Source organism: Spermophilus citellus (assembly GCF_964194105.1).
Source record: "Spermophilus citellus genome assembly, contig: SCAFFOLD_196, whole genome shotgun sequence".
Taxonomy (NCBI): Eukaryota; Metazoa; Chordata; class Mammalia; order Rodentia; family Sciuridae; genus Spermophilus; species Spermophilus citellus.
In genome coordinates, this window is record NW_027673166.1 from 149,443 (window position 1) to 211,766 (window position 62,324).

The window sequence follows — 62,324 nt, forward strand, 5'->3', positions numbered from 1 at the left end:
GAAGCACCAAGGGAAGGAGAGTATTAATTGACAGCTAGTTGGTTTGGAGAGGAGGTGCGGCTTTCTGGGTTTTTGCTTCAGGGCCAGAAAGAGGTGACATTTAACTGCCAACAGTGGTGAGGCCACACAAGGCAAAGTGGGAGGGGGCTGAAGGAAAGCCCAAAGGTTTAGCGAGTGCTGGGAGACCTGGGACTGTGAGTGCTGCTGCTTGGTTTTCTCCCCCAGCCAAGGGGCCCCAGGCTCTGGAAGAGGAATCATCAGGGGCAGTGCCGTACCCATTAATTACTACCCACAAATAATTCCCTGGCCATGGCTGGACGTCATAAACGTGCGTGTGAGTGGCTGGTCACTCATCTAATGGTTCTCACCCTGGAAGATAAGTAGTGTGCAAATTTCAAAGAGCTCATGGGACCAAAGTTATATCTTCCTACCTCAATGCAAACCTCTGAAACCAAAGGAAGCATTAATGCCCCACCCTGGAAAAGAGGTTTCTCCTCATAGTTTCTCTCCAGCAGCCTCAGGACACTTAGCCAAAGCGAGGATGAGCAGTGTTTGCGGAATTGCTTGAGAGTAGTCCGGGTTCCTCTCCCTCCCAGTCAGCTCCTGGCAGGGTGGAAATGCCTCTGAGTTCACCCCTGCGGAGTTCTGGATGGAATATTGGGTTTGCTAGGTTCAGGAGAAAACCTGTTAACACATCCTAAATAGCCTTGATGGGCCTGGGGAGAATTCTCAGGGCCCAGAAGCTATTCTTCCTCTGCTGATTTTGCATCTTTCCACCCTCCACTCAAAGGGACCATTTTGCCAATGGCGGATTTGAGAGCTCTTTGGGTGAGGACCAGCTATAATTATTCCTAAGAGCTTGGAAATGAGAAGAACCAGAGCAGCTTGGTGCAATGGAAAGATGTTGGAATTTTCAGTTGGAAGAACTGGTTTCCAATTCCAGAATTGCCACCTGCTTGTTTGTTTAATCTTGGACCAATCAGTTAACCTGTCTGGTCCTTATTTGTAAAGTGAAAAGCCCTGGTGATCCCCACCATCACAGAGGCTGCATCCAAGCTATCATATGGTGCCAGCTGACCCTCAGCCTTAGACAAAGGCTCCAGCCTACCACCTCAGCAGATGAATTTGAAGTGACAGGACTTTGTCCAGCCCTACACTCCTCCCAGACTTTCTCCTGGAACCAGAACTTCTGAGAGCATCACAGGCTAAAGACCACAAAAGAGACGGGTCAGAGCAGGCAATGGGGATGCCAACCAAGCACCCCCACTGCAAGTGGGCTGAGTGACCTCTGTGTTATCATGGAGCCTATTTGGAATTTGGGGGGCTTAGGGCAGAGTGGAGACAAAGTGACTCTACATCCTGGTGTGTAAAGATTCTGGTTTATTGCAGATAGGAGAACAGTAAACTTGGTCAAAGTGTCTAGCATATTCCAAGAAATATGTTGCTACTGTCCAGCCAATGCTTTACAGGGTCAGGTGTAATAAGGAAGGTCTAGGTTGGAATTCCAATGTCCACACTAGTGAAAGGCTGCAGTCTTAGAGATTTGAGAGACCAGGCTGTGAGCTCATGGGATAATCATCTCAACCTCAGCATTCTGGGGCTCAGTTTCTTTCTCTCTCTCTCTCTCTCTCTCTCTCTCTCTCTCTCTCTCTCTCTCTCTCTCTCTCGGTAATACTGGGGATCAAACCCTGACCTCTCACATATACTAGGCAAGTACTCTACCATTGAGTTACACCGACAGCTCTTTTTATTTTGAGACAAGGACTTGCTAAATTTTCCAGGCTGTCCTCAAACTTGTGATCCTCCTGCCTCAGTCTCAGAGTTGCTGGGATTAGGTATGCGCCACCACATCCAGCTTTCTTATCTGTTACAATAAGCAAATGAACAGAAACATGAGGTGCTTGGATGAGGCTGATTCTAATGACCTGTGCATTCCATACCCAACAAACAGCTCAAACATGCTGTGACTCCACAGATGCTTCATTGCTTTCCTTCCCCAAGTCAATCCAATCCCATCTAAATGAGAGATTACTGGCCTGGCATAAGGAAGAAAGCTTTCCTTCAACTTGTTAGCAGTTTACCATGGAATCAGGATGGATGGAAAGGTGCTGATTGTGAATTCTCATCTTTGTGCCTTGTGACCAGGGAGTAGCCAAAGAGCTTCGAAAATTTTATCCCCAAACTCCTATTATGCCCTCAGCAGGTGGTTCAGAAGTCATGGTGCCAAAGACTCTCAATGACCTAAATTATCTGTCTTCAATTCCCCAGCCCAACCGGATATTCCTTAAGGGCAGGAATTGGGTCTTGAACTTCTTTGTCTCTAGCAGAGCACAGTCTTCAAGATATGTGGTTGGAGATCCATCCATATCTGCTTAGAGACTTGATTAAAATCAAGAGAGTTAATGCTGAATTTGACATGAAGCATGAGTCCAGGTAACTGAATTTCTAAATTTGCTGGGTGATGACTGGATGCCATTCTTCAGTCCAAGGCTCAATCAAGCTTCTCCTGTCCAGGCTGTGATCCCTAAGAGCTATCGTGTGACCTAAACAGCAAACAATAGAAGACAAGGTGGATCCATTCCATTGTGCCAGAGACTCTCCAGGATACACAGGTCACATCGCTGCTGGTCCCTTGCTCCTGAAGCAGTCCAGGCTGCAAAAGTGGCCCAGCTGGATCATGCAAACATAAATCAGGCATGATTTACCCATTATTTGCTTCCATGTTACTGTACAAATTGCAAGCACAGTGTAGGCTTTATGGGCTACAAACCTAAACATATAATGTGGTGACAAATGTCACAAGCTCTGTGGTGGGTCTCACTCTCATCTAGGCTAAGGTATATTCAGAATGGCTGTCTCCTTTCTCTGCCTACAGATAAGATGCTCTATATCTAGTCAAACTCCCTGCTCCATTTGTTCTGTGCTCTGGGAAAATTGTTGCTTTCTTCAAAACTGTTGAGGCTGCCTTTCTTTCTCTTATTGTTTGTTTGCCTGTTCGATGTGTGTGGTGATGGGCATGGAATGTAGAAGGCAGTGCCTTGGCTTGCCCCACAATGTCACTCATCTGTACAAATGGTGATGACAAAGAGATGCAACTAATTAACCATGACATGCATGGAATTGCTAACAACTTTAATAAAATTTTAATTACCCCTTGTTTCATGGGATAGGCAACAAACCATGAAAATAATAATCCTCTTGGGTGCTGTCACAGCAGACATAGCAATTTGACTAGAGGAAGGGAGGTATGAACTGTTTGGAGTTTAGAATTGTGGGAATGGGGGGACAGTCCATGGAGAAGTGTTGGGCAGAGTGACTACTATACCTGGAATTCAGGTAGGAGGAGAGACTCCTCCCTGAATTATCTAGATAGCTTCCCCAATTCCCCACTTTGTTTGTATAGACTTGATGTTTTCCAGAAGCAAACTCACTATAGGCAAAGAAGAGAAAACAAGGCATATGGACCATCAAAAGATCTGCCAGAAAGACACTCCTGGATTTCTCATCCAGAGCCCTAACACCAGTCCTCAGAGTCTGACTGTACATGGAAGGACCACCTGGGGATGCAGTGAGTATCTCACTGCTCACAGATACCACCTTGGGTCATGCCATCCTGGATCCCCAAGGCTCCTGTGCCCCCTTGGCTGCCCCAGGTGAAAGAGGAAGAAGAGGAGTAGAATGAGGTGTCCACCTGGATACCTTAGTGGGTTTTGACTTTGTGTCCACTGCTGCAGCTCCATCCCGACAGGCCTGGGAGCACCTTACACTCCTTCCCTGGCAGGCAGAGCTCCATCTGACACCACCACCTCTGCAGGATGATAGAGGCTATTGGGGCAGGAGGCAGGAGTGCAGCTCTAAGCTCTCTGCAAGCACAGTCAGCAGTCAAGGGGGGGTCTGTGAATGAGGTACACATTTCCACACACCCCTGGCATGGAATCCCGTGTTTCCCTTGTCTTCTGCCTACTCTGGGATGCCCAGAGAGAAAGAAATGTTGAGGCCTGGGAACATAGCCCTACCAACTTTAATCCTACAGGTCCCAGCATCTCACCAAAGACATTGAGGGGGAAAGGAGGTAGGTGAAGTTGTCTCTGAGGCAATCATGTCATTGGCACAGAGGTACCAATCTTCAGCTTGGTGTGTGTGAGCTACTATGCACGATGTGCAGAGGTCCACAGACCAGGAGGGCACAAGCTGGCATGCATGTGATCACACTGGGCATGGTTACTCAGATGCCACTTAAGCATGAGAACAGAAGCCAGAGTGGGTAGGTGGGAAAGGGTGTTGTGAAGGAACACAAGTGTTCATGTAAAGGCAGGGTTGAGAGTAGAGCATGTGGAAGAGGCTGGGGAGAGAGCAGTAGGTGAAGAGCCCACGTCTGAAAGGCTGTGTGTGGCAGAAAGCCTAAAGTATGAGGGAACTTGTCTGTCGGTGTGGGCTGGGCAGTGAGGGACAGCACACAACAAGAGCTTTCCTTGTCTATAACACAGAGATAGTCATATCTGCCCTCCTGTCCCCCAGAGGGTGCCCCATCATTTGAGACTCTGATCATGAAAGCCCTGAGATGGGTATGAAATTGGATCCCCAGAAGATGAAAAGGCCCAACCAGACCTCCTTATCTCTCTGCTCAGAGTCTCACTGACCAGGGCCTAGCTTCTCACTCACCATCCTCACAGGAGGGCTTTGCCCGCATAGTGCCAGCCACCTGGCTGGAAAAGCAGGAGCATTTTATGGTCTGGGAGTGCTCCTCGATGTGGTTCCTGTGGCAGCAGCAGTGAGAAGCGATCACCTCACAGGTGCCCTGTTTTACAAAGACTGATGGGGCCAGCCACATCAGATCAGGTCCCCAGCCCAGGCCTCCAGCCCTGCTCCCCTCCCACCCACCTGCTGGTCCTTGAGCTGCTTCTACCTGCTAGGGAGAAGGCCTTTCCTTCCTTCCTTTCTTGTTTGTGTGTGTTGGGTGGGAACTACTAGGGATTGAAACCAGAAGACCTCTACCACTGAGCCGCACCCCCAGCCCTTTATATTTTATTGGGAGACAGGGTCTTGCTCAGTTGCTGAGGCTGGCTTCAACTTGCCGCAGCCTCGGAAGTCACTGGGATTACAGGTGTGCACCACTACACCTGGCTGGGGGAAGGTTATTTAAGAGATTTCCAGGGCTTTGGTTTTAGCTCACTGATGGACCACATGCCCAGCAGCATCAAGTCCTGGGTTCGATCCCCAGCATCACACACAGAAAAAATCCAATGGCAGGGGAGAAAGAAGCAGATGAAATCTTCCTGTTCCTCCCCAGTGAAGCCGCACTCATCACCCTTTGGCAGACCCTGGGTCTGAGCAGAAGAAAGCTGAAGTCCGGCACCAGGTTCCGCCCCCACCTCCCTGCTTTCTCAGGGTGAGGGCAAGGGCCCCAGGGCTTACAGTGCGTGGGGAGGATCATCCACTTATATAGGCTTCAGCCATCCCAGAAGGAAAACCCCAGAATTAGGCCAGGAGGCTAGACTTAAGCCCCCACCCGAGGGCCTCTCTCCCTGCAGAACACCTTCTGGCCTGGAAGGGACAGGGAGCAGTGGGTCTGCCCAGGCATCCTCCTGGTGGGGATAGCAGAAGGAAGCAGTTGCCTGGGTGATGAACAAAGGAGGAGTCAGAACCCTGAAATCTATGGATTTTACCTTGCCTCTGAGATCTGCTCGCTGTGTGGAACAGGGTGGGGTGTTATCCAGTTTTCCAGGTGTGCTGGAAAACCTCCTTCCCAGTCCCTGCCGCCTCCCCCTAACCTGTGGCAGTGGGAGGCTGCAAGGAAGCAAAGGCCAGGAGGGTCCACAGCCACATCAAGCACAGTGCCAGCAGCCAATGGCCTGAGTTCCAGTTCTGCACGGCCCTTTCACTCATCCTGTGGAGAGAAGGGCACACCTCGCATAGCTCCAGACAGGAGGGGCTCTCCTAGTGCCCAGCCCTAGTTGCTTCTCTGTGCTATGCCCTCTGGGAGGCAAGGGTGGGTAAGATGCCCACCTTGTCCCCAAGCAGCTCAAAGCCTGGCACAAAGTCACTATAGGAAGCGATGGATGCCACAGAGAACAGGGGAGCAGGAAGGGAGGACCTGAGGAGGAAGTGACATTTAAAAGGGGTCTTAGAGCTGGGCACAGTGGCACACTTGTAATTCCAGCTGCTTGCGAGTCTGAGGCACGAGCATCCAGAGTTCAGAGCCAGCCTCGGCAAAAAGCGAGGTGCTAAGCAACTCAGTGAGACCCTGTCTCTAAATAAAGTACTAAATAGGGCTAGGGATGTGGCTCAGTGGTTGAGTGTCCCTGAGTTCAATCCCTGGTATCCCCCCAAAATTTAAAAAATGGGCTGTGGTGTGGGAGGAACAATCATGCTAACTCCCATTTTTTTTTAGTTCTTAACCCAGGCATGCTCTTGAATCCTTCATGACTATTCCAAAAAGTAGGGTAGTTATTACCTATTTTATAGATGAGCAAATGGAAACTCAAAAAGTCTGGACACAACCCAAACAGCCACCAGTGAAGGACTGGCTAAATGCTTTGAAGAGAATCTGGGCAGTCTCTTCCAAACAGCTGTGGAAACACAATGGAAAATGCTTTATTTAATGATGCATGCAGTGATCTCCAATGATGATCCACTGTTAAGAGGGAGCAGCAACATGTGGGACGATGTGTATAAAATGTGTAAAAGAGAGGGATTATTTATGCTGCTTGTTAGGCATAAACTAGCTCTGGAGCCACATGTGGTGGTCTGTACCTGTAAATCTCCGCAACTCTGGAGGCTGAGGCAGGATTGCAAGTTGGAGGTCAGCCAGGGCAACTTAGTGAGAGCTTGTCTCAAAATACAATAAAAAGGGCATGCACTTCGGAGGCCAGATAAGTCTGGCTGAAGATTCCTTAAATGGTGTGTCCTGCAGTGTCCTGTTAGTAGGTTCTATACCAGGCTCCGATGTCATTGGTGTAGGATCCATATTTTAATACTGTTCCTAAAATTTCATTTAATACCAACATGTCTTTGACTTGATTTTATTCTTTGTAATTCTAGAAATGAGATTGTAGTTTAGCCATTACTGATATTTTTTTAAAAAGGGATATGATTTCTTGCACAGCACTTCAAAAGAGAAACAAGCTTTGGTTCTCAATGCTGACATTTCTTTTTCAGGTACAAGTTTTCTAGCTCAGACAACTGAGAAAAACTATAGACCATTCTTGAGGCATTGGTTACACGTTGATTTTCTATATTGCAGGCAGATTGGGCTGTGATGGGTGGTGTGCAGGCAGATACAGGATCTGACAACCTGGGAGGTTCTGTACTAAAATGTTACTTTGTATCAGTTTTAGTACAACAAAATAAAGGACAATTTCAGAAAAAAAAATAATTAAAAATAAAAAGGGCCAAGAAAGTAGCTGGCAATAGAGTAGCCCTGAGTTCAATCACTAATACTGCGAGCGTGTGTGCGCGCGCGCGCACACACACACACATACACACATACACACACACACACAAAGCACCAAACCAAACCAAACCTCACCAAACAAAAATGTCAAAAAATTAGCTATGGAAAAAAAAACAGGAATAACATTGTTTGCCATTAAGAAGGAAAAATGGTTGGCTGAGAAAGAAGATGACTTATTTTTCTACCAATTTCTTTTTTACTCCCTATTTATTTTTTCCTTTTTTGTACCAGGGATTGAACCCAGGGACACTTAACCATTGAGCCACATCCCCTGCCCCACCCTTTTTATATTTATTTATTTATTTATTTATTGTTTGTTTGTTTGTTTGATTTGAGAAAGGGTCTTGCTAAATTGCTTAAGGCCTCCTTATGTTGCTGAGGATGACCTCGAACTTGCATCTTCCTGCCTCAGGGAGTTGCTGGGTTAACAGGTGTGCAACACCACTAGTTATAATTTGGGGGGGGTAAGAATAGCATTCTATGTATTTTATGATGTGGACCATACTTTCTACAACACTTTTATAGTTTTGCATATAATTTTATATCCTAGAAACTTTAGACCCCATATTAGTTATTTTTTACATCTTTATTCCTACTCATTGCCTCATATACACAGACTATTAATGTAGTTGCTCAGATATAAATATAAAGAATTCCTGACACCTTTAACAATTACACTTTATAAACTGGTGATAAAAAAAAAACTATGCTCATTTATGATACTATCCAAGGGAAATTCAGACTTCTCCAACCTCTGAAATAATGTTCTATAAACCAGAACCATAATATGTATGGCAAAATTGAATTCATATCCCATTTAGTACATGTTTATGGGCTCTGCAGCTTTTTACTTTGTTTTTGTTAATGCTTTAAACCAAGGAAACTAAGTTAACAGTTTCCTATGCACAAATATATTTCCTTAATTTAATCCTCATTCTAAGTAGAATTCTTGTGAATTTAAAATTCATCAATTTACGTTACAGAACTATCTTTTATGTTTGAATATAAATGTCCAGTCCCAGTAACATGAAAAATCAAATGGGTTATTCCAAGTCATTTTCCTATGAATCTTTCTGACATTGAAAATTACCACTTTTCATTGTGAAAATCTCTATGAATACCACATCCCAGTTCCCATAAAGTTGTATCAGCATATTGAACACCAAGAAAATTAGTCCAATTCTTCACCATCAAAAGTAAGATTACAGAGAAATTCCAGTAGAGGTGACAGCACCATTTCATCCATCCCATAGGCTTCTAGTCTTTCAAAAGCATAATACTGTGCAGTGAGTGATTAGGTTAGAGGTAAGCTGATTCCACAAGGTAATCTTTCTGAAAGGACCTGCCAGGAAGGTACAAGATCTCTGCTGCTTTGTTACATCAGTTTTTCACATACCTTTGTAGATAATACCTTCAGTTCTTCTTTCCTATGCCCTCTACCACTGGTCTCTCCTCTTCTGAAACTAAGCTTGGAGGTTTTTCATCTGCAAGATGATACTCTTCACATCCTGTCCTTGGCATAATGAAATGATGGATACAACACTTAACCTGTGACACTTTGTGACTTTGTCCCAAAAGTAGACAGAAGTGGAAAGAAATAATAAGTTATACCCGTTAAGGCATACTAACATATGTGATCTAAATGTTATTCTAGGTAGGACCTGACACAATTTAGTAAGAAGTCAGCTTCTTATTGATCATTGTAGCCAATGGTATGTAGCTTTTGAAATTTTCGAGATTTCTTTTGTGATTTTTCACAATGATGTAGAAGAAAAGATACTTGTGAGAAAAGGATGAAAGAAATGTCTCAAATACAGGGAAATATGCAATACTAGAATACAGGCATTCATGGGATTTGATGTCTAAGGAGATTCACTTGAAATTACCAAGTCATTTTATATAAGACATTCAATTTCTCAAGAAAACTCTCTAAATGTGAGACTAGTAATTCTGTCCTAATGCAATTTTGATGAAGATATTCTAATTGGTAGCTATTATATACAATGTATACACACTTATTTTATTCCAATTATTCTCTTAAACCCCTTCCTCTTTTATATTAGGAATTGGTTTTTATTCCAACCAAATGATCTTGTTGAAGCTTGCAATTATTCATATAAATATTCATATTCACTCCTGATTTCAGAAGTGAGTTCTGCCCAGATTTGGAACAATTATAACACCTCATTCACAGTGTAGAACAGTGATGAGCTGGGGCAGTAGAATCATTCCTGGGCACAGATTTACGGAGAATCTTCTCTGGTTTATAAGTCCTGAACAGAAAGTCCAGGAGCAACTGGCCATGGTCCTAGGTCTTGTTTTTGTTTGATTTTCAGAGTGCCAGCATTTATGAATGAAAGCAATTAGGCAGAGACAAGGGGAAAATAAAAAGGAAAAGAGAATTTTACCAAAGTTTTAGCACATGGATTTCAACCATCCCTAAGATTAAATTCACCCATGGCTTCCAATAATATATTGAGGTAAGCAAGTGGATTAGTATTTTTTTAAGTATAAGATTAAATTTAGTTTGAATTTTATTGTGAGAAGCTATAGGGGTCCTAACACAAACTTGTTATTTTCTTCTTTCATAGAATAACAGTTTCCATACAAAAAGAACATCATAAATAGATAATGTATTCTCATCAGTTTATCTCTATGGGGCTCAACATGTTCATGGGAAGAGTAAAAGTTCTGATCTGACAAATATCTCTCTAGACTATTTAACAGAATACAATCAAATTGCATGAAATGGTCTTTTTGAAATTTAAATGAAAATTCTAATACATCTTATCTTTACAACACATAAAATAATGTTTTGGTGATTTTATCTGAACAAGCAAATTATAGAAGCAAAGTGATATTTTAAGATAAATGCATTTTAATGAAATAATTATTCATACAGGTTAATACTGAAAAATAAATCTGGCTGTAATTAACCAGTATGAAAATCTAAAAAAAGAAAAAGACAACTTCACTTTCTTTTATGTTACTAGTAGTTGCTGTCTAATTTAAGCATAAAGTTCATTGTATTAGATGCTTAGTACAATATCTACAGAGTTCGGTAGCAATGTCATGACATAGAATTCTGTATCTAAATATTTATAATGTGTATAATTAAATCCCACTTAAAATTTTATTTAAATGAATATGAATGTGATAATGTTTTTATTTTTCTTTCCTCCTGTATGTTAATAAACAATTTAATATTTGGTTTTAGCCGACAGAAAGCAAGGGTATCTAATGAAAGAAAGACCCTCACTCTCCTTGAATGGCTTTATTTTTTGTGGAGCAGTCAAGTTTTTCCTAAGAAAAACATTCATAGTTCTATAAGGATTTATTTCTGATTTTAAATGTCAATATCTATTTTTACCCAGTTGAATTTAAATTGATTTTCTTTCTTTAGATAACTTCATTAAGCACATTTTTTGATATAACATCTTTTCCCCTGATTTAAAGTATTGTATCAGGATTCTGTGAAGACAATTACAGTTTCACCTTTTTATTCAAAAATTAAACTAAATGTCCTGTGATTCCATTGACTCAGAAAATAATATGGAAAAAGTTATCACATACTACACTAAGTATCCTTACTCTATCTTATTCTTTTGAAAAACTTTAACAAGATCCATACCACCTAAAATTATGTGTCATCTTGAAGAGCTTTCAGTTAACATTGTATGCATTTTATATTTCTCTTAAATTGTTCATAAATATCTTTATTTTAAAGAAGTCTTATATCTTAAAAAATTAAATAAGTACTGAGAATTTCTATAAACTCTGTACCCATATTCTTCTATTAATAAACATCTTTAATTTGTATTACACACTTATTAGCCATTACTGACATTGCTGCAATATCAATTAATACTGATATATTTTTGTTAAAGTCCATAAGATGCTGTTTTATATTTTATCTTTTACCCTATTAAAAGACAGATCTAACTTGTTTCTAGTTTTTGGTGATTACAAATAAAACTGCTATCAGCAATTACACTCAAGTTTTCGTGTAAATAAGTTTTTTAATCAGTTTGGTGAATACCTAGAAGCGTTATTTCTGAATTTCACGTTAAAACTATATTTAAATTTGTAAGAAAATTATAAACTATCTTTATCATGGCTGTACTAGTATGAATTCCTATGAACAATAAATAAGTTTGTTCTTCTGTTTAAAATTCCTATTCTTTCACTAGTAAATATCAATTTTTAATAAAATCAGCTATTTTATAATAAAGCAAGAGTGCATCATGTGGGATTTATCAAAAAAGGCTAAATTGAATATTTATTTTTTAAACTCAGCTTATGTAGCACCTAGTAAAGTATTGAGTGTTATAAAATAAATATCATCTTAAAGAAAACCTTATAGAATCAATTTAAAGAGAAAAAAAGAAACTTAATTTGAGTTCACTCAGTATATTGCTTCATTATATACAAATAAAAGTTAGGAATATGCTTAAAAATTTATTGCTAAGAACTTTGAGAGTCTTATAAAATTACATTTATGAACTAAATATGGCATTAACATTTTTTTATCAGTTGAACAAATTATAATACGCCTTAAATAAAATTCTGGAAAAGCAGGTCTATTAAAATTAAAAATTTAGAATAGCTCTTAAATGTGCCTTCTGATTTTCATGTAAATGTTATTTTTCAGATTTATATTCTTGTGGAATTTTTCTCAAATTCAGCTATTCAAATAAATTATATACCTTTCCCCGGAATTTGAAATATCAGCTTTCTGTCTTACAAGAGTTCTTTTCTAAGGGTAAAAGTCTAGTGATAAGATTTACGATAACCAAAATCCCAGGCAAGCAAAATCTCTTGAACTCTTGTTTTATTGTGTGTGTTAAATTTTCTACTACAACTCTTATAAGGGATCATTTAAATATTTTTTTTAATTATGAGAAAAGCCATGTTACAAAATTGTATCCATTTCAACTTTTTAAAAATTTTTTTTTGAAATTTCATAATGACCAAGTAATCCTCAAAACACTGCTGAGAAGTGAGTAACTAGGGTTCTAATGGTCTATAAAATTCATTTTTTTGTATCCACAAATGGATTTTGTTTTTATGTTTGATCATTTTTGTGTGTGTGTGTGTGCTGACTTAGAGAATATCAGTAACCTTTCACAGACGGGGCCTTTCTGTAATAGTCTTTCAAGGGCACAAAATGAAATGTGTCTCTATTAAAGATGGTTCCATAAGCCACACTGAAATCTTTGCACAGGAGTAAGGTGAGCCATGCTATTTGAAATTAAAACAAAAACAAAAACAAAAAACTCAACAAAATAGTCCCAAATTAATGTACATAATTTTTTAAAAAATGAGACTGTTTGTTAATAGTAAATTTCAAATCTCCAAATGAATAAAAATATCACCTTTGGCTCTAACTTTCAGTAAAATATATTGTGACTATGTACATCCTGTGCCTATGTGAAAAAAGAACATTAGTACTGGGATGCTTTGGTAATACTTTGAGATGAAATCCTGATGACGATGAACAGACCTTTGTAACTCAGCCTCCTCTGTGCTTTTGTCTGTCCATCACGATGATAATTTACTGCTCAATGGTACCTGCCTACTGACCTATGATAACCACAATCTTTGCCTGATCCTGTAATTTTGTTCTTAAAGAAAAATCAAATTAATAAAAAATTCTCATGTTGCCTTCTGAACAAAATTGACTTTCTCATTTAAATTAGCATAAAGTATTCTATAATTATCCATGTTATTTACTATATTAGTAGTTTATTCCTTTGTATTGCTGAATAGTATTCCGGCAAAGGCACAAGTTTGTGTTTTTTTAGCTACTGAAGTATACTTGATGCTTTACTCTTTGAGATGAAAATAAATAAATCATAAATATCCATGAAAAGTTTTGTGTAAATAAGTTTTATTTCATTTGGGTAATAGAGGAGTGAGATAATTCGGTCATAAGTAATATAAAATTTATAAATCTTACTTTATAAGACTGCAAAATTATTTGTAAAAATGGTCAAACTATTTTAAATACATTGAAGTAACATATTTGTTTTCCAATTGTTCTAAAACCTTACGAGGACTGGATATATGTTATTTTTTTATACCTTATTTTGATGATATGGAATGGTATCGCATTAAGACTTCATTATATTTCTTTAGTTTCTAATGATATTGAGTATATTTTCAGTTGCTTTTAAGTGATATGTCAATTTTTTTTCCATTTTTAAATTGGGATATTTTATTAAAATTTAGATTTGAAAAAAGTCTGTATTTTGATTCTGTATATCAGTTCTTTATTAGTTATAAATTTTGCTAATATATTCACCTAGTCTGTGTATTGTTTTACAATCCTCTTAATAGTATATTTTAAAGAATTTAATTTTATTGTGATGAAATTTCTATTTTATCAATCACCCTGCATGAGCCAAATCTAAGAAATTGTGCCACAAAATAGGTCACACAAATATTTCATCTTTTTCTAAAAGTGTTATAGTTTTAAGGTTTTCACTATAACTCATTTTGACTTAACTTTTCTCTATGGTGCAAAGGGTGGAACATAATTCCTTTCTTTGCATATGCACATTGTTGAGAAAAGAAGTCTCATCTATACAGTTTTTTCCCCTCACTAAGATACAGAAGAATTGAGTCTGGCATCTATTCTTTCTAAGAGTAAAGAGCCCCAGGGCTTGTGCTGGGCTTATTGTCTTTTGAGATTATGTCCCCCAATTGCAAGTTCAGTGCAGTAGGAGCATCTTTGTTCTGTTTAAGCCTGGGCACTGTGTGGCACTTGGCTAACCACACCGCTCTATCTGTCCTCTACAAGAAGAGGATGGGGTCATTCTGCAGTAGGGAGTTGGGTAGCTACTGGCCCTGTGTTGGCTGCCAGGAGAGACCTGCTACATTATTGAAGCTGGTATCATCTTGTCTCTTTGTGTAAGTAAAGTGTGTGCCATCTAGAGCTTGATTACACTGGTTTCACTTGATGGCTCTGATACCAACATGCAATTGGACTAAGTCTGCAGAGTCCCCTCTGAGTATTGATAAACAGTGTGTTGTGTTTTGCTTAAATCAGTTTTTCCACATTGAAGAAGTAAAGAAAAATATGTTTCCATAAGAAATTTACATCATAGAGAGAAATTAGTCAATAATATTCACATAAGTATGGTATATGGTATACAATGATATGTTAAGTCCTACAGCCAGAGTAAAACTAAAATAGGATATGGACTTTCAGATTTGAGTAAATTTATTAGATGGGTTTATTTTTAAAAAAGAATAGGCATATGTCCTGGTTTTTGAGAGCTTTTCACTTTCTATGCTCTACATTACTATTATAAAAGTAAAGAGTGACTCCATATGATTCCAAAGAAGCATTTTTATATTACCCAGAAAAGCCAAATATTTCTAATGAAATATAAATATTATCCCATTAATAATACTGAGTGGGGCCCAAATTATTTTTCTTATGGATTTACAGTCACAATGATGATGATTTAAAGGCACTTATATTTCCTTAGTTTGTTCTGATACAATCCAAATTTCTAAGAAATATTGATATTATTAATTTATTCAAATCTATCTTTTTATATTCCCAATATATTAAAGTTTTTCAAAGTAAAAGAACAATGATAATATAGGCATACACAAATCTTCATGAAACCTGAGAATTGAAAGTTATTAAATCCACATATTAATCATGTTATCTCCTCTTGTAAATAATATCTGAGGAAAAAAAAGCTATTCAGAAAAATAGATCATGTTTCATATTGAAATGAAAATAAAAACCTGGCAGAAGTCTGTTTTTACTTCTGGGTAAATTAATAAGAAAAGACAGAGGACTGTTTATGTATTTTTAAGTAAACAATAAGGGAAAATAACTATTTAATTTTTTAATGTATTTTATTAAAGAAAATATTTATTAAAATATCATTGGAAAATTAAAGGCTACTATGAGCAGGTGAATTGATATCTCACAACTAGAGCATATTGGTTTCATTAATGAGGAAAAAAACATTTGCTTGCTTTTAATTCTGACAGCAATGCAGCTTGTTATTTCTTTGTATCAACCCCAAATTTTGTTTTAAAAGCCATGAAAATATTTAAGTAAAAATAGAAGGATAATAAGCAAAGAAACACGTTACTTTTTGAAAGCATTTTTTATTACACATCATTGCACAATTTACATATGTGTTCAACATCTTTCTCTGAATTATATTGTCTAACAAGTGAACTATTCCATTGTTTCCTGGGAAGACATAATTAATGAATATAAAATAGATTAGGTTGATAGTCTTTCCCATTGTTCTAAGTAACATTCAGGTACAGGAAGAACAGAGATCTCTAATCAAGTTTAAACCAAAGATAAGTTCACCAAGACACATAATCAAATATCAAATGTGCAGTATAGATGAAATATTCCTGTTTTGGAAATAAATGCCTGAACATACTCATGCATAAGGAGATCAAATCCATCCACGTTTCAAGGCTTCTAGAGACAAGATAGCAGTCTTGCCTGGGGCACAGCAACAGGCTACAAATTGAATTCCTTTGTAAGATGTCATGGTGAGAACTATAGGTCCTTCAAGCATATCAGTAAACACAAACTTCCAGTGTACTATAGGAGCAATAAGAACTCATAGATGGATCAGATAAATACTCTTCCATGATGCCCTCCAAAATGTCCATGCCAGTGAAATGGAGAACTGCTATTTGGAGTATAACATTCAATTTTGCTTCTTGTTGTAATGCACCTGCACTTCCTACCTCTGCAGATGATCATCATCCCAATATCAAAATGTTTTAACCCCCACATCTTTGATCCAACCAGTAAACTAGGAGTTATAAGTTCTTTTGAGGCCAAGTAACTGAGGAAAATGCTTGTCCAGGCTTTTCTGCTTCTGGGAAAGACACTGAGAAGATGCAGATGCCATTCTGGAAACATTACAACATTTATGACTGCATGAAGAACATTGCTTGGGTGTAGGGTGATATCACTAAAGAATATATGAATGAATCTGGAAGAAGATAGGTGAGAGGTTCATCTGTGACTTTAAAGAATTTGCAAAGAAAGAATTTGGAATAATCAGCAAAATAGGAGTTTAGATGATAAATTTTAACTTGGGAATGGGTAAGAATGATCTTTGGGAGCTCTTAGAGGTATGATTCCTGACAAATAGACTAATGAGGAGTGGAAACTAAAACAAGAATAGGTAGCTGAAGAAGAGGCAAGAGAAAATTAATTTCAAGTGATAAAAAAGAACTTCCACAAAGATTCACAATAAAAGATATCGCAGAAGCTTTTACACACTCACCAAGCTCCTTACAAAGTTGGAAAATGTGGACCCCAACAGTGAAAGGTTTTTAATTGACAGAGAGGAGTGTTCATATGGCATTATCTTACAACCAAATATTGCATAACAAGAGAAACAAACAAGGCAAATCACCATTAACATGTTTTTGAGAAGAACTTCAGGCAGGTCCTACCAGAAAAAAAGTTACCATAGGAAACCACAGCTCCATGTCTCTCATTAACCTAAAGAGAGTGATAATGTAGGCCTAGGCTAATGTGTCATTTGTGAACTTAAATAAATAAAAACATTTTAAATTAAAAAAGATTAAACACAAAGATTCTTAAAAATAAGAATGTAAAACGTTTTTTGCATAGCTATTCATTGTGTGTTGTTAAGTGTTTTTCAGAGAATCAAAAGTAATTTAAAAATATGTAAAGTAAAAAATGTTGCAGCAGGCTAAGATTAAGTTAGAGAAGAAATAAATATTTTTATTAACAGTATAATCCAAATGTAAGTGTTTATGAAGTCTATAAAAGTGCACAGTAATGTCTCAGTTTTCAAATTCACTCACCACTTACTGGATGACTCCCCAGTATAACTTTCAGTCATGCAAGCTGTATTCATGGGAAACACTCTATACAGGCATGCCATTTCACCTTTAATAACATATTTTACTGTACTTTTTGATGTTTAGGTATGTTTAGACAACCTACGATTTTGTTAAAACTGCCTAAAGTATTCAGTAGAGAGGCATGTTATGTAAGTTTGTAGCCTAGAAACAACATGCTCTATGAAAAGCCTAGGTGCATGGTAGACTACAGCATCTAGGTGTAAGAACACTCTATAATTTTTGAACAATGATTAAATCACCTAATGATGCAATTCTGAGAACACATTCCATCACTAAATAACACATGACTATTTTAAACCATATATAAAAGTACATGACACAGAAGAGCTGCATAAATATAAAAAACTTTTATTTTAGGTATAGTAAGTAATAATAGAAAATCTGGATCTCTATATTTAGTTCACACCTTAAATATGTAAATAAGTTAAAATTTCAACTTGAATGTTTGTGAGATATATATATATATATATATATATATGGCATTTTATTTTTTTCACAAACCAGAGTGCAAAACAGGCCAGCATTCAGGTTTGGTGAAGTATAATAAATTTTTTTACTTAAAATTTGTTTCCAGATATCTTATTTTAAAAGTGTTATTTCAGCCAAAATATTCCACAGAAAAGACCTGTAGAGTCCCTCACATCATTGAATAATTAAGCACTCAAAAAATTAAACTGGATCCTACAAGGAAGGAGATGATTTGTGTGCTATTTATAAATTGATTAGGTTTTTTATAAATCACAAGTACTATTATCCAAATAGCACCCATATATCAAGAGCAAAAGCTAAGTAAATCCATTTTTCATTTTGTGACACAGTTTTAGAGTATACATAAAATTACATGAGAAGATTTAGTATTGATTAAAATATGGCTATTATACATTTGAAATATTCTATATTTATACATTCTTCTATTCTCTCAATAGTGATTTTAAGTCTCTTTGGCAAATCTGTTGTCATACCTGAGCAATGTATCTTAGCGTGTCAGAAAGGAACAAGAAGTAACCCATGAACGTACTCAAACACAATTCCATATATAGGCAGAATATCATTTTTAAAATTAACAACAGCTATAGAAAATATAGAAGAATTTGAAAGACAGACTGAAAGTTACTGTAGTTTTTTTGTTGATATGTATTTTCTGATATATATATATATATATATATATATATATATATATTTCAAGAATATAACAGTAAAATATCAGGCTTCAACTAATATTAAATAGGCACTTTTTCTCAAAATATTAAATCCTGGCAGGTAAAGAAAAATTACAAAATATTATTTAAATGATTTCAAAATAAATTGTTCAAAGTCTAATTATTTTACCAGTAAAATGTATTTAATTACCTTTTCTTAATGAGAAAATTTTTAGTATCAAAAATTTTAGTGACCAGAATACTTTTTCCCTATGTTATCCTATATATACAGTTTGTCATAGGAAGTTTATATGATTTCATATGCAGCAATCTTTTTACTAAACTATTGATTTGATATTTTTTATAATTCACAAAAATGCTTTTTATCATTTCTATAGGTATTGATCGGCGCGTACCTGCGTGCCAGCCGCGGCTCGGCCACTCGGCGTGCTGCGTGGCTTCCGAGCGGTGCGAAAGCCTGTGATACGTGGTTTGCCTCTTCTGCAGTGTGCACCCATTCGAAAGAGATTGAATCCTGACGACCGTCAAGGAAAGGGCCCCGGCTTCAGTGAAGGCCGCGGTGGTGGCGATTCGAGCTCTTTCTGCCCTCCCGAGTACACCTCTGCGGTAACCCAAACCATAAACTTTTCCAAACCCAAAGCGGGGCCTAGGAAACCACGTGTCTCAGGCAGCCCACGCGCAGCGCCCGCTGGCCGACCTGGAAGCCCCCGGGCAGGATGGGGCAGAGCAGGAGTCTGGGTTGCCGCGCCTCTCCGCCGGGCTCGCTCACCCAGGCTGAGCGCCCGAGCCTCCACCGCCTAGGCTTCTCGGAGGGCAGCCCTGGGAAGGCCCCACCTGGTGGCCCGGAGGGGCGTGGCTGGCGGAGACGCGCGGAGATCCGGAGGGGCGGGGCGTGCTCGGGCTCCGCCCCGCTCCGTCTCCGCCTTCCACCCTCTCTGCCTAGGGTTCTGCCACTGCCTCTACCTTGGGACCTGAGGCCGCAATGTCCGGCCCCCATGGAGTCTGGGCATGCGGGTGGAGATGGGAGCCCAAGGCGAGGACAGTGGCTTAGGAGAAGCAGGTGACTCAGGGGCTGCTTTGCTTTCCCAGAAAGAATTGGAGCCAGGACAGGGACCAGGAAGAGCTCGAAGAATCCTCCCAGTATTCCCATGGACACTGAGTTGTAGGCACCGTGTCCGAGGTGCTGGGCCAACTGGTCTCTGGGAACCGCAACACTGGAGAATCGAGAGCACCATTTACAAAATGGGAAACAGGCAGATTCAGGGATGTCGCCCATTTGAGATTTGTTCCAGCTATTTCCTTTAGCCCCTAGGGAGATCAAGACTTTGAGAGGGACCTAATGGAGCTTGACTGGCTTGGCTTAGCTGGAGGCACTGATCCGTGTCCCTAGCCAACTGGCTTTGTTGGTGTGACCTGTTTAACAGCCTGTTGCAGCCACAGCACTGCTGGGGAGCAGGAGAACCATCAACCATCACCTCTCTTTGCCTTCTCCAATTTGAGTTTTCCCACTTGCAATGCAGGAATAATGAAAGATATCTCTTGCATTGAGATGTGTTTAAATTAAGTGGGGGAAAAATGAATGGGGAGAGGCTGGTGAGATTGACATGAGACTGATGCCTGAGACACCCCTATTTTTTGCCCACCCAGCAGCTGCTCCACCCTAGGATAGGATGTTTTATCCTTTACTAAATCTAGGAAGGAAACCCAATGCCCAGTTCATCTGCCAAGGCAAATTTCTTCTCTTTTTGTCCTCTTGACCAAGACAGCTCTTGGCTGTACAGTGCTGGTTCTGCCTCACTGCCCTTGGTCCCTGTGGTGCCTCTCAATTCATTCCAGCACTGGGCCATCTGCTTAATGCCCACGGGGCCTCAGGGAAGAGGAACAAACTGTAGCTGAGCAGGATGAAGACCTAGACTCAAGTCTGAGTGAATCTCGGGGCTAAATAAGGGAAAGGGGAGTTCAGTCTGGGCCTGAGGCCCCATCCCTAACTATCTCTCAGCCCCAACCTGTCCCTGATTGCACCCAACCCAATCCTCTATACCAGCCCTGCTCCTACCCCACCTTTCTCTCTGCTCCTTCCCTGGCTTTTCTCCTCCTTGACTGCTTCCTGATATGAGTCTCACCCTCATCCTCCCCTGAAGGCCAGATAAAGGGGCAGAATGCTGACTATTGCTACGGATTGAATGTATGTGTCCCCCAAAATCTATAAGCAGGAACTTAATTCCCAGTGTGACAGTGTTAAGAGGTGAGAATTTGAGGAGGTAATTAAACCACCTCTCATGAATGGAATTAGTACTCGTGAAGGGGCTCCAGGGAACTAGTCAGACCTTTTTTGCCTTCCACTCATTCCATTATGGCGAGGACACCTGCACAGTGCCAACCATGGGGAACTGGCCAGACACTGACCCTGCTGGTGTCTTCATCTTGGACTTTCCAGCTTCCAGAAGTGTGGGCAATAAATTTATATCATTTTTAAATAACCCAGTCTGTGGCTTTTTTTTTTAATCAGGTATGAACCCAGAGGTACTTACCCACCGAGCCACAGCTCCAGCCCTTTTTCTATTTTATGTAGAGTCAAGGCTCACTTAGTTTCTTAGGGTCTAAGTTGTTGAATCTGGCTTTGAACTCACGATCCTCCTGCCTCAGCCTCCCAAGTTGCTGGGATTCCTGGCATGCACCACCACCCCTGGGGTGTGGAATTTTTGTTAATAGCAGCAGGAACAGACTAAGACAGGTGCGTTCTTCTCTGTTGCTGCAGGGATCCCTGGGAACAGGTAGCTAGGCCCACAGGTTCTTGCACACAGGAAACAGTGGAGCTTCTGTGTAGGCAGAACCCAGACCTTGCCAGCCCATGAGCCCCATTTTGGGCTGAACTTCTGTAACCACCTTCCTGGGTGGCTACCTTCCTGGGTGCCAGCAGTACAGTCACAAGCCCCTCTGTATCTCTGTGACCCCACCGCTACTGGTTTACCTTTAGCCTCTCTGGACATGCTTTCCAGTCACCTCTGTCCTCTCCTCTTCTGCAAGAAAATTGAGTTCTTCAGGGTTTAGTCCTAGCCCCTTGGAGGTCAGTGCACACATCCTTGGCCATACCTCTCTCCCCTGTTTTCTGTCACCATCTCTGTTCTGAAGGACCTAACCTGTGTCCTCAGCTCAGCCTTATCCTAACTCCAGGCCTGCATTTACAACTCCCTCTGGGATAGACTGGTTGTTCCCCAGGACCCCTCACTTCAGTGCTGCCACAACTACCAACCTGCCATTCTTCCCACCTGGCTCCTTTCTTGCCTTCTGTTCTGGCCATGGTGGCCAATGGGGACCCCAGGAGTCCTGCCAGCTCCTGCCCACTCCATGACTCCCCATTGCCCACTCTGCCATCTGCCCCTCCCCAACACTTCAGGGGGGCTCTGAGTGTCTCACTGCCCTCATCGGACCCAGGACCTACAGAAGGGATGAGATGCACAAGTATCATGCCACGCACACCTGTGATCCCAGCAGCTAGGGAGGCTGAGGCAGGAGGATCGCAAGTTCAAAGCCAGCCTCAGCAACTTCAAGGTACTAAGGAACTCAGTGAGACCCTGTCACTAAATAAAACACAAAATAGGTTGGGGATGGGGCTCAGTGGTCGAGTCCCCCTGGGTTCAATCCCAGAACCCCCCCGCAAAAAAAAAAAAAAAGAATTATGCTGAGTGAAAGAGGCGGACAGTGAAGAGTCCTCACTGCAGATACCATCTGAACAGGGGATGCGAACTAGTCTGTGGCCAGAGTTGCCTGGGGTGGGAAAGTCATGGAGGAGAGCAGGAGGGGTGGATTATAGAAGGGGCAAGAGGAGATCCTTGGGAGATCTTTGTGAGGTGATGAAGATACTCACTGTTTCACTGTCTGGATTTGGTAGTAGTTTTGTGGCTTTTTTTTTTTTTTTGCCATACTTGGGGAGAATCCAGGGCCTCTTGCCTGCTAGGCAAGTGCTTTGCTACTGAGTTAAAACCCCATCATTGTGGCATTTATTTATATCTAATCTTCCCAAATTGCTCAAAAACTACACTTAAAGGGTTATACAAAAAGGACTCAGGAGCTCCCAATGGCCAAAGTTGGGAAAATTTGAGCAACAAAATAAATAGAAAACACAAAGTAGAAATGAGGTCTTACTGGATTATGATCCATAGAATAAATAGACGTCATGCACGTGGTCGCCCCCCATGAAGCTACTTGAGTGGTCTTTTACTCTGTGCTGAGCTACGGGGGCCCTAGGTCTCCCCTTGGGAACAATCCCGGCATTCCCGAGGGTAGACTCTATCTATCACACAGCTCTCCTAGCTCTGGAATTGGGCGTAACCCTCTGGGTTTGGACAGCCCAGCTCCTGCCTTATTGGTGAAGAACACTCTGAAGAACACCTTTGAAACTCCCTTGTGTAAATAAACTGAACGCGGTCTTTCTCTCTCTCCACTGTGGAAGCTGGACCCCTAAGGGTGGTAGAGCCGGTGGCCCTCGCTGTTCAAAGTTACTTTCTGTGTAGTGTGGATTTCCGCCACCTACCTTTCTTAGCTTTATTTCACAGCCAGTTCACTCCATGCAGAGGAACTCTGACCCTACCACCTGCGTGGGACGTGGGCAGGACATGAGTTAATATTGACTTAAATAAATGATTGAGGGTTGGGGATATAGCTCAGTTGGTAGAGTGCTTGCCTTGCATGCATAAGACCCAGAGTTCAATCCCCAGCACTACAATAAATAAATAAATAAATACATAAAAAAAATGATTGAGTCTGGCACAGTGGTATGTACACGTACATGTCTGTCCAGGTACTCAGGAGGCTGAGACAGGAAGATCACAAGTTTGAGGCCAGCCTTGGCACCTTAGTGAAGCTGTCTCAAACTAGAAGGCCAGTGGTATAGAGCACCCCTAGGTCCAATCCCTGATATGGGAAGTATATAAGGGAGGAGAGACAAATCTCACCTGCAGAAGAATTCCAAATAATTTATGTAATACTGTGCCCCTGAGGTGGTGGAGCAAACCCCCCCACCCCACTCTTTAGCTGTGGGCTGTGTTCCTTCTGAAGAGCACAGTATAAGAAGGGGAAAAAATAACTTCCCAGTAGAGAAACCTGGCAAAAATCTTGACCTTGACCAATTCAACCTTAACCATGAGGTCACCTTATTGATACTACCCTTGATACCATATGATGCAAAAATGACTTTTTGTTTTTTCTGACCTTCCTCCCTAAAGCCTCTAACCCCAGTCTAATTGTGAGAACAAATACTCCACCACCAAGACAGATCTCACATTGTCAAGATCGAAACCCAGAAAGTCTGAGGAGCCTCACAACCCAGAACCCTGAAGAGACAGAGTATTGCTATGGTTTATGTCCCTCAGATGCTCATGAGCTGAAGTCAAATCCCCATCCTGAGATAGCAGAAGGTGGAAACTTAATCTGACTATGATATTTAGAGGGGGCCTTGGGCTGTGATTAGGATTTGAGGTCATCAGGGTGGCTGTCCTAATTGAATCCAGGTGGCTGCCAGCGGCCATCTGCGAGCTGTGCATGAGCTAAAGCGATGTGGACCATTAGGCAGGAAAGCCTGCTGCAGCGACCCTGCTGGTTTGAGAAAGCCTGGTTCACGCGGCGTCCCGCCCAGCCCCACAAGTTCAGCACAGCACCAGAGATCCGTGACCCTGCTGGAGCCACCAGCCTCTCAGAGATGGGTGTGGCTTTGGCAAAATGCCAATCCACCTGTTTGCTGCAAGACCCCTGCTGCACCCAGGAGCAAGTGCAAACCAAGACTCTTCCCGCTGAAGCCTTCTCCCTGCCTTTGATGGACTCGTCTTCAGGTGTTCAGTTCCAGCTCCCATTGGGACTGGAAGACCCATCAGGTGCTCCCCTTTTCCTATCTAATTTCTGACTCTGTCTTTATTTCTGATTATTTCAGACTTTTTATTTCCCAGGCAGCTCACACCTCCTGAGCGGGAACATTTTAGGACTGTCAGTAAGAGACTCTCTGCAAAGAGTTCAATGTAAATAAACTTCCTGTTTTCTCGTTGTCCTGTTTTACTTGGCCACTGGCCAGGAAGATACCGGAACTCCAGGTGCTGGACACCCCCTTACTAGTTTTCACAGTGAAGTAGTTTGTAGAAATGTGTAAACAAGGCCTCTGGCCTTGAGCTGGACTTCACAGAGTTGTCTACATTTTTTTAAAGAGAGAGTGAGAGAGAGGAGAGAGAGAGAGAGAGAGAGAGAGAGAGAGAGAATTTTAATATTTATTTTTTAGTTCTCGGCGGACACAACATCTTTGTTGGTATGTGGTGCTGAGGATCAAACCCGGGCCGCACACATGCCAGGCGAGCACGCTACTGCTTGAGCCACATCCCCAGCCCGAGATGTCTACATTTTTAAGAGAAGTTATGGGCTGGGGATGTGGCTCAAGCAGTAGCGTGCTCGCCTGGCATGCGTGCGGCCCGGGTTTGATCCTCAGCACCACATACCAACAAAGATGTTGTGTCCGCTGAAAACTACAAAATAAATGTTGAAATTCTCTCTCTCTCTCTCTCAAAAAATAAATAAATAAATAAAGATGTTGTGTCCACCAAAAACTAAAAAATAAATATTAAAAGAAAAGATAAGTTACAGTTGGGCTCCATGGTAACAGTTGGCAGGGGGAGGAAAGAAAGGGGAGAAGACGCTCCCCACTTCTCAGGTGTTGTCTTTGTTGCCCAAAACAGTGAAATAAAAAGCTGCTTAAAAAATGTGAACTTCTGCAGACTGTGAATTTCTGAGCCCCTCCCCTTATATGCTGGGTATAAAACTCTGCAACTCCCTGAACTTGGGGTTCAGGGGATTGATTGATTACAGCAAAAGCTGTGCCCTCTGAACCTGGCTGCAGCCAAATAAAATGGTTTTTGCTCTCTTCAGTGTCTTGCCTTGTTTGTCCCTACAACAGTAAAACAATTAGCCTAATACAATGACTAAATCTAATATAGTATACTGGATGAGATCTTGGAACAGAAAAAGGGCATTATGTAAAAACTAGAAAACCAGTGACTTGGGAGGCTGAGGCAGGAGGATCACATTTTTGAGGCCAGCTTGGGTCCTTAGAGAGACTCTGTCTCAAAATAAAGTGTAAAGGACTCAGGACATGGCTCAGTGGTAGAGCGCTTGGTTAGCATACAGGAGGCCCTGGGTTAGATCCCTAGCACGGTCCCCCACAAGAAAATTATGCTTTCTGAAAATTCAGATGCACTGCCTATGTAAAATAAACACATCATTTCAAATATTCGAGATAAAAATAATGTAGAATATCTTAATAATGTCATATTGATTAGACAGAAAATGAGACTTTTTAAAAAGTTTATTTTACTAAAATGAATGTATTGTTTATTTTTGGTGCTGGGATAGAACCCAGGGTCTTGTACAAGCTAAGCCCATGCTCCTACACTCAGCTGCACCCCTGCCCTTTTCTAAATTCGTACTGGGACCTTTTGCCCATATTCAGTCATTCACTTTTTTTTTTGGGGGGGGGTTCTAGGGATTGAACCCACGGGCACTTTACCACGGACCCACGTCCCCAGACCTTTTTTGTACTTTATTTAGAGACACCTAAATTGCAGAGGCTGGCTTTGAACTTGGGATCCTTCTGCCTCAGCCTCCAAATCTCTGGGATTATAGGCTGGGCCACAGCCTTTCTTATTCTAAACACGCATTGAAGTCTACAAAGGTCCCTGTGGACTGTGAGCCCAGCAGGGTGTGGAGGTCTGTTTTGGGCTGGGTCGGGTTAGGAAACGTTCCATTCCTAAAGAATGACAGCGTCCTCATTCCTGGTCCATAGAGCCATGTGGAGTGTCTTCTGTACAGTGATTCTCACGCTCACTGACATTTCAATGCTAGAAGACAGTGTCCTACACTACCACGGGCCTGGCCCCTTTCTCCCTTATCTTTCCTTCCTTCTTTCCCTCTTATCTTTCTGCCTTTTAAATAAATTGAGGATTTGAGATCCAGATTATCCTGGATTATCCAGCTGGACCCTAAATGTCCTCTCAAGTGTCCTTCCTGAGACAGGCAGAGGGAGATGAGACCCAGAGGAGTCCCCCTATGAAGAGGGAGCAGAGATTGGGGGGCGTGGGCACAAGGCCAGAGGCTAGAGGAGGCTGGCACAACCCATGGAGCCTCCGGGAAGCCAGAGCCAGGCTCTGCCAACACCTTGATTCCAACTCAGTGATCTTCTGATTTCCGACTGCTGGCCTTTGGAATGTGTGGTTTCAAGCCAACAAGTGTGGGCTTTGCTTTGTTTGCAGTGCTTGGGATTGAACGCAGGGCCTGACACGTGTGAGGCAAGCACTCCACCACTGAGCCACATCCCTAGCCCTTTTTTTTAATTTTTTTTTTTATTTTTCCTTTTTTTTAAATTTTGAGACAGGGTCTCATGAAGTTGCCAGGCTGGCCTTGAACTTGCCATCCTCCTGCCTCAGCCTCCCAAGTAGCCAGGATTGTAGCTACTCAGACATGCACCACCGGACCCAGCTGAGTGTGTGGTTCTAAGCCAACAAGTATGTGGAAATATGTTGTAGTAATTTGATAATTTGGGAAATTCTTGGCCTATCCAGATTGCAGAAGATGGCAACATTAGGAAATTCACAGTTAGGAAAGCGGGTTCTTGAGGGAAAGCCAAAGTCAGGGGACCTATGGAGGTGCGGAAGAGGTGGGCCGAGACAGGGGCTGCAGGAAGCAGGCGAAGTTGCCTGAATCTAGAAAACTCAGCATCATAGGAGGAGGTATCATGGAACAGGTGACCCAGCAGGGTCAGTAGGAGGTGGCTCAGGACAGGAGGGAGACCCAGGGATGTAAATAGAAACCAGGGAGCCACAAGCCTCTTCAGTCCTGGCAGACCCACACTGAGCTCCTTGGGAGAGGCACTTGGGGCTGCAGTGACCCTGGGGGAGGCCAGTACCCAACCAAGGCCTGAAGGACTCTGGACTCAGAGGGAGGCCCCCAGGCCTGTGACCTGTGACCTCTAGCCTACCTGCCATCAAAGGCAGGGGGTCCCATTCCTGAGAGGTAACTGAGAGTTATGGGAAGGGAGCAGGGGGTGGTCTTCCCTCCAGCCCAAGGTCTGGGCCACCAAGTCCTGTCGATAGAGATGCACACTTCCTTCCAGACCTCTGACCCAACCTTCTGAGAATCAGGCTCCAGAGGGACGGCCGCACCCAACAGCTTGGCACCCCACACTGCATGCTCCCCACCCTCCCTGCCCTCACCCCATCGGCCCCGGTGGGCTTCTCGTCCTTAGGTGGACAGGTGTCCCTGGGGCCCCCACCCTGGTCCTCACTGCCCAGCACAGCCTTGCTTTCCCCCCCGCCCCAGAGTGGAGGCTCAGCCACCGACATTGCCCCCGTCTGAAATAGAACCTTGGGGCCAAGGAACAGCCTGAGCTGGGGCTTCTGACCTTTCTCCACCTCTGGGATAAGGAGCGGGCAGAAGGGCTGCCATCCCCTTGGGGTACCTAAGGGGACTCCAGGCAGAAGCCCAAGTGCCACGATTCTGCAGCCAGGGACACCATCTTGGATACCTGGTCTTCCAACCCTCTGGCATCTATGACCTTGTTCCCTTGTTCTCCTGGTGTGGCATGAGCTCCCAGGGCACAGGGGAGAACCAGCCCTGTACTCTCACCCAAGCCACCTTGCATGGTGCCCAGCAGAGGCCCAGCCAAGGGCCCAGAGAGCAGCAAGTCAGAGGGCTATCCAGGAGTGACTGTGATGGACGTGCCACGAGCCATCTGTGGGCTGTGTGTGAGAGTTATGCACACTGGAGTGATATGAGGGGACAGGTCTGGCGTTGCTCGCTGATTGGGCTGTGCCACGTAAGTGTGCCTTTCCTCTACCTCCGCCTGTGATCCCGCACAGCACCTGAGATGGGTGTGACTTGCCATGATGGCAACCAATCTGCTGACCACAAGACATCACCGAGCAAGACTCCACCTGCCTTATTTGGTGAAGAACATTCCATCAAAGCTCCTTTGTGTGTCCCCACTATAAAAATAAAGAGATTCTGAGTTCACACTCTCTTCCCAGCGCTGTCCAGCATGGAAACTGACCCTTAAGGTCGCAGGGCAGTCCCACCCTCAATCGGAGAAACTCATGTCGTGTGTTACATGATTTCTTCACCGTTTTCTTAGTTTAGTGCTGAGCCGGCCCCTTTGATCCCAGCTCATCTCCCAGCACAGGCAGCTGGCAAGAAATGAGCCCCTTTCCTGGGCTACCTGGCAGGGCTTCAGGCAGGAGAGGGGCAGAGTTGAGAGGAACAGATGTCTTGTCCAGTACCAGGGCCATGCCAGGCAGAGGTCCCCTGACCAGGCTGCAGGAAAGCCCAGCAGCCACCTACCATCCCCGCAGAATGGAAGGCCCTCTGCTGACCTTGCTCGGAGCTGTGGCCTCCAGTCCCCTGTGCCCCTGGTTCCTGTAGGCCCTTTTACCTGCACAGACATCCAGGCTGTAGAGCAAAAGGCAGGAGCACCCCTCTAGGGGGCAGCCTGGGCCAAGTACCTGAGGACCAGCACCAGCGGGGGAGGTCCAGCTCTCGAGCAGCAGGGCCTGCTGCCCTGTCCAATGGGCTCCAGGGCCTCCCTGGAGGGGGCAAGTCCAGTGTGCATATTGAAGGTTTAGGAGGGGCTACCTTTCAGAGTCCCCATAGGTGGGGTCCCCATCCAGTGGAAGGGGCAGGAACCCAGAGGTCCTAGAGTGAGCCCAGGGGTGAGAGATGAGCAGGGGACTAGAAAGCCACTTCTGGAAATGGAAGACTGCAGCCAGATCCCTGGGGGGCAAGCACCTCACATGGAACAGTCATGCCCATCCTGGGCTGTCTGGGAGCAGGGTGTCACTGGACCTGCAGTGACCAAAGAGGGCCCCTCCATGGACACCAGGAGTTCCCGGGGCCATGATTAGGCCTCCTAGGGCCTCTTGCCTAGAGGCTCCTCAGGCATGGCCCTGCCTCTGGGAAGCCTGCTTCGTCCTGTACTGCCCTTCAGACAGGTCAGAGGGTCTACCTCTGCCCCAGTCACTTCCAGGGCTGAACACTGTCCATGAGCTCCTAGAAACCAGACCAGGGGGTCAGACTGGATTCCTGAGATGCAAGAAGCACCAGGAAACATCTCACTGCCTTCAGGGGTGGATTAGACCTGGGTGGGGCCCTGGGAACAACTAGAGTTCTGGCTTCTGGCCATAGAAAACTCCGGTGTGGACAGTGTTCAAGCTCCTGCTGTTTCTACGCAGGCCCAGAGCAGGACTTGGGAGGCCCAGGCCTGGCCTTTCCCAGAAGGGTCTTGGCCCCAAAGCTTTTGTATGGCTAGTTGAGGGCCCACCAGGGATGTCTGTGTTTCCTGGAGAGAGACTGGGGGGAGATGGTGGGGGTGGCCCTGCGGGAGCAGCTCAGGGGTCACAGTGGAAACCAGCAGTGGGGCCCAAGGGAGATGGACCAGGGCCTGGTACTCTGTGGGCACCATGCCACCCACGTAGCACAGACCACTCCCAAAGCCACAGGGCCCACTAACTGCCCCCAGCTCTGAGCCATGTGAGCCCTTGAGTCCCCTCCTTGGCCAGGGGAATGGGGTCCAGTGGGAAGGGAGTGGGTGGTACCTGGAGTCTCCAGTGTTGTGTCCACCCTGGAGCCTTGGAGTCAGTCCTAACCTGAACAGGAGGTCTACACTGTGGGCCTCACTCCATCCCCCAGTGCTGAGCCTCAGAGCCAGCGTGAGCGGAGGTGCCTGTTAATCTGACCCCTTCCCACAGCCCTGCTGGACTCTGACGAGGGTCCCACCCAGACTTTGGGAGCCTTCCTACCTGGTAGGACGCGTTGAATCTCAAATCCCTCAACCGGCCTCTTCACTCCATCCCCGACCTCCAGAGAGGACCAGGACAGATGGCGGGAGGCAGTCGGGGAGGAAGGATGAGATGGCCATCCCCAGGTGTCAGCAAAGACAAAGTCCAACACGAGATGAGGACAGAGATACAGAGACCAGGCCAGGGGACCAGACAGGCCTGAGGCAGCACGGGGAGAGGAGCAGACCCAGCAGGGTTTGTCAGAAACCTAGAGACAACCTCAGCAGGGACACCGGAGTCCCCGTGTGGTCTGTTCTGGCTCCCAGAATAGGCAGAGCCACTCCCTCTGCTGGGAAGGAGCCTGGTGGGTGGGAGGCGGGCAGAGATTTCCTTGCTCCTTGAGGGGCCCAGCTTCAAAGCTGCCTGGGGTCCCTGAGCCGGGCCATCTCCTCTCAAACTCTGTACACCACCCCACCTGGGAGCACTGATCACTCAGCCCCCTGACTTTCAGGGTCTGGAATATTCTACCCAGCAACTCCTCTGTGATTCAGGACACTGCCTCTTGCTTACTTAAAAGTTTGGGGGACTCTGCCGCCCCCGCCCTGTCTCCTCTGCATCTGATGGTCACAGAAGACTCTTGAGGACGCCTTGAGTGCTGGGGAGGGAGCCCAGGCCCCGTGCGTGCTGAGCAGGCGCTCCTTCCACTGTGTGCATCCAGCCCCTGAGAACACCAGCCATGGGAATGGCAGGGGTGGAGCCCCTGGGGCTGGAGAGGGGGTGGGAGGTGGGGACAGGCTCTAGTGGCCTCGTCGTCCCCTCAGCTTTGCTCACCTTCACTTCTGCTCTTTCACCATCAGGACCAGCGGGCAGGGCAGGGCCAGAGGCAGTGAGTCCAGCTGGGGTCTCTGGCACTGGGGATGCCGAGGCAGCACCCTTCCCACCAGTTCAGGACCCCCCAAAGCCCCTCTCTTGATCTGCTGATTCAGAGCCCAGACTGGGGGTCCCAAGTAGCAGGTAGGTTAGAGCCAATAAGGGCCCTTCAAGTCCCATGGAGGGCCAGTGAACCCTCAGGGTCAGGCCTCCAGGACAGTCACAGCCCAAATGGTGAGTCCTCTCAGGGGGATACTGCACAGGGCCTAGAACCCATCACTGCCCTCAAGGATGCTGGCCAGCCTCCCTGTGGGGAAACAACTTCCCGCTGGGACAAAACGTGGGTCAGGGATGGTTCTCGGACCTCAGGCCTGGGTCACTGGGTTCCATGGCCCAGAGACAGACAGATGGACAAGGCCAAATATTTGTACTCCCTGTGTCCCAAGGGAGCAGAATAGAGCCCACTTTCATGGCCACCCACCAGTCCACCTTGCCTGGGGCTCCCACCAGCTCCCCATGATCCTCTTATCAGGGCTCCAATGGGAACGGGGACTGAAGCCTCAGCAGCCTCATCTGTGCCCACATGCTGAGCCTGGCATCCCTACCCACTAGGCTCACCCAAGCAGCCCAGGCCCTGGGGGGTGGGCTGCTGTTCTGTCCCCTCCTGAAAAATGGGGAAGGGAATGTGGTGGAGGGGTCTCAAGGTGGGAGCACTCCTGGGCCAGGAGCATTCTTAGGCCAGTCTCTCAGGCATCTCATTCCATACCAGGGTCTGGCCAGGGCTCCTGCGAGGGGCCAGGGTCTGGGCTCAGAGGGCTCAGCAGGAGCCTCATCCTTCTCTGTCTAAAGTGTCTCTGTCCCACTGCCCTGCACTCCCCTGACCCTCACAAGGAACAGAAAGCATCACAGGGCTATGGAAAGGGACCTTCTCCCTTCCAGCAGGTGCAGGGAAAGGGCAGAGCCACCCACAGCCCTCCCTGGACACTAGGTAGGCTGAGGCTCCTGGGGGTCAGAGATGACAGCTTGTCCAGATCGGAGCTCTGACCTCAGACAGGGCCAGTCACATAAAGGGAGAGGGCACAAAGAATGCCCAGAGGGAACCCTTGTCCCTGCCAGACTGTGGCCTCCTGGGAATGTCCCTCCTGTCCCCCTTCCTTGCTGGCCTTCCTTCCCCCCATTTGCATAATCCTGACCAGAGGGAGGAAGGGGCAGGAACCTTGCCAAGCATTTCCACAGGAGTTTCTGGTAATTACCTCACTCTTCCTGGATTTGGCAAAGGCAATGTTACCCCACCCTGTGGGGAGCAGCAGCCAGTGGCCCATAAATGGTTCCCCCAGGCTGGGTTCCTTGTTCTCTCTGCTTCTTTCTTCAACACCTGCCAGGTTCGGCTGCCCTGAAATCATGCCCCTAGTTCTCCTGTATCTGGGCTTCACCCTGCTGGGAGCCCTGCAGACCCAGGCCCAGGATTCTGCTCCAAACCTGATCCCAGCCCCACGTCTCAGCAGGGTCCCCCTGCAGCAGGGCTTTCAGGATGCCCAGGTAAGGAGCCTGGAGGAGCAGCCGCAGGGAGGGCCCAAGGAGGCAGGCACAGAGGGAGGAGAGCTGAACCGTTCAGGGCAGTGCTGGGTGGGGTGGGCGGGAGGGGCTGCAGCATGCCCTGCACCTGGGCTCCCGGAGGAAGCCATGCTAGTCCACCCATCTCCTCCCCACCCAGGGTTGTCTAGACAGATCTTTCCAGGTTCACATCGAGTCTCCCATAATTCCCACTGTCCATGCAAGGTGGGGACATGTGTCCCTCTGCACAGATGGGGAAACTGAGAGTCTCTTGTCCAGGGCCACGCTGTCCCTGCCAACTCAGGGCTAATTCCTCTCTCAGGGATCCCTCTGGGTCCTGGAGGCCCCGAGCTCCTGTGGGCTTCTCAGAGCAGACCCAGCCCAGGGCCTTGCTGCCCAGTCAGGGGGACTCTTGGTTCCTAGATGGGCTGCCCAGAGGTGCCGGAAGGGACAGAGAGCGAGGGGTGGCTCCCAGGCCATCCCTGATCTGCCCATCATCAACTCCTTGCAGTTCCAGGGAAAATGGTATGTGGTAGGCCTGGCAGGAAATGCAGTTCAGAGAGAAGAACAGGGCCAGTTTAAGATGTACAGGACCACCTACGACCTGAAGGAGGACCACAGCTACAATGTCACCTCTACTCTGCTCAGGTGAGGCTATGACCTCCCAGGGGGCTGAGAGGCGGACTGATGTCACAGCCAAGGGCCAAGTGGGGCTGAGGGGCTCTTCATGGCTCCCACACTGACTCTCCCCCTCCGTCGCCCTCGCTGCTCAGGACAGACATGCATGGAGGGCGGGAGGGAGAGACACACACCATCAGTGGAAACAAGACGGAGAAAGTAGTGTTAAAAGTGGGAGGAGAGAAACTGAACTCAGCTGGGACCCCACCAGGGCCTCCGTCCAGGGCCTCTAGGGAGGTGACTGTCAAGGACCCACGCTGCCTCAGATGGAGATGTGTGGGCCCTGAGTCAGAACTGTGCCTCAGGAACCACAAGCCACCTGCTTGGCCACCCCAGCAGGGGGCTGGTGAGCAGCCAAGGGGAGGGGAGCACTCTCAGCTAGTTTCTGGGGCACCTCACCTTATGCCTGGGACTGCCTGATACACCCTGGGACTGCCTGGGAGGGGTGTCTCCCCACAAGGGCCAGAATCAGAGCTCAGCGGCAGCAGGGAAGAAATAGTGGGGTGCTCCAGAGAGGTGGGGAGAGCAGTGAGGGTGCGGTCAAGGTGGGAGGTTGGGGCTTGGAACAGGGAGCAGGGCGTACCATCAGCTCCGGATTTCTGACTATGGTGACAGGGGGGATTGGAGCTGGAGCATCTGAGGAACAAGGGGCAGAAGAAAGGCTGGTTTGTGGAGCTCAGCTCTGGGGTTCCAGAAGGCAGGGTGGGACTCAGGGAATGGGGCAGGTTTGGCCCAAGAGCTAGGGGAGTGCTGGCCTAGAGCAGGGGGTAAGTACCTGGGGCAGGGGACTGTGTGGAGACTGTGTCCATTCTCAGCTGGAGGAGGGACAGGGGCAGCTGAAGGAATGTCTGAGCAGGGTCAAGTGGCTCCTTGCAGCAGACCAGGCAGGGACATATAGGCTCTGAGTGGAAGGCCCAGGTCCATCTGAGCTGGGCAGGGTGGGGACTCCTGCCATAGTGGAACTTGACCTGAGACATCAGAATTCTGCTGCATCCCTGGTCCCTCCTCAGTTAGCCTGGGAGATCAAGTTGCATCATCTCCATGCTGAACCCCCATCTCTCTCCCACAGGGACCAGGGCTGTGACCACTGGACCAGAACTTTTGTCCCAACTTCCCCACCTGGCCGGTTCACCCTGGGAAACATTAGCAGTGAGTCCTGAGTGGGTCCTGAGATGGGGCCTTGGGGTTGGGGTTCCAGGGTGCAGTGTCCTCCTGGAAGGGTCCTCCCTGCCCCTCCACATGGATGCTCCCCTGTGGGGAAAAGCCCATGAGCAGTTGAGGAGAAAGGGGACAGCCCCCTCCCCCTGGCCAGGGTAGGGTCCATCCTTTGCTGTCTATACCTACAGGTTATCCCAAAATACAGAGTTACATTGTGCAGGTGGCAGCCACCAACTACAACCAGTTTGCCATGGTGTACTTCAAGAAAGTTTCTGAAAACAGGGAATACTTCAAGATCACCCTCTATGGTGGGTCCTCACCCAATCCCCTCTGGGACCCAGATCCTGGTCACGCCCTGGGGCAGGGGATCCCATTCCCTTAGACCTCAAAGTCTTCTCCAGCTCCAACACCCCTCAGGGAAGAGGTCTTTCTGCACACCCTCCATGGAAAAGGGTTTGGGTCTTGTTCATTAGCTCAACAATATTTATGCAGTGTCTTCCTGTTGGCCACTCACTGGCCATCTTGGTCACAGGGAGAACCAAGGAGCTGACCTCTAAACCGAAGGAGAGGTTCATCCGCCTTGCCAAATCTCTGGGCATCACTGATGACCACATCATCTTCCCTGTCCGCATAGGTAACAGCCAGCTAGGGTGAAGGGAAGGGGACACGGGGACTTTCTAGGCCTTGGGAGCCACTTTAGGTTCAGGAAGATCCAACCCCTTCCTGGGGTCTGTGGAGTCCCAGCCTCAAGCACTCCCCCCTGTCAGTTTAGGTGGGGACTTCCCAGAGGAGAATTTCAGGCCCAGGCCCATGTTTCCTCAGATCACTTTCCTGAGCCACCTCCTCCCCACACTCCTTGTCCTGGGCCACCTCCTCTGCATACCCTGGGCCTTGCTATCTTGGGCCATCTCCCCCTCCCCCCCAGGGAGGGACTTAAGAGATGTCCTGTATTTCAAGTGGCCTCTTCCAGCCAGGCCACTCTGGGCCATGGGCTAAGGGGTTGCCAGGTTCAGCAGGTGAACAGGAGGCCTGAGCAGTCATGAGGCCCAGTCCCTAGGGGCATCCCACCCCAGGCCTTTCTCTTACACCTTTAGCCCCATCTTGGGTCCTCCTACTGCCCCAACCCTGAATCACCAGATCTTCTGCAGCTGGGCCAGAGTGGGCCTGAGGTGGCCCAGGGGTAGTGCAGGGGTCCTTGGCAGTCAGAGAGATATCACACGTGCACACACAAACATGGACTTTCTCCCCCACAGATCAGTGCATTGACAACTGAACCAGCCGTGAGGATGTCTGCTCGGGGGGGTCTACAGGAGGCCGGGGTGCAGAGGGAAGGAGGTCTCAGGCCTACCTTTGCTCCTCTCGCTGTTCCTGGAAACACAGCTATCTTCACTTTGATGTCCTCTCTCAAGTGCCTCCTGCTTTCCAACCCCTGTCCTTTCTGTAATCTCTGCTGTGTTACCTGACTGCCCCACCAGCCACAATGCCAGGTTCAGAGCTGGGAGACCCTTCTCATGGTACAGTACTGCCCTGAAAGCCTCTGATAAAGCCCTCCTTGTCTGCTAAATAAACCCATGCCACCAGTCCCCGAGTCTGTGCTCCCTGAACCCTGGTGGGAGGGAGGGCAAAGTGTGGCCTCACACCAGCATGAATCCAGGGATGGAGTCTCCAGAACCCAACCTGAAGTTAGGGTTACAGAGAGACCACATAAAGGGAAGACTTTAGAACTCATGCCTCTCCCTCCCACCATTATCATCCCTGCCAACCGCCCTGAGTCCTCTTCCATAGAACAAAATCGGGCTTAGCCAGGAACAGTGGTACATGCCTGTAATCCCAGTGGCTTGGGAGACTGAGGTTGGAAGATTGGAAGATTACAAGTTCAAAGCCAGCCTCAGCAACTTTCAAGACCTTAAGCAACTTGGCGAGACCTTGTCTCTAAATAAAATACAAAAAAAGAGCTGGTGATGTGGCCCAGTGGTTAAGCACCTTGGGTTCAATCCTTGGTACCCACCCCCCCCAAAACTGGGCTTATTCCTGCTTTGATTGGGCATGCCTCGTCACCTACAGAGAAGCACAGCCTTCACAAGCCCTTGCTCACAAGGGCTGCCTGAGCCAACAGAAGCACTGATGGCACCACACCTCATGCCCATACTAAATCATTGGTAACAGGCCTCACAGCACTGGCCACAATAGGGCCAGGGAGCTGAAGGGGCCTGGAATGGTTGTAAGATGCATCTATCCTGACTCACCAGGCCCCTGTGGATTATGGAGGCTGCATCCAGGACAGGGGTGCACAGAAGAAGGGATGGGTGCATCCTACCTAGTTTGAGGGCAATTCCAGGCAGAGGGTGAGTAAGGGTATAACCCTGGACCCCTGCCAGACTCATAGGTGGGGACTGTGTTCATGCTGACCCAGTTTAGAGGGCTGCCCCTCACCCCCACACACCCTATGACCTCCAGCCACCTGAGGGGACATTCTGAAGCCTCAGGAGGGTGAGTTGAGGCAAAGAGGGGATAAGCTGCCAGGGATCCTGCCTACTAGGAGTAGGCTTAAGGCCCCAGACTGGCACCCATCATATGGCTGGGCCTGAGCCAGGCCTGACAAGCCCCTGTCTCCTCACTTGTCACAGATGTAGCCTCTCCACGTCCGCATCATATACAAGAACATACCCTTCCTGCCTCTCTTCTCCCCATGCATGGTCAGAGGCCTGAGTGGGTGGGACTCTGAAGGAAGCCAGGCTGCCCACCCACAGACACACAGTGAAACCAAGACAAACCTTGTCCTGGCTGGGGGTAGGAAGCTATGGAGTGATGATTAACCCAGCCTTGGCTCCCCAGGAAGCAGGACAGGTCCACAGATTGTGTCACAAGTCTGGGCCAGACTCCTTGAACAGACCAGGTTGGTATAGGCTGGGCTTCTAATGAGGGATGAGAACTGTGCCCAAGTCTAGAATGGCTTCTGGCAGAGAAGGGTACCTGGGGGGCTACTGGCCAAAGCTCTCTAGCTGGCTGAGGAGACTGAATCTGCATGTGGCACGCCTAACCTCTGGACTCCAGTTCCTTACCTTGGCCCAAGTGAGGTAACTTCCCATTGTCCCCTGCTCCTGCTGGGCCTTTCAGGATACACTCTCAGGCCCCTCCTGGGTCACTGGAGGCATGAGTTTCCTATTACCACTGTAACAAATTGCCACAAACTGTTGGCTTTGTGCCTTCTGGTTTAGTTCTGAGGACAAGGTTTGTCTTGGTTTCACTGGGATAAAAGCAGAGTGTGAGCAGGGCTGTTCCCTCCCGCGCTCGGAAGAATCCACTTCCCTGCTCTTTGCAGCCAGAGCTGCCCAGGTGCAATCCTTGGCTAGGGCTCCTTCCTTTTTCTTCAAAGAGAAAGACAAATCCCTGTCTCTGGTCTTCCTCTTCTATCAAGGAGGACCAACTGGTCGGAATGAAAGACCTCTGAACTTCTCTGGGTACTGATTCTGTGGACCCCACTGCCACTCAGCCTGGTTTCTGGGAGAAGAAGGCAGGACGGCTAAGTACAAGTTAGTGGTGGCCCATATAGCAGCATTCACTACACCTCCCCTTACCTCAGGTGAAATGGTGAAGGTGGCTTCAGGGATAGGAGAGTTTTCCACCCAATGTCACCATCTGGGACATCCAGCATGAGACCAGGACCAGGCTGCAGTAGCCATAGGTCCTCCTGGCCACTACAGCTGCAGGAGTAGAAGTGAGCCCATCTCCCTTGGAACATGGGCTTACAGCTCAGTTGGACTCTTGGCCAGGGCACATCTCTGGGTCCAATGCAGGAGCGACACTTGCTGGCCCGATGACTTTCTGCAGGAGGTGGGCAGCAAACCTTTTCCTTATGAACATGACAAGTCCTGGGGGCCACAATCAGGAGGAGTCTCCCACTCCTCCCCACCACTGCCCCAGTTATGCGGCTCTTCTTGAAACGGGACTGTGTCTACCTCTGGTCCAGAGCTGGAGCCCATACTGGTTTCGACGCACAAGATGTAATTATTGAGAGCCCGAAGAGAAATGCCGAAGACCGGGAGGCCCAGGACAGAACAGGGGTGTGGGTCGTTTCCGCAGGGACTGGGTGAAGGGCAGGAGGTGGACCCTCCATGACTCTGGGGGATTGCGAACAGGAATTTCCCGAAGTCACAGGAGGCCTCGGAAACTCCGTGTCTGAGGGCAGAAGCAGCAGGATGGGGCGTAGTGGGGGGTCCCACACTGCCCCGCCCCTCTACGGGGCTCGCTCGGGCTCGCAGGCCCTCGCCGCGAGCCCGGACCTCCACCGCCAGGGCTTCCCCGCGGGCAGCAGGCCCCGCCCAGCGGGCAGTGGGCGGAGCTCGACTGTGAGGCGGGGCGCCGGCGGGGCCTGGGTCGAGGGGCGGAATCTGCCTGCGGGGCGGGGCGGGGTGGAGTTCGGGCCGCGTGGCTCCGCCCCAGGGCGGGGCCCGGCCGCCATCCGCAGCTGCGTTCCACCCTTCCGGCCCCGCGTTCTACCAGCTGCTCCTACTTTCTGCCCGTCGCCCGCTGGAGGCGGACCGCCGCCGTGTTCCTTCCTCGCGCGGCCCCAGCGGCGCCCAAGCCCGCAATGTCCGGCCCCAACGGGGACCTGGGCATGCCGGTGGAGGCGGGCGCGGAAGGCGAGGAGGATGGCTTCGGGGAAGCAGGTGATCCAGGGGGCTGCAGGGACGGCCTTTGCTTTTCCAGGGGTGCCCTCCTGGGAGCGGGCACCGGTCGGGGACGGGGCTTTGAAGGGTCAGAAGAGCCCGCCCCACCGTCCCTGGGTGAATCCCGAACTACAGGCGCCGGCTCGGAGGTGCAGGGCGAGCACCATGAACGGATCCCTGGGAACCGCAGCATTGGGGGAACCGTGGGCAACCAGCCCCGTTTTACAGATGGGGAAACGGAGGCAACTTGAGGGGCTCGCCCATTTGGAATTTGCTCCAGCCACTTCCTTCGCCCCCGGGGGCGGGGCCGAGTTTGGCGAGTTTGGCTCTACCGGAGCAACTCATTGGGGCTTTGCTGAGTCAGGACCCCCAGCCATCTGGCTTTGCTGGGGTAACCTGCCTCCAGAGCATCCTGTTGTGTGCAGAGCACTGTGGGAGGGCCGAAGAATCATCAGTCCAGGGCTGTTTCCCCCTCTATAATGTAAGAATAATGATTCAGTGTCGCCTGCATTGAGATGGGTCAGGAGTAAAGGAAAAATTGAATGGAAAATGCTTAGCGCTTTCCAGAAGGCAGGTATTCATTCAGTAAGTGGTTAGTATGGTCGTTTTCTTTAGTGTAGTAAGGATTGGTGTATTAACATGATTTTGTAAATGTGGGGTAAGGATGGATTATGCTTTTTGTTTCTGTTAACAGCTTTATTGAGCTATAATTCACATACTGTACAGTTTTAGGATTTTAGTATATTCACATAGTTGTGCATTGATCACAATAGCTTAGAACATTTTAATCACCTAGGGTCTTCTTTTAACAAAGGTACAAGGCCTTTCACTTAGGGGACAAGCATTGGGCTACTAGGCTTGCACTGTTGACCAAACAGTGTGGTTACTGCTGGTAGCCCTGTTGGGGGCATCAGGAAGGGCCTCCCAGAGATTACATTTAAGTGAATGTTGGCAGATTCACAGGACAGTGGGGAGAAGCCAAGTCCTGAAAGACTTCTAAGTACCCTTGATACAGATAGCTGGCCTGGAGTGGTGTGGAGACACCCACCTCCCCCATTCCTTTTTCCAGTTTGTCTCTGACACAGTGCAAAATATTTATGGTAATGACTGCCTGTGGCCAGACCCTATCTGAGCTTTTTTTGTGTGTGCTCTGCAGGGGGAGTCAGACCCAGGACCTCATGCATGCTATACAAGCACTCTTGTGGCTGAGCTCTTGATACATTTGAAAACTTGTTTCTTAGCCCCTTTTCCAGAAGGGAACTGTAGTGACTGCAGTAACCCAGAGAGCTGGAACTCAGACCCAAGGGCCCTGATCCCCAAGTCAGAGCTTCAGTGGTCACCAACCAGCTGTACGACCCTTGGCTGGTTCCTTTCTTCTGAGGCTTCCATTTCCCCATCTGTACCATGAGTGGAATGGACTTTAAGATCAGCAGATTCCCAGGACTCTTTGTCTCTGAGGGGTGCCCATTTGCAAGAATGCATGAACATTTGCACCCCCAGTCCAGACCTCCTGGGCCCTGGCCTTTTCCATCACCACCAGCCGCTTCTCCTCTGGTCCCAGACTGGCAGCTGAGTGCATCTGAGTCATGGGCTGGCTCAGAACTGGGTCCCGCAGTGGGCACAGGCCCAGACCTTGGGTCCTCAGGGACACTGTGTTGCAGAGAGGCCAGTCAAGAGTGGCAGTAGAGGAGTGAGTGCCAGGTTCTAGTGGAGACTAGGGAAGACATCTGGGAGGCTGCATTTTGAGCTGGTCCTTGAAGGGTTGTTGAGGCTGAAGCATTGTAGGTGACAGAGACAGTTGAGCAAAGGCAGAGGTGGGATCAGAGCTTCTTCCACTCACTCACTCATTCATTCAACGAACGCCCACTTTGTCAGTGAGGGCACTGGGAAGACAACAGCAAACACAAGACCAGTCACCTCTCAAGGAGCTTTATTTGAGTGGGCGACACCCACCACACAAAATAATCACAGCAGTCAGTCCTGAGGGGAGGCCATGGAAGTGAGCAGAGGCAGGCTGGGGGATCAGGACAGAGGACTGATCTGGTCTGGGACACTGGGAAGAGTCCCTGTGGTGTCATCCATACTGAGTCTTCAAGGGTGAGTGGGACTCATCAGGGAGAAGAGGATAGGAAGACAGGAGGAACCCACACACCCCAGACAGGGGCACAGCACATTCAAAGGGCTTGAGGTGAGAGGATAGGAGAAGACTTGGGAGACGGGGCTAGAGAGAGGAGCAGGGGCTGGGCCCCATTCCAGAGCCTGGGAGAGTCCACTGGGTGTTTTGTCCTGAAGGCAGAGGGAGACAGGGAAGGGCTAGAGAATAGGGCCTGCCTGGGACAGAGGCGTTGGTTGCTCTAATCAGGAATGTGGGCTCTAGGCAGCTGCTGAAGGAAGGGTAAAGGATGCTTGGTACCGGGCAGGAGCTCCCAGGCAGGACACGGGCTGACTGCCCTGCGACCACCCTAACCCTAGAAAGAAAGTTGTTGCGCTAAGGTTTTATCTCTTCAAAGCCTCTTTCGGGCTGTCTACCCATTTCCAGATAGTGACACTGAGGCTCAGAAGTAGGGACTTGCCCCAAGCCCTTTTGGAGTCAGCTGGGGGACAGTGGGGTGTGAGTGCTGAGGAAACACAGGAACTTGGCTGTTTTCCCCCTTCTTCCAAGAGTATGCGGCCATCAACTCCATGTTGGACCAGATCAACTCCTGTCTAGACCACCTGGAGGAGAAGAACGACCACCTCCATGCCCGCCTTCAGGAGCTGCTGGAGTCCAACCGGCAGACGCACCTTGAGTTCCAGCAGCAGCTCGGGGAGACCCCTGGTGATGCCAGCCTCTAGGCTGCACGCGCCCCGCCAGGCCCCAGCCCTGCCTCTCTGGGCCAGACCAGCCGAGCACTCACCACCTGGCTTAGACACCTTCTCACGGTCTGGCCTTTGGGTCTCCTGGTGGGTCTGTCACTGGGCCAGCCCCCACTGCCCAGCATCCTTCCTGGGGCCAAGTGGGGACCTGCAACCCCACCACTTGCCTGCCTGCCCAGCTCCTGAGTCCTCCACTCCTCCCAGGACCAAGGGTCCACATTAAACGGGTCCCCCATACCACTGTGCCCCTCTTCTCTGTGTGCTGGGATGAGGACTCCAGTGGCCACTGGAGGGGAGTGGGGTGGTCAAGGCGTCTGGGCACATTTGCCAGGGGTGGGGTTTGTGGCCATCTTGGACTGGAGGGCGCAGTGAGGTTGGGGCCGCCTCCCTACTTGGTGTGTCCCTCCCTGGCCAGCAGCTGCTTCCCAGCCTGGCTGACATGCAGTGGTGGCCCAGTGGTCCAATGGTGCTGGATATGCCCTATGGCCCTGTGGCATGCACTCAGTCTCCCAGGGTACCGGGGCCTTTAACAAGACAGCTGGGACCAAGACAGGCTGCGTGACCTTGGCATTGTCCTGCTCCTGGCCTGAGTCTCCCCAGCCGGCCACTAGCAGGCTGGACTGGTTGCCTGTCTCTAAGGGTCTTCTTAAGAGAGAAGACAACAGAACTCAGGAGCCGGTGTGGTGTGGGTCCCCTCTTGATGGTCCTGCTAGTGCTGCCTGGCTGGAGGCCGCAGCCCTGCTGAGGAACCAGGAACTCAGAGCCACAGTGCCTGAGGGGCAAGGACCCCCACACCTGCACCTCAGCTCCCACAAGGTCCAGCTAGAGAGGCCAGCATGGGCATCAAGCTCACACCTGGTCAAATCCTGGCCACTTGCCAGCTCTGTGACCTTTGGCAAGTCACTTGACCTTGCTAGGCCTCAGTTTCTTCATCTGTAATTTGGAAGTAGCCACAAGACCACCTTCTAGGGTGACAGTGAAGTTTATCCTAACCCTGATAACATTATTAAGAGGGAGACAGGCTTAGAGAGGTCAATGCCTTGTGAGTCCCTGGTTTTCAGGGAGCCTGTCATTGGTCTCCCCGTTCTGCCCCGACATGGTCCCCAGAGAGGCTGGGCCCTGGTTAACGGCCTAGCCGGGGTGCCCCCTTCCCCTGGTCACCAGACAGAAGTGCTGGTGGGAACTGCATCACCAAAATGACCTTCTTTTATTGGATTTTGAGTAAAAACACCAACCACGTCAAAGTTATTCATATACACTCCTAGAAAGCATTAGTAGATAGGGACCCAGAAGGGTCTAGGCTCAGGTTTTGAGGCGAGTTGAGTGTCGGGGAGGGGGTGGAGGGTTGGGGGGTTGAGCTGTCACCTTGCTGGTGGTTTTGGCCACGTCCTGGGTTCTGGGCTGGCTGGGTGGGCGGCCGTTACTGCCATGGGAGGTGAACAGTGCAGTCAAAGCATTCCTGGCATTGATGGCGCACCGACGGCTCACGGGCCGGGAGGTGGGGCTGGGGTTCTTGGCTGCTTTGTATTTCTGGATACAGAGGATGCCAGAGAAGTCAGGGCTCCCTGCCTATCTGGGGTGCTCCCAGCCAGCAATTCCTTCCCCAGCCCCAGGCAAGACAGCATCACTGCTGTGTGACCCTATGTAATACTGTCAGCCTCTCTGGGCCAGGGCTCTGACGTTAATAGCCTGGCCCTCAGCAGCCCCCAGAACCATAATAGAAAGAGCCAAGCCCCATACCAGCTTGGATTTCCTTCTAGTTGTGGGAGTGTGCCTGGGGCTGAGGCTAAACATAAGAGAAGTGGCCACTGACCATCCCCATCAGCTTGGTCAGAGGCTGGGGCCCTGGGCAGGGCAGGGTGGGAGGATGTTCAGCTCACCTGCAGGTTCTCAAAGTGGGCCAAGGACTTGCAGTAGGAGAGCTGTGCGCCCGAGTTGCTGTGGTAGAACTTGTGGCAGATGCGGCACACGTAGCCCATCACAGGCACCAGGAAGTCCATGCCTGAGGGACAGACAGCAGGGTCCACACACGTCCCTGGAACCAGCCAGGTGTCCGCCCTCCCTAGGGGCCCATTTGCTCCCCACCTTCTAGGCAGGAGTAGAAGAGCCAAGAAAAAACGGGGCATAGGCTATCTGGCCAGAGCGTCTGGGCTGGCATCTGGGGGTGCCTGGAGGCCGAGCCCCAGCAGCCCCCGCGTGCAGGCCCAGGGCCGGGCTCTTACCGTATGCAGTGTTGGGGTTGTAGGTCTCCGAGCCCTTCCACTCCTCTATGGATATATCTCTGGACCTCACCTGGAGACATGCAAGCATGTACCTTGAATTTGACTCCCTGAGACCCCTCCCAGACAGGTCAGTAGCCTGGAGCCCACCCATGTCCTCAAATACAACATCCCCTGGACTTCCAGGCTGTTGTGGGTGGCATCTGCTGGGCCTTCATGTGCTCCTCTTGCTCCCAGAGGCCCTTCTGGTTTGTGTTTTCTAGCCTCCACTCAGTCGGTCCCCTCCTCCAGGCAGTCCCCCTGCTCCTGTTTTGGCGTAATCCACACCAAGTCTGCTCAACACAACGTGTCACTTCACTGCAACCCCATGACAGCCCTCTACAGTTGCACCCATTTCACATTAGAGGACACTGAGGCCCTGGAGACATACACTTGCTGGTTTGTGGAGGGGTGGGGTGGCAAACCCCGGGAGCTCAAGTCAGAGTCCAAACTCACCTGTGAGCCCCGCCAGCTTCCCGAGTTCCTGTCCAAAACCACAGTGACCTCGGTCCTGAGGTGGGTTTCGGATGGGGTTCAAGGACCTGCATCTCACCTACTAGACCTGAGCCCCTCTCATAAGAGGCCATTGTCTCTGGCCCCGTGGGTCCCTGTGTCTGCAGCGCCCGCCCACTCACCAGGCAAAGAGTGCCAGGAGTGACAACCAACCCCTCTGCTGTGCCTTTCCGGGGACCACCCTGGACTGTAAGGGGGGCAACCAGGCAAGGACCAGGCCATGGTCCTCACCTGTCCCTGTGTCCAGCACCAGAGCCCAGCTCAGAAGAGGGGACCGGAAACATCTGTTAAACTGGGACGAATCCAATTCTTTGCAAGATTCTGCAATGAATCTGATTCTCCTGGGAGGCAGCAGAACTGGGTCAGCAAAGGCTGGGGCTGCAGAGACCCGCTTCATGTCATCCAATAAGATGAAATGCCAGGACAGAGCATGGTGCCTGCCCAGCGCGGCAAACAGGAAGTGCTCGAGAAATGTCAGCTGCTAACGTCATCACTGTCGCCTTACACTGAGTCCTGCCCACTACCTAGCTGCTGCCTCTGCCTTTCCCGACTCTGTCCCACCCTTTCCCTTCCTCCACACAGGCTAGAATCTCGGCCAGCCTCCCAGAGCCCTGCACGCTCCACCTGCCACTCAACAGTTAGCCTGATGCATATGGGCAGATACGGATAATAGGGTTCATAATAAATTGTGGCCAGGTATGGTGGAACAAGCCCATGATCCCAGAGACTTGGGAGGCTGAGGCAGGACGATCCCAAGTTCAAGGCCAGCCTGGGCAACTTAGTGAGACCCTGTCTCAAAATAAAAAGGGTTGGGAATGTAGGTCAGTGGTAAAGTGCTCCTGGATTCAAGCCCAGTATCTTCCCCCGCCACACATACAAAAAAACAACTTGACATTCATTAGTTTCCACAAATGCCAGCCCACTACCAGGCCCCCAGGGTTGGAGCGAGGACCCCCTAACTGACTCCCACAGCCCACCCTAAGCACCTGCTTGCAGAATTCCTCCTCAACCTCAATCTCTTCTTCTTCTTCTTCATCCTCATCCTCCTCTTCTTCATCACCCTCAAAACAACTCATGGCATCCACCGTGATGAAGTGGTCCTCGTCTTGGCCAGCTATCTCCTTCTCAAGCGTCTTCAGCTGCCCAGGGGAGTAGGTGAGGGGCTCAGGTCAGTTCTGGGCAGCCACAATGCCACACACCCCTCAGTGAATCCCTCTGGGACTGCTCTGGATTAGGCTAGGATAAACCTCAACCTGCTGTGTGGCCTTGGCCAAGGCTCTGTACCTCTCTGGGCCCATGTCCTCTGGGATGGGTGTGATTACCTCCTTGACCTTGTCCTTGTGCCCCTGGGACTTCACATGCTCTACAAACTTGTGCGGAGTCTTAAAGTAGCGGTTGCAAATGGTGCAAAAGGGTCGCAAAGACTGTTTGGCGATCTGGGGAAAGAAGAGCAAGCCATGTGGGGTAGGCAGTGTCCCCATGTGCAAGCCCCTGACTAGTGACCAGGCAGTGCCCAGTACGGCTTCACCTATCATCCATAAAGTAAGACCTACCACATCTATAAAAAGCCAGCAAGGCTCTGCCCCTGCCCTGGAACACACAAAACCACATCTTTCCCCTGTGTGGTGAGCACTGAGATGGGATGGCAGGTGGCAATGGAGGAGGTCAGAGACAGGACACAAGGGAGCTGCCAGAGGACCCCTATGCCCATGGAGGAATGGCAGGGTAAGCTGGTGCCATGCCCACACTGGACAGATGGGGAACCTGGAGCCCAAAGAGGAAGCATGGTAAGCTTGTCAGAAGCCACGCTGACGGACAGACACATAGAGACAGACACTAACTCTCTGCTGGCATCCTGGCTCCCCTCCCCAGCCTCACTGAGGAGAGGTGATGCCTTCGAGGCATGCAGCCCTTCTACCTTGTGGTCCTGCGTCCTGCGGTGCTGGATCAGGTCCCCCGTGTAGTAGACCTGGCAGGTGTTGCACCAGCGTCTCGGTGGAGGCTCTCTGGTGACAATCCAAACAAGCACAGTGTGACACTATGTTCTGGTGGGAAAGACACCAGCTCTCCCAAGCGCTCATGGATGTGATGCAACTCAGGGGCTGGGGTGTGGCTCAGTGGCAGGGTGTCCTTAGCCCTGCTTCAAACCCAAGGGAAGAGTGGGGAGGGCCAGGGCTAGGCCCTAGAGTCAATGGCTCGCACCACCAAAAAAAAAAAAAAAAACCCACAAGTGTTCCAAGTTAGTGAAATTAAGGGCTCTACAAAATAAGCAGATTTACATCAGTTTTGGGGGATGTAAGAACCTAGCCCAACATCCACTGATGAAGTCATGTGAAGTCGTGGTCAGACTGTGAGGCAGAGGGCTATTTAGAGGCACAAAAACTGTTCACTACCTCCTGCAGGATGATTCTACTTTCTACTTTTTAAGAGGTAAACACAGATAGGATCATGGGAGGAGGTGGGCCAAGAGACAATGTTTATCTCTGGGCGATGGGATTATGGGAGATTTTTATCTTCTTGTGTGTGCACGTGTCTCTGTATGTGTGTTCTTGTATTTTCAAAATGTTAACTGAAGCCAGGTGCGATGGTCACGCCTGTGATGCCAGCAATTTGGGAGGCCGAGGCAGGAAGATCACAAGTGTGAGGCCAGCCTGGGAAACTTGGTGAGACCCTGTCCCAAAAATAAAAGGGGCTGGGGCTGGGCCTCAGTGGGAGGCCCCCTGGTTCAATCCCTGGTACCAAGAGAAAAAAGAAAACAGGGAGACGGCTTGGCTCCTGCGGACACAGGTGCTGCCTTTTGCCAGGTCACTGTGCAAAGAAGCTGGGGCAGTGGGTAGTCTGGCGCCTACAGGAGACGGAGCTTCTCTATAAAATAGTGTCCCCTGTATCCTCCTTCCGTAGCCTGTCCTGCATATGCAATTTTAATCTGACACGTTTCAGGTTACCGCAAGCTCCCCGCAGACCTTCCTATTAGTGGGAGGCCGCCGCTGGTCTAGCCCAGCCCCAGCTTGGATGTTTGGTGGTTCCCAGTTCCATTCTTTCACCATTACATTAACTGCAAAGAACACCTCTGTGAGCTCCCTTCTCCTGTGCTTGTCATTATTCACCTACAGATAAAACCACGGAAGAAAGTGCTTCTCAGGGAGAACCCGCTAACAGAGACATGAGCTGCCCATGAAGGGACAGCCACCTAGCTTCTGGTCACATGAGGAATGAAAGCAGGGGCCAATCAAGAGCCCTTCTTGTCCCTCGTTCCAGCCTGGGGAGGTTCGAGCTGCAACCTGGGTACACTCTACCACAGAACCCCTGACCTCTGACTGAAGGTCACTGTCTGGCCTGTAAAAGGGTCCCCCGGGGCCTCTCGGGTTTGTTTGAATTCTGAATGAGCAGTTAACATTTTGAAATGGGGTGGTGTCACACGCCATCTGGGTTTCTAGATTCTCCTGAAAAACTAGGAGAACTTGAGCTGAGAGGCAGCTGTCCCGTAGACAGAGCCCATGTCCTGCAGTGGCCCAAGCCAAAATTCCTGCTTCTCGGATGACACCTGCCAGCCCCTGCAGGTCTGTGATGGCTGCTGGGTCCTGACAGCTCCTGCAGCTTCCCCCAGCCCTTCTCACCCCAAGCACTAGTCCCAGAGCCAGGAGGGGGGATATTTCTGACCTCATGATGAGAGGGGGACACAGGAAACCCTCGTGTCAGGCCACAAGATGACCTCATCCTTACCACTGGATGCCCACAGTTGAGGTCACACAGGCCAGAGGGGCAGGGCTCTGTGCCACAACTCACCTCCCTTCTACATGGTTGGTCACACTGTTCCTGACTGGATGAAACCTTAAGAGATTGTCAAGAATTCCTGAACCCAACCCTCATGGGGCCATTTTTCAGGTGGGGAAAACTAAGGTCCAAGGTCATTGAGTTAAAGGAGCCGCTGGGGAAGGACAATGCTTAACCCAAAGGCAGATTTTGCAGAGGACAGATTTAGGGCTGGGCCTGTGAGACTGCCCACCCCCCAGCACTACCTCATTCAAGATGATTCTACTTTTTACTTTTTAAGAGGTAAACACAGATAGGCTCTTGGAAGGAGGTAGGCCTTCTCCCACTCACTCCTCTTCTCTCTCCAGGGCGTCCCGGGGCATGGGCAAGCAGGGACAGGAGACAGGCTTGGCTCATGTGCTGGATCTCCCCAAGCCGCTGCTGGTGCTGAGCCTCCGACAGGTGGTCCTGGAATTCCTGTAGCATGAAGGAGCCAGGCATGGGCATGGGGGGTGGGCCCCAGAACATGGGCAAGGGCAGGCCAAAGGGGACTGACTTCACGGCCAGCCTGCCATCTCAGTGAGGTCATCTCTTTTACAAAACAGCCCTGCGGGCCAGAGCAGGGACACTAAACTGAGCAGAGAACGAGTATACACACAAGCCAGGTTTACGCCCTAGAAGAAAGGGTCTCAAAGACAGAGAGCTCTCTGATTATCACAGGTGCCCGTGCTCTGCCCTGGGGAGGCACCGAGTAAGAAGTGACAACAGCAAGAGTAGCAGCAACATAGGTATAAGCCTACTATTTTTTATGTTCATATTTTTTTTGATACGGGGTCTACTGTGCCCAGAAAGGCCTTGAACTCCTGGTTTTCCGGCCTTGGCCTCCCGAGTTGCTGGGACAACAGGTGCATGCCATGATGTGCGGCCAAGGCTGCTATTATTGATGCCACACTCACTTGCCCAGGATTCAGGACTTCAATGACAAGTCACTGAATCCCCAGAAGCCCCAGCAAGGTGGGCCCTGTATGTTTCCTCGTCTGCTGCCAGAGGAACCAGGAGCAGGAGTGGAGCTTGCGTGCTGAGGCCCTCCCAGCTGTGCAGGGCTGATTGGAACCCGGTCTGCCTGACTACAATCCCACCCTCCTGGCTGGTCAGCAAATTCGGACCAATGGAGGCCCAGCTGCCCGGGGCAGGGCTGGTGAGCCCAGTGCTCACCCTGCGGCAGCGGTGGAAAGGGCAGTCTGTGCAAGCCATGGAGACCCCCACCCTTCCTGCCCACCGCCCTTCCCACGGGCCCGGCTCTGAGCACCTGCTGGCTGGTGCAGCTGGCCTTGCAGATGTAGCAGAAGAACTGGAGAGCCTGCCTGGAGGGCACGGGGGCCGCAGGGCTGGCGGAGGTGCAGTCACCGGGACGGGACACAGGCGTGAGGGACACAGTGCTAAATGCCTGGCTGTTGCTGCTCTGTAGGATGGTGACCTTCAGGGAGCCCCCGGCACCCCACATCTACAGCAGGAGCAGGAGCAGAGCTTCCACTATCTGGGTGCCTAGGGCAAGCCGGCCCCAGGGCTAACCGCCTATGAGCATCGTCCCTAGAGTCTCAGACAGTGGGACTCTGGGCTGGCAGGTGAGGACGGGAGCTCACAAAGTTAGGATGTCCTGTGGCCAGGATTGGAGCCCGGGCCTGCCCAACTCCAAAGCCCACCGCACCACCTTGTGCAGGACGGGTGGGGAAACTGAGACCCGAAAAGGGAAGGGGCCTGACCGCAGCTCCACTGTGAGCTGTGAGCCAAGCCCCACAGGGAAGCTACCACGTGGGTGACGATGTCCCCTATGAGAGGAGACTGAGGGCTCTAGTTTGGGGATGGGCTCACTGGAAGGGACTCTTGTCACCAAAAGCACCTAGAGGCCTTTGGAGCGGAGGCTGTGCAGGCAACTAACAGTGGTGGCGGGGGTGGGGTGGGGTGTTCATGGCAGACAAACCCACCCCCCTCACCCCCCACCCCCGTCTGCTGCCCGCGCAGCCAGGCAGGGCTGCTGTCCCTGCACATGTGGGACATGCACAAAGCCCCTGAGGTGGCCCAGGCAGGGGTGCCATTCCGCCATTGCCCTCTGGGGCTCTGGTGCTGCCACATTTCTACTCTACCCACCCCCAGCATCTCCCTGGCTCTTTTTTCACATTCTCCCACATCCAGGCCGCTGGCTGGCTCCTCCTGGCTCGCTCCCACGCTGACCTGGGTATCCACTGGCTCCGGAGAGGCCACCTCTGTGCCTGAAATGAAAGGTGTGCACCTTTTTTCAGGGTCCCTCTGCCTTCTCTGCCCACAGCCAGGACCTTGAAATCCTGGGTTCCAGGCCCAGCCATCAGGCTCTGGCAGCACCCGTGGCGGCTGGACAGTGCCAGGGAAAAAAGAAGGGCCTGGGCAGAGCCGTGCCAGCACCAGCAGGGCTGGGAGCCACCTCACTCACCTCCCCCAGCCTCCACTGCGTCAGGCGCCTGTGCCTCCAGCACAATGGCATGAGCCGGAGCTGGCGTTGGCTCGGGCGTTGGCACATACCCCGGTGGCTGGGCCTGCGGCTGACCCTGGGTCTGTGCTGGCACCTGAGTGGAAGGCTGCTCCTGCGGCTGCTCTGACAGCTGCTTCAGGGCCTGTGCCTGCGTGTGGCACTGTGGCTGCGTCTGTGTCTGGGCCTGCTTCTGCCGCTGCGGCTGCACCTGCTCTGGGGGCTGCGAACGGGCCTGTGGTTTCCCCTGATTCTGCTCCAGCCCTAAGTGCTCGGGGCAGGTCTGAGTTTGTGCCTGTTTGTGCAGTTTTGGCTGCACCTGGGTGTCCGCTGGCGGCATCTGTGGCTGAGTCTGTGGCTGTACTTGAGGCTGGAATCGTGGCTTCCCTCGGGCCTCCAGTGGCTCAGGCAGCAGCCCAGGGGTTTGCGTCTGCTTCAGTGCTGTCATCCGGGTCCGTGGCTGCACTGGAGGCCCATTCTCTGTGGGCTCCTCTGAGCTTTGGATCAAAAGATCAAAGTCATGTCTTTCAAGAGGTTGCAGAGGTCTCCAGTAAGACCAAGACCCAATTCCAACTTTAGTTCTTCCACTTAAAAGTGAGGGCTTTGGACAGCTCCTTGGCTTATCTGGGCCTCAGTTTCCTTCTTTTGTTTTTTTCTTTTTGTGGTGCTGGGGATTGAACCGGGGCCTCATGCATGCTAGGCAAGCACCCTACCACTGAGCCACGTCCCCAGCCCTAGACCTCAGTTTCCCCTAAATAAATTGGAGAAGACTGTTCTCTTCCACAGCTTGCTCACAAGCATCTAAACAGCCTTGTAAACACCTACTCTCTAAGGTCCCAGGGGCGCATGTTCACTTCTCCAACCTGCCACCACTCAGGCTTCCAGGTGGCTCAGCCTCAGTGAAACACCAGGGTCTGACCTGAAGCCTCCCCAGGGAGGAGCAGAAATAAGTCTCACCTCCCTCCAAACCACAGGCCAAAGCCCCTCCTTGCTCCAACTCCACTGAAGGGCACACCCACTATCTTTGCAGGAATGAGCGCAGGGCACCTGGGCCCGGGGCGCTGCCAACATCAGTTACCTCTTGGTCCTCTTGGCTGGTGGCTCCGAGGCCTCACAGGGCTTAGGCTCAGGTGCTCGAGTGTGTTTTTCGCTAGTGATGGCCTCTGGGCAGGGGCATAGCCCCTGGTCTGAAACAGAGGCGGGCAAGGAGAGAGAGATCAGGCAGAATTCGTGTGAGTTCCAGGTGGGCCCGGGCTCTCCCCTCCAAGAATCCCTGCCTCCCACATCTGCCTCCCTTACACTGACCTTGCTCCCACTGCCCCAACCCACGCCCCCTCTGAAGGGCCAGCAGCCTCCCTCCCTCACCTTCAGCTGTGTCCAGTTGGAACTCTCTGGCTTCCTCAGACCCCTCTGGGGGGTCTGACCTGTCTTCCTCAGGCATCGTCTGAGAAGAGGAATCCTGCTTCCTTTTAGAAACCATTTCTGACACCTACCACCCAGCTGTCCAAGAGCAGCCCCACAGGACCCTCTGGCCTCAGTGTCTCCTCTCTCCCTTGGCCCTCTCTGTGTGTCCACGCTGGCCCTGTCTCTGGTCAAGTACTGGGCCTCTTCCTGCCCCACACCTTTGCCTGAGCCTCAAAGGCATTTCTTAGAGGAAATTTTCCTGACTCCAGACTAGGTCCAGACCCCTCGTTCAGGCCACCAGGCCTTCAGCTTCCCTTCTGAGGCATTTTCCAATCGTAACTGGTTGGAGCATTATTTGCATTAAGTCTCTCCACCAGCCCCCGAGATCTGCAAGAGGTCAGGCCAGAGGCCACATGTGCACTACTCACCAAGGCCCAGTTGGTTCCTGGGCACCTGGGAAAGGCTTCCAGAACCTGCTGCAGCCTCTACATTCCTCCTGCTAAGTCCGCTATACAAGGCTGAGCAGGAAACACAACTGAACCCCACATCATTGCATCCCCAAAACTACCTATTCTGGGCCCCTCAGAAACTACCCAGCTCTTACCCTGCACAACAAGCTCCCCATCTGGGGCTCATGGGCCTGATCCTAGGCCTGTCTCACCCACCCCAGCTCTGAACCATAGTTTTCCCACAAGTGGTTCAGAAGTAGAGTGTGGACCTAGCATGTGCCAGGCCTTGGACTCCATCCCCAGCACTGCAAAAAGCCAAATGAATAAATGCTACTTTTATTTTAAGAGGGAACTGCCTACAAAATTTTAAACTGTCTAAATTAATTGCCATACATAGAAGAAAAAGAGAAGCTGGCGATACAGTTCAGTGGTAAAGCACTTGCCTAGTGTGCGTGAGGCCCTGGCTTCAATCCCCAGTACCAAATACCAAGAGGAAAAAGAAAGGTAAACTCACCTGGGGTAGCACAATCTAAAGGTTCTTATTCACCCTTTCCCTGATAAACACACAAAGGCTGAGACTTGCACAAGGAACCACCTCCTCCCAAAGCATCCTATCCCTGAGCTTCCTGGTGGTTCCTTGCCCACACACTGCTCCTGAGTGCAGTTTGGAGTTTTGGGTATTTTCTTGGTCCTGAGGTTGGAACCCAGGATTCTGCATGTGCCATGCAAGACCTTTACCAAGTAACTGACTTACATTCCCAGGCCTCACTCTTTTTTTTTTTTTTTAACTCAGGGCACTCAACCACTGAGCCACATCCCCAGCCCTATTTTGTATGTTATTTAGAGACAGGGTATCTTTGAGTTATTTAGGGCCTTGATAAATTGCTGAGGCTAGCTTTGAACTTGTGCTCCTCCTCAGCCACTGGGATTACAGGTGTGTGCCAATGAACCTGTTCCCAATTCACTTTTTACATTAATCACAGGTTGAAATGATAATATTTTTCATATGCTGAGATAAATAAAATATATCAGTAAAATTAATTTCTCTTGTTTTTGGTCTTTTTAATGTGGTTACCAGAAGACTTTAAATCACACATATAATATATTAAATATCATATTTTATTTCCACTAGGCAGTGCTGCTTAAAGAGAAATGTTAAGTAAATAAGTAAATATAATGCTAGTATAATACTGGTAAAATCATATTGGTGGGGCTGGGCTGTAGCTCAGTGGTGGAGGGCCTGCCTAGCACATGTGAGGCACTGGGTTTGATCCTCAGCACCACATATAAATAAATAAATAAAATAAAGGTATTGTGTTTATATATATAAAACATTGGGACCGGGCATGGTGGTACATGCTGTAATCCTAGGGACTCAGGAGGCTGAGGCAGGAGGATTCAGAGTTCAAAGCCAGCCTCAGCAACTCAGCAAAACCCTAAGCAACTTAGCGAGACCCTATCTCTAAACAAAATTCAAAAAAAGGGCTGGGGATGTGTCTCAGTGGTTAAGCGTCCCTGAGTTCAATCCCCAGAACCCAAAAGAAAAAGAAAATCACATCAGAGACACAGGACTATTTGATTTGAAATCTGGGAAACACTAGGCGAGTGTGACCCCCTCCCCAGTTCACAGATGAAGACCCCCAGGCACAAAGAGGAATGTGGCCCACCTGAAGTCCCGGGCAAGCCCTCCCAACCCCCACCCCAGACCTGCCCCATCCCAGCCACCACTCACCTTGCGATTGGTGAAGGAGGGGGCCCGGCTCTGTTTCTGGGGCATCCGCCCTGAGAGGTTGAGCTGGGAGGGATTAATGGGGACCCCAACAGGAGGGGGGCCCAGCAGGGACTGGCGGGTGGCCTGGGGGAAGAACTGCTGCAGATTTGGGGGTGCCAGCTGGGGCGGTGTCAGGCTAGGGGCTGTCAAAGTCGGGGTGGCCATGCTGTAGTCCCGGAGGTTGCCTGCAGGCAGGAAGAGAGAAGAGGGCTCACACCATGATTGGATGGTAGAGGCGAGGGTCATGGGTCAGCTCCCAAAGCATTCTGGGAATATCAGATAATTCTCAGGAGACCCTTCCTGCCCCAGGGCAGCCAGAGGGAAGAGTAGAGCAGAAGGCTCATCCTACCTCAGACACTGTGGCAAAGGAGGCTTTAGGGCAGGTTTCCTTCTCTGCTGGGGGTTGAGGTTGCCCCCCCGACATGCCTCTGGGTCAGGGTCAGTGGCTTGAGCACCCCAGCAATCCTGCTCATTCTCAGGCATGCTTTAGGGCACCCCTCAGGTATAGGAGACCCAGCACAGGGGCCACAGGGAGAACCAGCAAGAGTCTGGTCCCTGAATAATGAGGCCCCTCTGCCCCACTAGCTGCCTTACATCAAAGGCCCACCAGAGCCAGGCACTGGGCCACACATGGTCCATCACCGTGTCTGTCACCTGACCTGTCAGGCATCAGGGCAGTCATTATGATCTTCCCCAACAGTAAAAGGGAGGAACAACTTGCACGATCTCTATGAGGGGCCCTGCCGTCCACCTGCTGGTCGGGCCAGGATTCTCCTGATCCTGGGGGTCCCCTGATTCCTCTTTCTCCTGTCCTACCCATGCCAGCCACCAGCAGGTCCCATCATCTCTATCCACACCTCCCCAATCTGCTTCTCCTCCCCATCACTGCCGCATCCAAGCTGCTTCATCCCTGGCCTAAATCTCAGCTTCTCCCCGCACAAACCCTCCTACAGCTCCCTGCTGGTCAGGAATGAAGCCCTGGGTAAGGTCCAGCCCCGCCCAATCTCCTTCCTTGCTATTCTCCCCATATGTCCCTATGACATTCCAGTCACTTGTCCCTGTGCAGTCCTTCAGATATCCTGCCTCTGGGCCGGGCACATGCTATTCCCTCTGTAGAGGCTCCATAAACTCCACACACCCTGCAGCCCTCCCTTCAGAAGTCTCTCTCCCAAAGGCCTTCCCAGATCCTCTGTGTTCCCACAGCCCCTGATCCAGGGCAGCTGCATAATTTTTTTGTCTGCTTCCTGCTGACCCTTATCTGACTCAGCTCAGCACCTCAGTGAAGGCACAGAGCCTGGGAAATGTTTGAGGCATGAAAGGGAGGTGGAACTCTGTCCCAGTGCTCAGACAGGAAACACAGGGGTTAAAGCCTGGGTCAGTTCTCCTGTAAGAGCTGGGTTCAAATCCAGACCGCAGAGTATGAGGTCTGTGTCCTTAAACAAATCTATCCCCTGCTTTAAGCCTCAGTTCCACCCCCCACACCTCCGATAGAGCCCTAATATCCAGAATGTACAAAGAACTCAAAAAATTAAACAATAAGATAACAAATAACCCAATTAACAAATGGGCCAAGGACCTCAACAGACACTTCTCAGAGGAGGACATACAATCAACCAACAAGTACATGAAAAAATGCTCACCATCTCTAGCAATCAGAGAAATGCAAATCAAAACCACCCTAAGATACCATCTCACTCCAGTAAGATTGGCAGCCATTATGAAGTCAAACAACAACAAGTGTTGGCGGGGATGTGGGGAAAAGGGTACACTTGTACACTGCTGGTGGGACTGCAAAATGGTAAGGCCAATTTGGAAAGCAGTATGGAGATTCCTGGGAAAGCTGGGAATGGAACCACCATTTGACCCAGCTATCGCACTTCTCGGACTATTCCCTGAGGACCTTGAAAGAGCGCACTATAGGGATACGGCTGCATCAATGATTATAGCGGCACAATTCACAATAGCTAGACTGTGGAACCAACCTAGATGCCCTTCAATTGATGAATGGATAAAAAAAATGTGGCATCTATACACAATGGAGTATTATGCAGCACTAAGAAATGACAAAATCATAGAATTTGCGGGGAAATGGATGGCATTAGAGCAGATTATGCTAAGCGAAGCTAGCCAAGCCCTAAAAAACAAATGCCAAATGTCTGCTTTGATATAAAGAGAAAAACTAAGAACAGAACAGGAAGAAAGAGCATGAGGAAAAGACTACAGTAAACAAAGACGAATGGGGGGAGAGAAACGGAGAGAGAAGGGAAAGCATATGGAAATGGTAGGAGACCTTCAAGGATACATAAAATTATAAGAGGTTATGAGGGGCAAGGGGGAGGGAAAAAAAAAGGGAGAGAATTGAACAACAGCAGGGGAGGTAGAGAGGGAAGATGGGAGGGGAGGGGAGGGGAGGGGGGATAGTAGGGGATAGGAAAGGTAGCAGAATACAACAGTCACTAATATGGCATTATGTAAAAATGCGAATATGTAACAGATGTGATTCTGCAATCTGTATTTGGGGTGAAAATGGGAGTTCAAAGCACAATTTGAGTCTAATGTATGAAAGATGATATATCATGAACTATGTAATGCGATAAATAATCAATAAAAAAAATTAAAAAAAAAAGCCTCAGTTCCTTTATCTATAAAATAGCGATCACCTCACAATGTTTTATGAAAATTCAATAGAATTCAATAAATATAAGTGTGCATGGCATATTGTAAGTGTTCAATTGATATACTTAATGCAAACACATACATACATATATGCAGAGAGCCAACCAATGCTTAAAAACAACAGGACAAAAGATGGAATACCTTCAAAGAAAGATAGAAAGGACATGGACAAGTCACAAAAAGCAATTGGGGCTGGAGCTGGGGCTCAGTGGCAAAGCACTTGCCTAGCACATGTGAGGCACTGGGTTCGATACTCAGTGCCACATACAAAGATAAATAAAATAGAGGCATGCTGTCCATCTACAACCACAAAAAAATAAAAATAAAAAATACAAATGTTTAACAGATAAATATAAAAATGTTCAACTGTACTAGCACTCCAGGAAATGTACATTAAAACGTTAATGACACAGCTCTTTTGTTTTGCCAACCAACTTAGTAAATTATATGTATATGTATACATTTATATATTATGTATTATATATATAAAAAAGCAGATAATACCTAATGTTGCCATGGGCATGGTGAGACCGGCACTGTCATACGTGGCTGATGGCATTGCAAACTGGTCCAGTCCTTTAGGAAAGCAAGTTGGCAATATTTATCAAAAGCCATAAAACATCCATCCCCTCAACTCAGTCATTCTACTTTTGGGAATCTATTCAAAGAAAAAAGTCGCAAACATCACATTTCTATTAAAATAGAAAAAAGAACAGCTGAGAAGACTTAGGTAAGCAAAGGGCACGTCCCTTCGATGAAATATTATACAGCTGTTAAAAGGGCTTTGGCAGAGAATGTCAAATTATATGGTTAAAGATCATGCTGTTCTATTCAGTAAAAAAGAAATAACACCCAGCCTCTCACTTATGTCAATCACAGTAGTCCTATACAATTCCACAAGTTTCGGTTTTCCCACCTCCCCGCCCTTTTTTTTACATGTTATTTTTCTCTTTGAAAAGTGTGACTTTTAATATGCAAAAGTAAAAGGGGGAAATAGGGTTAGGCACATAGTTTAGTGGTGGAATTCTCGCCCAGCACCTGCAAGGGCCTGGGTTCAATACAGTACTGAAAAAAAAAATGTGTGTGTGTGTGTGTGTGTGTGTGTGTGTGTGTGTGTGAGAGAGAGAGAGAGAGAGAGAGAGAGAGAATATCTGTGTATACACTGGGGGTCCTTGTGTCTGGTTTCCGTTCTCATCTACACAGCTGTCATGTGGAAGTCAGCGTCAGTTTCCAGGACTATCCACACTCATGAGGCCCTGGCAAAGCTGAAGAGAGGTGACCATCCAGTCGGCTCCTGCCTCTTGTGCAGGATCATCTTGGGCACATGATCCCTTTCTGGGCCTCAGTGTTTTTATTAGGATTGTTGCTGTACCTTCCCTTGGGGTCATCAGTAGTATCAGGAGCAGCAGCCTGGAAGGAAGAGCTGACACTGTTTTCCATATGGGGACACTGAGGCAAGGGCACAGCCTTAATGCTCAAGGCCCACTGCTTAGGAGGTCTAGCTGAGCCACTGCTGGTGTGCTATGTGACCTAGGGCAAGGGACTTACTTTCTCAGCTTCCTCATTGGCCAGATGGCATCTAATCTGAATGTCAGTGAGGTATGTGGAGCACTGCCCAGAGAGCCAGCGTCATGGCCCAGGGCACTCCTCAGTCTGTCTGCAGATGGACCTGCATTCAGCTGAGCAGCTTAGAGTCTTTCAACCCCTGGAGCCTGGGTGTCCTTAACTGTGAGTCAGGGCACTCTCAGGGTCACTGTGATTTGGTGAGACTGAGTGCTTGGCTTGCTGGGGAGCCAGTGTTCACACAGGATGCAAAGGGGCCTGAGTCATACCTTGTAACTGCTGCAAAAGCAAAGCTCTCTGGAGCATGGAGCCATTGAGGAAGGAGGCCGAGTGGGTCCCCTGGAGACTCAGAAGCTGCTGCTGGGGCTGCTGCTGGGGGAGGCCCCTGTGTGTTTGGAGGGAGTGTCAGAGGGTGACTGGGAAAGTTAGAACCACCTTCCTCCTTGAGACCCCCATCTCCTGAGCCCACCCTCCCATACAGATGGAGGATCCCCTTGGGGGTGAGAGGTGATGAGCTCTAGGACTCAAAACAAGGATGCCCCTGGGACAAAGGACTGAATGGAGGTGCTGCAAGACATGGGTGAGAGCTGAGGCCTCCATCCCCCAAGTGGGAAACTCACCTGCTGACAGCCATGGGCAAGGGGGCCTGTGGTGGGGGCTGCTGCAGCAGCTGCTGAAGCTGCAGCAATTGCTGCGGCTGCAGCTGCTGCTGCTGGAACTGCTGCTGCTGCTGCTGCTGGTTGAACATGGTGGCTAAGGGAGGGAAGCGGAGTAAGGCCGGGTCCCCACCATGGGTCAGTCCCGATGCCCTCCCCTCACCTCCAAGGCCATACACACCAACCCACAGTCGCAAACACCGGCGCTGAGCTGCACAGCTTCACTCCCAGCCCTGCCAGGGAAAAGCCACATTTGTACCCCTTTCCTTCCAATCCGCCCCCAGTCCTGCCAGGCTCAGGATTCAGCCACTTTCCTTGACAATTTCCTTCCAATCCTGCCAACGGTCCCTCCTCCAAACCCCCAACCTCGCCCCTCCAACTCTCCAACTCTGACGTTTCCAAGCTTCCAACATCCCCGCCCCACCTCCAGTCGATCTCTCCATCCATCACTTCCCGATGTCAGCTACTCCCCACTCACACCCCCTTTGAGACCGCCACCCTCTCCCTTTGTGCCTGTGTCGTGTCAATAACATCATCACCCTCCCCCAACCTTTCATCTTCCTCCCTCCACATCCCCAGCCCCTGCGCCCCTCCGATGCCGCCGCCCCCTCCCTCGGCAGACACAGCCAGCACTGCCCCGCATCCCGAGCCCCCGCCCGCCCGCGAAGCCTGCAGCCTCCGAGCAAGTAGCCACGGTCGCTGCAGCCCTCCGCGTCCCCGCCCCCCACCTCGGCTCCCCGCGCGGCTTCCGCGGCGGCCACTGCGCAGCCTCCCCCAAGCGCTCAGCAGTCGCCTCGCCACACGGGAAGCGCCGGCCGCGCACCAGTCACACTCGAGCCCGGTGGCTCCGGCTCGCGGGTTCAGGGACTCACCGCAACACCGCGGGCGCCTGGACGCTCGGAAGGCCAGTGCCCTGGCGGGCTGGGGCAGCGCCCTCTGCAGGACCGGAGGTTCCGCTGCAGCCGGTGCCGCCAGAACCGCCCCGTGCGTCCGTCACGCTGCGGGCGCGGCGTCAGCTCACCCCGGGCGGAGCCGGGGCAGCTGCGGCGCGGCTCCCGAGGGCCAGGGGGCCCCAGGCAACACAGACCCTCCGTCTCGCGTCCTCTGCATTGGGAAGGGGTGGCTCTGAGACTCAGGTCCTTCTGGTGCCCAGAGGGGTCTGTCGTCCGGCGAGGACATCGCCAGGGACTTTCAGATGGACTTGTCCCTAACCGATCTCTCCGAGGCTGCCGCCGTCCCGTGATCCTGAGCCCTCAAGGGCCTGGGGTGGGAGGGGGCGACAGCCAGCTGGTGCACCTTCGGCTACCGGGCCCGCGAGAGGGCGCCCAAGGTCGCACAGCCCCGTGGGAGTTTGCCCTAAAACGAGGCGAGGCGGGCTGGCTTGAAAGTATTTTTCTTGTAAGAGTCGCCAGAGACGTGAGGAAAGCCGAGTTCAGTTATAAAAGACGGCCCTGCCCCCTCATCCTGCCCCTAAAACGGTCCCCACTCCCAAAGACTCCCTAATGACCGCTCTGTCCACTACCCAGGACCACTCTGCCCACTATCCTTGGTTTCTAAGTGGCAATTCCTTTCCCCTTTTCTGCTGCTCAGAGCTGTCTACACATCTGGGCAAATCGCTTATTTTGCGTTCAGCGCCGACTGTGTGAGGACGGGGCGCACGGTGGCGCTAGGGACTGCAGTCCTGAGGCAGGTGATAGCTGTCCGGTAGCGTCAACAAATCACCGCAGTCAGGTGACAGGCGCTGCCTCAAGGCTCCGGACGGGCTCTACTGCAGCCCGGGGCGGGGGAGTGGGCCGCTGAGGTCTCTAACTCGACCTGAACCAGCCCAGAGGAGCTGGACTTAAGGCACCGGACCCAGCGCGGGGATTTTGGCGCTGATGGGAAGAAATGCATCCAGGAAGGTGGGGACTTTGAACGTCAGGATGAGGAGGTGGGCATCATCCCTGAAGGATAGGGAACTGCAGGAAAGGGAGTGACGGCCGCAAATGACAGCATCAAATCCCTGGATTAGAAAACACATTTTGTGGACTGAGGTTATAGCTCAGTGGTTGAGCGCTTGCCTCGCATGCGTGAGGCACTGGGTTCGATTTGCAGCACCCCATAAAATAAATAAGTAAATAAAATAAATATATTCTGTCCATCTGCAACTAAAAACAAAAACAAAAACGCATGTTGTTGCCACATGGGCACAGCCGGTGGCAAGGAGCGAAAGTTGAGAGTCCGGGTAGCCCAGGCTGCCAACCAGGCGGAAGGACGTTGACACCTCGATTAGGTGACTGCCTTGGAGAAGTCCAGGGTTGAATCTGGGCTCCCCGCCTTGAGGCCAGGCGAGAGTCTTCTCAAACGGTTTCATCCTCTGTAAAATGAGTGCCCCCTCCCAGGAGAGTGTGAAGGTAACCTTACATAATCGTTAGCACTCCTTCTGGCACACAGACTAGCAAATTGCCAAAGTAAAACCACTAAAAATACTGCTGCTGGTGGTGAAGGTAGGAAGCCAGGGCTAACTTCCTGAGTTGGTTCATTTTTTCCCCGAAAGCAATTTGCATATCTTCTATTAAGACTTCAGAACACAGTTCTTCCCTTTGACCAGGTAAATCCACGTGTAGGAATCCAGCCCAAGAAAATGATCAGAAATGAGACTTTTAAAAAACAGCAGGTTGTTCATAAGAACATTATTT

General features: G+C 49.3%; 4 protein-coding genes across 4 annotated transcripts; 2 read left to right on the forward strand and 2 right to left on the reverse strand.

The window, feature by feature from the left end:
* Positions 1–3,700: 3,700 nt before the first annotated feature.
* Positions 3,701–6,093, reverse strand: LOC308640041 (chemokine-like protein TAFA-3; the record flags this gene model as incomplete). Its single annotated transcript, XM_081312098.1, has 3 exons — positions 5,772–6,093; positions 4,663–4,812; positions 3,701–3,825 (listed from the first exon to the last, which is right to left on the reverse strand). Exons 1-3 carry the CDS (start codon positions 5,884–5,886, stop codon positions 3,701–3,703), a joined length of 390 nt encoding a protein of 129 aa, XP_081168224.1. The 5' UTR covers positions 5,887–6,093.
* A 26,398-nt stretch (positions 6,094–32,491) lies between these two features.
* On the forward strand, positions 32,492–36,157 carry LOC308640037 (neutrophil gelatinase-associated lipocalin-like). Its single transcript, XM_081312097.1, has 6 exons — positions 32,492–32,723; positions 33,250–33,386; positions 34,486–34,565; positions 34,763–34,882; positions 35,107–35,208; positions 35,828–36,157. The coding sequence occupies exons 1-6, from the start codon at positions 32,586–32,588 to the stop codon at positions 35,845–35,847; spliced, it is 597 nt and encodes a 198-aa protein (XP_081168223.1). The 5' UTR covers positions 32,492–32,585; the 3' UTR covers positions 35,848–36,157.
* A 2,926-nt stretch (positions 36,158–39,083) lies between these two features.
* On the forward strand, positions 39,084–42,337 carry LOC308640032 (bublin coiled-coil protein-like). The gene is made up of 2 exons (XM_081312095.1): positions 39,084–39,244; positions 41,907–42,337. Exons 1-2 carry the CDS (start codon positions 39,166–39,168, stop codon positions 42,077–42,079), a joined length of 252 nt encoding a protein of 83 aa, XP_081168221.1. The 5' UTR covers positions 39,084–39,165; the 3' UTR covers positions 42,080–42,337.
* Positions 42,338–42,663: 326 nt separating this feature from the next.
* LOC308640030 (cip1-interacting zinc finger protein-like) lies at positions 42,664–60,506 on the reverse strand. Its single transcript, XM_081312094.1, is given in 18 exon segments — positions 42,664–43,630; positions 43,981–44,102; positions 44,323–44,392; positions 45,858–46,010; positions 46,194–46,307; positions 46,790–46,877; positions 48,976–49,013; positions 49,015–49,101; positions 49,934–50,128; positions 50,773–50,894; positions 51,092–51,624; positions 52,206–52,314; positions 52,493–52,586; positions 54,713–54,936; positions 57,932–58,003; positions 59,260–59,375; positions 59,611–59,743; positions 60,375–60,506. Coding segments are annotated over 17 exon segments (2,493 nt in total). The 5' UTR covers positions 59,739–59,743; positions 60,375–60,506; the 3' UTR covers positions 42,664–43,402.
* Between the last annotated feature and the right edge of the window lie 1,818 nt (positions 60,507–62,324).

Bases quoted from the DNA above. Each gene is read 5' to 3' on its own strand.
- LOC308640037 (XM_081312097.1), top strand. From the start codon at position 32,586: ATGCCCCTAGTTCTCCTGTATCTGGGCTTCACCCTGCTGGGAGCCCTG. The intron at 32,724-33,249 runs GTAAGGAGCCTG...AACTCCTTGCAG, and splicing joins AGGGCTTTCAGGATGCCCAG to TTCCAGGGAAAATGGTATGT. The intron at 33,387-34,485 runs GTGAGGCTATGA...TCTCTCCCACAG, and splicing joins GTCACCTCTACTCTGCTCAG to GGACCAGGGCTGTGACCACT.
- LOC308640032 (XM_081312095.1), top strand. From the start codon at position 39,166: ATGTCCGGCCCCAACGGGGACCTGGGCATGCCGGTGGAGGCGGGCGCG. The intron at 39,245-41,906 runs GTGATCCAGGGG...CCTTCTTCCAAG, and splicing joins GGATGGCTTCGGGGAAGCAG to AGTATGCGGCCATCAACTCC.